At 29.1% G+C, this 60948-nt stretch overlaps 1 protein-coding gene across 1 annotated transcript; it reads left to right on the forward strand.

Annotated features, from left to right (window-relative positions):
- Positions 1 to 40330: 40330 nt before the first annotated feature.
- Positions 40331 to 40989, forward strand: LOC126742490 (uncharacterized). The gene is given in 2 exon segments (XM_050449131.1): positions 40331 to 40568; positions 40571 to 40989. Coding segments are annotated over 2 exon segments (657 nt in total).
- Positions 40990 to 60948: the final 19959 nt, after the last annotated feature.

The raw sequence follows: 60948 nt of genomic DNA on the forward strand, positions 1-60948 counted from the left end.
TATTCAAAAAGTAGATATCGTAGTAATTAAATAAATAAGCTTAGCAAAGTGCTTTCGGGCAACAAATAGCCATTTTCAGTGCGGCGACTCAAAATAAACAATAAAAAACAAAAAACTCTCTCCGTAAAGGGATCAAAACATAAAATGTCATGACAAAACCTATTTTAAATAAACAAATTTAGGCAAACGTACGTCACATTTTAAAAATTAACAATGTTTATACAATTTAAAAGTTCAGACAAAGAAGGCAATAACCACCATTCAAACAACTATATTAGAATTTTTTTGCGGCACAATAATCGTAGATCTCGTCAAAACAAATACATTATTAGCAACACACATTATTAGGAAACAGCAAAATGAAAGCAAATTCCGCGGGGTGTAAGCATTAGCCTGAATTTTTATAAAATACTTTTCACGACTAACCGATAATGTAGAATGTAAAAAATAACAGCATTTGCACCTGTCAATCGGTAATAAATAATAAAAAATAGATTTCTTATTGCACAAGAAATAAAATAGACTAAAAATTATAGATATTCTAGACTTCTTGTTCAGCCATTCACTACAGTGCGCACTCTATATCGAAAACAATTATGAACAACATTTTCCTAGTTTTTTTCATTTATTTTTTAATTAATGTAAACACTATGGAAACTCAAACTCAACGCTTACAAATCAATGTGACAAAAGATATTAAAGCATTTCAGCATTGGCTTTAGTATGAAAAAACAGTACAAACGTAATTATAAAAATCATTCAATTTTTAATTTTAATTAATACATTTATACGATTGTAAAACAATAAATTTTAAATTAAAATAACTTTTTTCCGAAAAAAATTTTGTCCGAATTCTTTTGGCAGCCGCAAACTCGCATAATATGTAAAACATATTAATGGATACACGAAATTTTAGAGAAAAATAAAAAGAAAAAATCTTCAAGATTTAAACAGGTTATAAAAAAACAAAAGTTTAATTATATTTTTTTTGCAGCCTTTTCCAATGGATGGCTTTAAAACTCACCTTTTGATTTGGGGAGATATCTGTATAATTTTGTATCATTAATCTGTTTAATTCTTCCTATGTTTTACACCCTGTATCAAAAAAGTAAAAAAACATTTAAGATATTTTCTTTTAAATTTGGGTCATGAATTTATAATATTCATATCAATTTTCAACATAATCGCAGAATTCCTGATAAGAACAAATTTAAAGTGATAAATAAATAATAAGCAATGTTGCTACTTACATATATTTTATTTATTTGAATTTTTACTATTTCCAATTTATGATTCGCTATATTAGTTATTTATGAATCTTAAAATTTCCTTCAGTAAGCAAAGTTGAAATTAAAATATACTGGTTTTCATTCAAGAATCCATAATTCTTTACAGTTTTATGACTATAATCAATATTTACTTGTATTTTAGCTTCATATGTTTTGCATATCAATCAATCCCAACTCTACGCTACTGGTAGTGATGATCCAAAAAAACTTCCTTAGCTGTAAACATATTCGCAAGCCTTTCTCAAATTTGTGATCTTCCTTCTTGGACATTTGCCATTTAGAGGTCCAGTAGTCATAGAATCAAGTGAGGATGGGGCTTGTAACATTTTTTGATTTAAGGATTGTTTTTTGAATATTCGAAAACAATCTTTTTATCCTATATGTGAAATCTCTGTTTTGTCGTTACTTCTTAAAGAGTTTAATATACCTTAAAATTAAAAATTAAAGTTAAATTAAAAAATCATTTTTTAGCCTCTGAAGCTTTTGGTGGCGTTGTGATTTATTCAGGTATATCCTTGCTGGTTGTGCTATAGGTGCATGTTGTTTTTTTATCTACTTTTTTTGAACAGGTATTCTCCTATTGACATGCTTTTGTGTGGAGTTTATTAATATCCAATTCTAAGCGTCTTTTACACAAATGCCATTAAGTCAGCTAAAACTTACTATGATGCATGGTTCTACCGAGCAAAAACATTTTTGTGTATCAATAGACCAAGAGACAAACAAAAAAGGCTTGGATAACTGATGAAATTTTAGATTTGATGGCAAGAAAGTAAAAAAGGCAGCGCTCAATACAATCAAATTAATAGAGAAATTAAATGCTAAACGGAATACACTTAATTTACCTAAACGCATGAAAGAAACAGCTGGATTAATTAACAAAAGACAAGCAGGAATCCATACCTGACACCAATTGGAAACTTAACAAATGGTGTAACTACATAGAAAATCCTTTTTAACGATATCCGATCCAAACACCTAGAAGAATTTTTTGACGGAGGTATAGATATAACAACAGAATAAGTACAGCAAGCAATATCTTCAGTTAATAAAAAAAGAAAGGCCGTAGGGTAATACAAAGTCTACATGGAGGTTCTAAAACCCTGAATACTTTCGTTAAGGCTGCAAACAACGTTTTTTACTTTGCCTTAAAAGCACTCAGCAAAGAAATGATGCGATTACCGACTACTCAGCTTTAGGAGCCATTTGCAGATTTTTTTTTTAATTGTTCATAAAAGAATTTACAGAAAATGTAAATCCTTCATGGGTAAAACAGGATTTTGATTTTGAGAAGGCTTTAATACAAAAAAAAACCTTTATTTAGCATTCGGGTTTTGGTTTAACGGTCTAAAGACTTATCGCCAATATACAGGGTGTTCGAAAAATAGACGGAGATGTTTCAATGGGTGATTCCTTGTGAAAAATATGAGAAAAAGTTTCTATAAACATGGGTCCGGAAATGCACAGTTTTCAAGATAGAGGGTGATATATTTTTTTTAATATTATTTTTTTATTAATATTAAAAAAATTTGAACACTCTGTATATATTTCATTAATTATGAAAAAGTTTTTGATAATGGTCAACATGAAAAGCTCGTAGATTCTCTTAAAGAAGTTGGACTAGATGACCGAGATCTGAAGATAACTGCTGATCTATACCGGATAAGAGGTGATGACCAAAAAGTTCGAATAAGTCCAGGAATGCGTCTCATATCCGCTGTTGTTTAATATCCATAATTATAAAATAATATAAACTGCGCTTCAAACCTGTAATGAGGGTTTTACTCATAGTGGTATATAAATCAAGAATCTTAGATATGCTAACGACACTGTAATAATTGCAGACACGGTCGGTCTTCAAAAACTATTAAATCAAGTCAATTCTACTTGAGAAGAACAATTGTATATTTTGTCGACGTTTTGATCTCTGTGAGATCATCCTCAGGACTCTGAAAGATACATAAAGAGCTAATAAAGTCGTTAAGTTCAAAATCATTGAACCAATTTTCTCACTACACACACTCCCTACAATTTCTAAACCTTCCAAATTTTAAAACCAAAAAATCACAATAGATAATGTTATTTGATTTTAAAATTTAGAAGGTTTAAAGATTGTAGGAAGTGTTAATTTTTTTTTAAATTTTAGTTAAGTTTTATAATGAATTTTCAAAATTATTAATTTTATTTAACGTGATTTTAATTGTAAAAAAATGGTTCAATTATTTTATTTGGCAAACAAACAAGAACAAACCCCCGCATCTCTCATGAAAACGAACACAGTATTATGGAATCGCGATCTTCATTATTCTCTCAGAATTCGAGCTCTTCATTGATATGTGTTTAGTATTTTGTATTATTGTATAAACATGGAGGCATGGACACTCACTAACGCTATGTGCAAAAAGTTTAAAAGGTGGTGCTAGCGTAGAATGCTCAGGATATCTGGTATGAATAGAATACGTAATACAGACTTAGAATAGAGAAAGACCTTAGGAGATTGATAAATGGATTTCTTCTAAAATACAAGTTCTATTAACGTGACATCCCAAGATCTCATTTATGATTTCTATGTTTTGCTTGTCTTTAATGATGGTTCGTAACTTGGGTATAGACGATCATGTTAAAGAGAAAAGACTGCTATAAGACTTATCGAATACAAGTTGACAGTTATTGTTAATATGCTGGTCCTACAGATAAAGTGTTTTAATTTCTCTAATTTAAAAGCTGTTGATTAGTTCTAATCATTGACCTTATTCATATTATTTGTGATGCCATTAAAAGCATTAGATCCGCTAAACCTAACTACCTATGCAATTTAATTAAACGGACAGGTCCAATTATTTTATGTTCGAAATGTATCTTGAAAAATTAATCATGCTTAAGACAAAGTACGGGTTTTATTATTGACAACTGCATAGCAATGATCCCACCCTAGTGAAACGTAGGTGCCGAAAAAAATCTCTTAATAGTAAAAAGAAAACGAAAAAAACGAAACAGAACGACCGACTTGCAAGTTCGATTGAATCACGAGCAATTTTCCGACGTAACCACAGCTTCTAACAGGCAATAATGAGGTACGCGAACGAGACCGATTTTATCTGGAGAGAAGAAGACGGCTCAATCAAGGGGCTCTTTACGTCGGCAGCCGCAACTTAAACTTGAGGCTTAGACTTTAACTTGACTTTTGTGGGTGGTAAAACTGGAACCGTACAATCGGGGTCAAAAAGTATATGACAAGAGTTTATTCGGTACAGTATGGTTTATTAAATTTTTAACAATCTACAAGTAACAGTATCAAAACTTGCATCAATATATTTTTATAGATTAAGTATACCTCGTTGTCATAATGCATTTTTTAAAGGTATGAGCCGAAAGTAGAGAAACTATGTAAAGCTAAACCTCACCATTTTATGTCAAACATGTATGTTAACAGCGATAAAGACAGTTACTATTATTAAGATAAATTATGCTCTATCACATTCTCATCACTTCTTAGTAAAGTAAAACTGTCTCTTTTTGTTTTTCTATCTTGCTTCCATTCTGTTCCCATTTCCCTCTAGTTTATTTGTCTATCCATTTTATCAACAGAATTAAAAGCATACCTGCTACGTATACTTTTCAAAAATCAAGCAATTAATTTAGGTTGTCACGTAAAGTGGGATAGTCACATCGACTATCTATTACAGATACTTACGACAATAATATTTAAAAGTAGAAATCTTGGTATACACATGGACATTGACTTGAAATTTTCTTACCTTGTAACAAAAAATTTACAAAAAGGTTATTCAATACTTAAATCACTTTATTCCCAAAAATATGTGTTGAATACAGAAACAAGAAAGATGCTCTAATTGCGATTCCTTGATTCTTTCACATCTGAATTTCTGTGATATTGTTTATGGTCCTTGTCTTGAACATAGGGACAAGAAGCGTGTACAAAAACTTTAAAATGCTTGTGTGAGATACATATTTGGAATAGAAAGACCACATGGGGTATCACACAAATTAAAGGACTTGCACTGGCTAAATATGTCTCAAAGAAGAGAGTTAAATTACACTGTGTTTTGCTATAGAATCTTAAAAAATTAGTTAGAGTTAAGTGCAGGGCTGTTACTCACGGACTCACTATAAGACATCGAAATTCTCTGGAGGCATCGCAAAGAATTTTTAAATGCAGCTTTTCCTATAATAGCGCACTTGTGTGAATAAACATATATATTGGATCTCTCACCATCTATAAATGCTTTTCGAAATAATACAAGGAATACTGCTAGTAGCAAGAGGTTTAGTTGTTACTATTATACAAATTTTATTATCTATTTCGGAACTTGTATTGCATCCTAAATTTAGGTAATTTAAGGTTGTGACTTGTATTTTTTGTAGTTTAGTATTTTAGTTATCAGGCTGCAACAGCTCTTAATTTTTTTGTTTAGAAGCTGAAATTTGCCTTTTAATCCATGTCCCTATTTTCGCTGATATATTGATATTTTCTTGAGATTTAATAAACGTTTCTATTATTATTATTATAATTAAATTTAGGCAGTTAAAAAATGCATTTCTACTTGACTTATAAAATCATTCATTTAATATGGAATTATTAATTGGGGTGGTCGTACTAAAATGACACTTCTAAAATTGAAAATAACACAAAAAAAGAATTTTGAAAATATTTTTTAATAAAAATTTATTTATTCTTCAACCTTACTTTATCAGGAATCTAGGATTTATGGTTCTCGTCAAGTATATGCTAAGAAAGTGCCACCAGAAAGTGTACTAATGTATCGATATGTAAAAACTGTTATAAAACTGTAGATCACATATCATATTACTGTAATTAGTAAAAGGTTTAATAATGGCTTTACCTTACTTGGTTAAATATGTAAACATATTACGTAATATTTATTTTTATTATTATTATTATTATATTATTATCTCATTATATAATAAGAGTTAAAATCATAGGCACGACCTTAATAAATATACCTGAACTGCTAATGCATATGGTCACCATACCCAAAAATGACCGCTACTTGGTGGCCGCCATTTTTATAGTGGTTGTGTCCTTATGATGTTGGTCACTCTGAACATTTTCAGTGTTGCCAACAAAAAATATATTAATATATTAAACTCTATACTATTCGTAACTGGAATGGCAACGGAATGATTAAAGACTGAGGCAAATTTAGCTGGTAGGCAACCAACTGTGACGTAGCTCCGTCCTTGTTTATCTTATTGCTTTAAATAGAGGATTTCTAGCATACTTTAAATAAATTATTATTTTTTAGATATTTTGGACTTGAATTTGCAATGAAACGTAGATATTTGTATTAACTAAATATATCATAGGCTTTAGAAACTAATTATAGCCTATGATATATTAATTATTTAAGCAAGTTATTTTGTATAATTTGAATCATTCATAACGTCTTCCTCAATATATATACCTACAAAAAAAAACAACAAAATTAAACAAGTTTATTTAAAAGTTTTATAATTATTATATTTAAACATAACCTTAAAATTATTTTTAATAGATAATTATAGCACTCACGCATGAAAAAGGATTTTGTTGTGTACATTGTTCAGCGATAAGCTACACAATTAAGCACTTATTTTAATTTTATTTGCATAAGAAAATACGTTACGAGAAGTGGCGCTTCTTGGTTCAATGTTCAATAACGCAATGAACAAATGATGATAGTTTATTGTTTTGTTTCCCTACTACAACTGAAATTTGTCAGAGTGACCAACATCGAAAGGACACAATCCAGCAAAATGGCGGCCACCTAGTAGTGGTTATTTACTTTCCATTGAATTGGCAGTCCAGGTATATTTTATAAGTTCGTGGTCATAAAACATGAGCAAAAGAAGACCATAAGAATAATAGTAAAAATAAAATAACGCATTCACAATTTTTAATGGTAAAATTTGACTTTTTAAACCTATACCACATACAAAGCATCACAAGAAACTCTATTTGATCATGTCCGTCGAAAGAAAGCGTCCCAAAGCACCAAATAACACTAAAATCTTTTTAAATTTTATTATCACAAAAATAGCCCTTTACAACAATAGGTAGAAGAGAGAGGCAACTTATAGTGCCTCCCTTGTCTGTTGCCTTTGATACGTTTTCAAGCGTTTGCTGCATTAACGGATCCGTTCCAGTTTCCAAAGGTAATAAATCCGATGATTAAATAACGGAATAGAAGTTGATGACGTTGACGTTTGACGTTTGTCACGAACTAAATTTATTTTTTCCCTACTATTAGAACAACTGAAATTTGTCAGAGTACCCAACATCAAAAGAACACAATCACGCGGCCAACTAGTAGTAGAGAGTAAATTAAGTGGTCATTTACTTTACATTGAATTGGCAGAAGAAGACCACAGCTCTGGCTATAATAATAATAATAATAATAGTATAAAATAACGCATTTAAAATCTTTATTACCTTCGAATGAGAAAAAAAAGGAGGGATATTTTGATGAGAGTCGATTCATACGATTCCAGGGTAAATCCTTTTTCTAAATTCTACATTCTCCCTTACTTTTTTCCGTAGACTGTACCGTTAAACTCGAACGAGAGAGAAGAGTCGCAAATTGGTAAAAGAATCCGGTTGACAGCAACTTTCGCAAACTTTTTTGTCGGCCAATCAAGAGCCATTCGGGCAATTCGACGACGTTTAAACTGTTCAAAGAAAACTTGAGCGAAATTACGGAATCAATGCGTTTATCACTTCTCCCTTTATTCTACGCCCTTCTTCGTCGAAGTTTCTCCAATTTGCGATACCGGGAGCAATTTTTTCGAATCGTTTTGCATAATTAGTATCTGATTAGATTGAAAGGGAGCGACTCCGTTTGTAAGTGAATTAAGCTAATTTTAATACATTTAAAAAAAAAAGCTTTTTTTTTACTTAAGATAAATTAGTACAAATTTATCTGCTTTACGTCATTAGGCCAATTCCGAAATTTATTTGCCAAAATAATAATGATGAGCATTTACCAAGACTGATTTACGAGTGTCTGTTAGTCTCTTGGGTCATTAAAATCTAACATTCCAGATACTAGAAGATTAGGAAAATAAAAACTTTTATTTCCCTCTCATTTGTAAACAACACGTAAGTAAACCATAACCAATGGCCAAAATTAGCTGTCTTTACCGCACCAGAAGTTCGACATTAAATTGGATTGAAATATGTACGAGGAACAGTTAAAAAGTGCTTGTTTTTAAGGTTTCATGTATTTTAATAAATAGTTTAGTTATGCAGTATATAGTGTTAAAATTAAAAGCCAATTTTAATGTTAAATCTCAGATCAATGACTGCTTATTTGTTAAATTTAGTCCATAAATTAACAAATTAAAAGAATGAAATATATGATAACTACTAAAACAAATGAGAGATGTATATTTTTGTAAATTTATATTTAAGGTAAATACTATTTATTTATAAAAACAAAAAATAACTTTTGATGTATGTATTTATTAAAATCAAAATTTAATTAGGGAACTATTTAAGCAATTCTTTATCTTGTCTATTTATTTGTTAGAGTTATTAGTAATTAACAATAAACCAGCATAATTTAATTATTTATTAGACTAATTATTAGGAAATACTTGCATATTTTTTAATTTATTAAAATTGATAACACAAAAATATGTAGAAATCCATAAATAAGTTTATAAGTTAAAATTACATATTTTTTAAACGCTCTAAGCAATAATTTATCGTACTTAATTTAATTGATATAATAATGTAATAATTATTTAAAATTTAACAGAAAAAAATTAGAAAAGTTGATAACCTCATATAAATTATTCGTTAAATTTTAACCTCCAGTTTTTATTATAATGGTATTTTAGTTCTCTGTCCAAAATTACATTTATCGTTTATAAGAGCTATTCAAAATAAATTTGAATTTATGTTTTCTCTTATTAATTAAATATATTAATTTATAAATAAAATCAATGCATTTAAATTATTTAAACAATTTTTTTGTACATGTCTAGTAATAATCTTTTAGTTGTTTTTTTTTATTTCTTAAAGTCAACATTTATTAAAGGTTGAGTAGATTTTTCCTTAACCAAAATGGTTAATTGTTTTTTTGCATAATTGAACTTTTAAACTTTTTTATTATATTAATAATTTTCATTTACATGTCGGAGTTAACTGTTTCTAATTATTTGTTAAATTTATTGATAATTTGTAGTTATTTTATTATCCTATATTCTTTAAAAAAAATTTATTGACAGATATTTTGGAATATGCTCATTAAACTATTGTTTTTTTATCATAATATATCAAAGACCCATAAATTAAAGATAAATATTCCAAAATATATTAATAAAATTTCTCTTTTTTTTTAAATTAGCGTTTTATCGCTACCCAATTTTGTAATTTTTTACAACATAATTTTTATGTTTAATTTATTTATTAAATCTTGAAATATGTTTTATTTTAATTCATTTTATTTAATTGCTACAATAATAAGCCTAAACATAAATATATTAATTTTAATGCCCCAACTTTTCTCTTATAAACTCTCGGCATTATGTCAATATTCTAAAACCAAAAATATTATTTTTACTAGTAGTACTATACCCTTAAAATTATGTAAGCTTTACAATCTGCTGATCAATTTCACCCCAATCAGTTAATCAATTTGGCCCGATCCAATAAATCTTAAATTTTGAGAAAATCCGGCAATGCCGCAAACTTCATTTTGAGGTTATAAAAATACAAGTTATTCAGGATACTAAATATATCACGCACATATCCACAATTTGCATGTATTTTTAAATAGCAGTCAAATTTTGGAGCTTAATATGCGCGGGAAATTTAAATGTAAAATATTTTGATATAGTGATCAAAGTCGCCCCGCGAAATCAAATTCACCCCATTTCACGGTATGTGAGGAAAGTATAGATACAAAAACTATAAATTCTTTCATCACCTATAATTTTTTTAAAAAGCATTTTTCTCAGGCAATTATTTTCTGCAAAACAAAAACATTTTTTCATTAACTTTACCCTTACCCCCCCCACCCACCCCACACAAGTTACCAGTAAGAAGTTGTTTTCAAAAATCATTGTTTTCCAAAATAATACGCATGAATAACAGCTTGTTTCGTCGTGAATACCTAATCTAATAACACTGTTTGTTTATTTAAATTTCATCTAATTATATTTATCACTATTATTAAATATTTATTATAAAAACAGTTTTATTAGATTGGTTATTATGAACGAAAAACGGTGATTTTTCAAAAGAATTTCTTACTGGTAAGTTGTGTGGGGTGGGTGGGGGGGGTAATGGTAGAGTTAATGAAAAAATGTTTTTTTAGCAGAATATATATATTCAATACACAATTTATTTAAATCTGATATCATTTTATTTAAATATGCAGTTTAAGAACAGCGGTATTAGATTGGATAACATGGACGAAAAACAGTGATTTTTCAGAAAAATTTCCTTAAATATTTGAAGTGCAGTAATCGAGTTTAAAAACTAACTATGTAAATCCCGTGTCAATTTTATTAAATGCCAATAATAATTCCCTTTTGTAAACAGAATTCATATCCCTTTAATATTGAGAATTCTCACAATAAATTCTATTTAGCAAGTTGCTTAATAAAATATATATATAAATTTTTAATAATCTGTACTTTTCACCTTACATACGTAAACACGGATATAAAAACCAATCCCAACAAAAAAAAAGTCTTAAGTTAATAAAACCGGCGTACTCCGAACTGCTATACGCAACACAATTACTTCACGCCCAATCCAATTCAGAACAAAAACATTTACCCTAAACTCTAGTTAATAGTTGCTTTTATTGATCAATTAAATCGTCCGATTTTCTCTTACGAAAATAATCAATCTCGCTCGACACGATGTTGACTTTAACTGCTGCATCTTAAATGGTTATTGGCGTAAACAGAAAGTGACGTACTTCCGTGGCACACACGGCTCTAAAACAGGCAACGTTTTCAATACCGGAATATAATAAATGCTTCCACATCTGAAGATGATTAAATGAATCCGTGAAATTTAGAATAAACACAGACAAATTTTAAGAAATAAGAAGAAGAAGAGAAAAATAATCATAGAGAAGAAGCTACTCCTACAAAGCCTTTCTTCCTTTCTTGGATTCATAAACTGTTTGTCAGTGTTTTTAATGACTGAAATTTTAGTTCCAGGCCTTTGACTAAAACAGATGCACGCGACGTAAATATACAAAGGAAAAGAATAAGTGCATTCAGTTATTGTGTTTCAGGCTTTGAAGGTAAAACAAAGAATATGGACGGAAATGGATATATAACTCCTTTAATTTTAACCCTAATTTTTATACAAATCGTCAGAAGTTTAACACTAATAACGTCTTATTTATAATATTTTTTCACATATTATATACTTTTCATACACTTCCACACTATAGCAAGTTTTATGTTTCTATTCCCAACCCCTTTAAATCGCACATATATTTATTATTCATACACACGTTTCGACCCTCCGACTGGAGTCATCAGTTCGCGCTCGGTTGATCTGGTCACCATAATCAAACCGTTTTGCAACAATACTGTTCTTTAGGCTGCGTTCACGTATATACAAAAGAAAAGGACCTACTTGAATCACGATTAGTATGCAGCGATAATGATCTATTAACTGTACCAATTGTGTCGGAAAATTATCGTGAATGTCTGTTATTTTTGTACTAATGAGATTCGAAGGGATGATTAAATGCTCACTATATATATGGGCACTTTTTCACACACAATTTTATTAGTTTTTTTTTAATACGCAATATACACATTTTGTAAACAAATTGATATTGTTTTTGATTGAGTTTTAAAACATTGATGTAGGAAATTACCTTTATTTTGATAAGGTCTATAGTTAGACCTTAGGTTTGATGCTTTTGTGTGACAGCTCAGACAAACGAGTTCTAACATCAACTGATTTTTTATTTATGAGCTATGTGTTAGTACCAATTATTAATAGCTCTGCATTTTTGTGTTCAGTATTCATAATTTATATTAATTATTGCTATACTTCAGAACTTTCATACAGTCACAACAAAATAGCTTATATTGGAAATAAATTATAGGATCACACTAATCACGATGACTTGCTCTTACTTAATTTATAGGTATTAAAGAACGGGTCAAAGATAATTGAAAATTGAGAAATATTAGTCAAATCTTAATATGAGTATTTGGAAAGTATCAGCATTAAAAAGAACATTAATTTTTTATGAGTCAAGTCACTACTATAAAATACTACATTGTCTTAACGTATCATATTTTTATAACCGATATGTTAAGGTAGTACTAGTTTTTTAAAAACATATTTAAAAAGGCAGTAGACTATTGAGAGATTAATTTTATTGATTCCATAAAAAATATACAGAAGTAAATCTATTCTTTAATATTATAAAAACTCAGTAGCCTAGAAATTCTGTATCAAAACCAAATTTTTACCCACTTTAACAAAAATAATATCTCTCAGATCGCCTTTTGCTCATCCTTAATAAAATATATTTGGTTGGAACATCTTGGGTAGTACCATGGATTATAATTACCAGAATTTATGAGATACTGCTTATTAGGATGAAGTAATGAAAAACATAGTTCAGTGAGTAGCTCTATTATGTATCATTAGATTATCTCTAAACACCTATAAAGAAATTAAGTTTTTAGTCTTCAAAAACGTACGAGAAGATCCTTTTCTTATATTACATTAATATCCAGGTTAATCTTTTAAGTGGTTGAGTAGTTCGTGGCTTACAAAACTTCTTATTAATCTCTTCTATATTAGTGCATGAATCTTTAGACATTAGATATTCAGAAATAACATTATTCTTTATTATTATATAAACCCAGTAGCATATATAAACTCACTAATTTAAATGACACTTGTTCAAATTTCTTTATTCAATACTCGGGATCAAATTAAAAATGATTACCTACAAATACATTGTCAAGATAACCAAAAGTAAAATACACGAAAATGGAACCAAAGAGTAAACATAGAATTAAAATGAGATTAACAAGACAAATTTACAAAAAAATAACACAAGAATATAACTAAGCAAGACATATTTTAAAGCTAATTAAAGTAATATTAAATATTTAAAATTGTATCTTTTTAATAGTCCCGTGTTCCTCTCTAATGGGTTGTGAATACCATAAATTGTTCCGTGGAAAGAAATAGTGAAAATATTATAATATCGTAAAATTTGATGAGAGCATTAAAACTATTCTACCATAAAAGATCTGGATAATCGATGATAATCATTTACGATTCTGTAAATAATGACAGCTCTCAGCATATCACGGTAAGACTTAAATGTCGGTAAGAATAGTTGTTGTTTAATAGCAGAATAATCATGATTTTCAATGATAATGTGAGTATAAGTACAATACCTTAGAAGTCGTATATTGAAAAATATTTATAATTCATAGTTACAGAACCAAGAAGTTTAAATGTCTTTACTGAAACAGTGTTTCCAAAGACAATAAATGTGAGCTCCTTATCCAAAATAATGCCCAAATAAAAAAATAGCTTAAAGGGGGACAAGCATTAGTATGGACGGTTTTCTGACGAAATTTTGTTGGTTTTACGAGGAAAACTTATAAAGCAACAATAAAAGGCCAGTCATTTAAGTGAAGTTATTTTGCACTTACTAGATTATCCTGTAATAATGCTTTTATTTGATTTGTTATTAAATTTTTGCTATTAAATTTGCTATTTAGGAAACATGAAGTGAAGAAAATGCTGAAAAGGAGAGGATCCAGATAATGCTCTGATACTTTCAGCGAGATGACAACCTATTTTGAAACTTTGACTAGGTCCAGACATGGAGAACTAGTGAACCCAATTAAAAACCATGGAAAAATCCTTAAAGTTATTTATACTTACAAATTTTTCCATAAAATCCAATGTATGATTAAAATGTAAAAAATGCATTATCCCAATGAAATAAAATACTGAACTAAAAACTTAGACTACATCAATTCATACTTTACCTGTTAAACAAATTTCATGCACGACTTTAATGGTATCATTGCTATTAAGTGCACAACTTCATTAAAATAAAAGAAAAGACTTAGAAATAACTATAAATATAGGTCTATACAAAACTATTAAATTAGTACGTAAATTAGTAAGGTCAGGTGGGGTAAGTGTGTACACAAATTATAATATAATAACTTTCGCCAAAACACCTGCGACATCTATGAAAAAAGTATTCAATCATATATCCCCACTAATCTAAAACATTAAATTGTCATAGATGTCATGTATTTTAACGTAGCGTGCTTTTTAAATTCGGAAGGCATTTTTTGCAACGTTAAATAATTTGAGTGCTATAGATTAATCCACTATCATCCGACGATCACAATACCATTTTCTATAAGTATCAGTTTTGACAGAGATTAGAGGTATGTATTATTGTATATCTATTCATATTTTTAGTTTTTTTTACTACTAACCTAAATGTTTTGTTTACTAAACATGAAAAAAATGTATTGGGGCAATTGTGTAGTGCTTAAGGCGGGCAAGTGTGTAGCATACTACACACTTATCCCTTTCCTACGATTAGCAAAATTCATTATTAATTACCTATGTTTTTTCCTTATTTTCAGGCAAACATGGTTAGAAACTATAAACGAACTTCAAGTAGAAAAACTTCATATACTACAGATACATTAAAAAGGGCTTTAAATGAAATTGAGAGAGGTTTGATAACTCAATACGGCGCGCACAAAAAATATAACATTCCACAAATGACCCTGAGCTATCATCGAAGAGGTTATCGAGGTGTAAAGAGCTTAACGATGGGAAGAAGTACAGCAATTTCCAGCGAACAAGAAGAAAAGCTTGCTCAATGTTTAATAACAATGGAAAAATGGGGATGGGGACTAACTCGACGAGATGTATTTAATATTGTTGAAAAGTATGTCATTCTAAATAAACTTAAAACGCCATTTAAAGCAGGCCGGCCAGGTAAAGATTGGTTTATAAGTTTTTCGAAGCGCCACAATTTATCCATTAAAAAACCCCATCAGTGGAGTTTGCTAGAAGGAAATGCTTAGATCCATTCGTAATTAATGGCTACTTTGATATTTTAAAAACACAGTTAGATTCCCTAAATTTGCACGACAAACCACGGCAAATATGGAATCTTGATGAAACCAATTTTTGTCTAGATCCAAGCAAGACAAAAATAGTAGGCAAAAGAGGAGCTTTGGCCTCAAAAACGAGGTCGAAAAAATACTCGATTTCTTAGTTCTGCTCGAAATCCCTTATAGCTGGTATAGTTAGTTCGAATTCGAAAAAAGAAATTTTTTCTGAAAAAAATTCAAACGGGGGGTATACCCGAAAAATGAAAAAACCCAAACTTTGAAGGCCGATATCTCGGCATCTATAGGAGCTATCGGGAAAATTTCAACGATTTTGTCTTAGTTTCATCCTTCTGAATCCAACGAGACCAACCGTAAGGTCGTAGCTTCTACGATAGCCGAGATATAGCATTTTTGATGCCCATTTTTGGCCTCAAAAACAAGGTCGAAAAAATACTCGATTTCTTAGTTCTGCTCGGAATCCCCTATAACCCGGTATTTTCGTGATCTACTTGATGAGAACAATCCACTGGTATAGTTAGTTTGAATTCGAAAAAAACAAAATTTTCAGAAAAAAATCCAAACGGGGGGGTATACTCGAAAAATGAAACAACTCAAACTTTAAAGGCCGATATCTCGGCTTCTGTGCTAGCTATCGGGAAAATTTCAACGGTTTTGTCTTAGTTTCGTCCTTCTGAATCTGAATATTACGGTCTTAATGGCTGTTAGTGCAGATGGGTTTAAGGCGCCACCGTTGATAGTTTTCAAGGCAAAAAATATGTGGCAGGAATGGGTTGCTCCACGTGATGAAGAATTCCCTGGAATAACGTATGCCATAACAGCAAACGGATGGATGGAATCCGATATATTTCTACAATATTTTTTAAAAAGTTTGTTAGAATCCTTTGGTCCAGAAAGACCAGTCTTGTTGATATATGACGGTCATGCGTCTCACGTGGATGAAAGATTAATTAGAGCAGCCAGGGAGAATGGGGTGATCATTCTTAAATTACCACCCCATTCATCCCATATTTTACAACCGCTTGACCTCAGTGTTTAAAAGTTAGATGGGTGTATGAGTTGATCAACTGGCAGAAGCATAATGAGGGAAGACAAATTCCAAAGAAAAAATTTAGCTCTTTAGTTTGTAAAATATGGTTTGTAAATATAACCACGAAATTATATCTAATGGTTTTAAGAAAGGAGGTATTTTTCCATTTAATGCATGTGTTTTTAACAAGGAAAAGTACGATCTATTATTTTACAAGAGATGGGAGCAACATCAAGGGGTACGAAGATTTCCTGATGAGTCGATGGATATATTACAACCAGGACCCTCAAATCTAGGTCAAAAGGACAATAGTGCTATTGCCAATAATTTGAGATAAGATTCTCTAAATATTAACAGAGAAGATACAAATCATCTTCATTTGTCAAGCCTGTACATTCAAAACCAGGTCCAAGTGGATACCAAGGGCTACCAGAACAGCGATACTCTTTTGAAGAATTGCTATTGTCTACAGTTCAACAGACTAACGCACCCGAAAAAGTAAAGAAGAGAAAAGTGTGTTCTGGAGCCGAAGTTGCTTGATCGAAAAGGATTCGACTGTTTTAAACCAAAAATCAAAATCAAATAAAAATCGGCGCAAAAAATTTAAACCAAATTCCATGAATGAAGAAGAAGACATGAGTGACGAAGAAATTATATTCCAAGAGAGTGATGATGATATAATAGAGGAAGAGATGAGAAACGCGGAAGCAGTTGATGCATGTATGGAGCAAATCAGTAAGCCTTTTACAGATATACAAGAAGATGACTGGGTGCTAGTCTGCCTTTTAGGGAAAAAATCAAAAAAATATTTTGTCGGACAAGTGATCTCTCATAATAAAGAGGATGAAGAATTAGAAATAAAATTTACTAAAAAAGTGCTAACTTTAGACCCCTTGGCTTCTTCAACATTCACATGGAAAGATCCCGAAGAATGTGCTGTAGTTAACAGAAGCGACATTATAAGGTCTCTCCCAAATCCCGTTTTAACCGGTCGGCGAGGTTTAATAAAATTTGATGTAAATTTTTCTGCATATAATATTCAAGAATTCATGTTTATAAACTTGTTTAAGTGATTTACATTTAGTTATAATTAATGCATAGAATATTCTGTTTTCATTTTGTGTTTATAAATAAAAAATAATCACCTACATGTCACCCAAGTCTTAGTATTTTAAAACAATCGCAATATAGGTAAGTTTTACACATTTGCCCCATATTCTTCTTAAAGTAGGCATATAGAGGATACCAGTCGTCTACACACTTGCCCCAAAATAGAGAGGAAGTATGTAGTATAGACTTTGTTTTAAAAAGAAATTATAGTTTATTTTAAAAATAAAAAGTAGGCGTTAGAATTGCGGTAATCTATTAAGCAAAGACGAAAGATTTTTTAAATAAAACAAGAAATTTGTGTTTGATTTTGCTTTATTTTTTATTAATAAATAAACGTAAACTTTCGCAACTTTACTAAACATTTACCCCACTTCACCTTACTCTATTTTCAAATTTAAAAAAATCCACTTAAATACACACTAGTAAAATGCTTTGAAATTTATTTGACCGCGAGGGTCATTATATTATTTAAAGCTGGATTATTCGAATAAACTATGAGGTGCTGAAAACCTGAAACTACTACTAACGCTAGGGTTTTTAAATTATTGTTTTTTTTTGAGAATGTAATTTTTTTCAGGTATTGTTGCTACCAACTTACAAAAAAAGGTTTGGTGAATAACTAATACTGCTTTAAAATATAATGTGAGTTCTTCTATTATGTTTTAAATTGCCTTGAAGTATGTTAATATTTCATTGAAAATTTCATATATTTCTAAATATTTACTACACTTCTCATGTAATTTTAATCATATATCAATCCTTTATCTAAAATATAAAAAAAAATTAGTCGAAAAGTACAATAATGTCCAAGTAAACCGATTAATTCAAAACCTTTAAAAAGCAATTTTCGTAGGAAAAAGCGCAGAATTGCCACTCTATATACTTTTTTGATTATTTTTAAATTTTAATGAATGTTAAAAGTTGTATTTTTTTTTGGAACTATCTAAAAATTGTTACACAAGAATTATACATAAATAATGCAAAGTGTATAAACATGTAGAAGGATATAAATTATAAAGCTTTTATCCCATTCTTACAACATTTATAATAATTTATATATAAAAAAGCCTGGCTTACGCCATCTATTATAAAAGCTCCCAACTTACTCAAGTAAAGCTGTGCAACGTTTTCGAACTTGAAAAAGCTCAAAGCTTCCTATGAAACGGGCCACCGTCGATTGAAGGGAAGTGGGGCAGCATAATAAAAGGTTGCATTAATGAGGAATAGATGGCGCTAGAAGCCAAAAGCTCAACTTAATACCGTTGAAAAAGCTTTTTTCTTTATTTAATTAAAAACTTTATATTTAGATGCTTAAGAATAATTTAAGATTTATCCAAAAAAAAGTACCTTTGTTAGCTACCCTAATTATTAAGGACAATTTAATTAACTCTTTAATGACTTTAGAAACTATTTATTAAAACAATATGATTATAATAACTCAATTTAAGTACACGCACTAATTACATAATAGTCAAACATTTTTTTAAAGATATTCGCTAATGACGATAATTTTATACATAGCTGGGTTACGTACGTGGGTTAATGAGGAGCTTAAATTTTCATTGGCTAATGTCCAGGCAGCTGTCCAAGCTTAAATTAGCAAATTTTAAATGAGTTTTTCACTCCGTCGTCAATTTATTTTCGTATATTTACAGATTATTGTTGTAGATACGACCCGCTATCATTAGTTTTATTTATTTTTACTGCCAAAAGTTTTGGGGATATGGCGTGTAAAATAGAACGAATTATACATGTAAATTGTGTAAAGGTATATAGTTTTTAGTATTTAAAAATTGTGTCAGTAATGTAGCAATGTCGTTCATATATCTGCATATAAGTGAAGTGCAGGGAATCCTTAACTAAAAAAGAACTTTAAGATATGTGCCGCATACCCATTTAAGTTATGCGCCTAATTTTTTTAATGGCTTAATTAAGTACTGCGTATCTTATTCTCTTTGCCAACTATACAAGTGAGATGCATATCTAAATCACACATCTGCAGGAGACCCAATTGAAGGTTTCGAATTATTTTTATTCTAACCAATTAAATATAAATGCAGATAAAAACTAACAACTGACGCACGTAATTTAGATTTGGATAATGTTGGTCATACACCGATTTTCTTCCTTGTAGTTTAATTGTCCATCCATTTTCTCTTATAATATTTTATTTATTTAATAATAATAGGAAGTTTTTTCTTAATTGATTTTTTCTTGTGCATAACTTAAATGGTTACGTTATAAATCAACAGAGAAAATATTTTTTATATCTTTTTTATAAAATATTATTATTCTTTTTCGTCATACCGTTTTGAATTAAATATATTAAAAAACAGGTATTTCTGTTTGCAAAATGGCTTTTAAATGAATAAAAAATAAAAAAATTTATAAATTAATCAAATAAAAAGAATAGTACAGTTTTTCTTGAGCATAACTTAAATGGATACGTCACACTCTTTATACTTGGTCTTCTATTAATGGTGAACAGTTTGCTATTTTAGAAATTATTTTAGGAATCTGTCCCTTATTTATTATCTAAGGAGTATTTAATTTAAGTGTAAAAGTTTCAATTTAGATAAATCATAAATTTTACTACTACTTAAATGACAATTAATTTCTATAAATAATAATGTTTATTTTAAGACAAATACTTCATTAAAATATGCGTACTCTTAATAGACCTAAACACATAATAAATTATAAAACACCTAGTTGAAATTAAAAAGACATTTCCACATCTCGTCACTAAATCAAATTTACAAGTTACTACCATACCAGCAAGCAAAATTAATTAACATTAAAGAAAACGCCCAAGTCGCTATCGGAATCGACGCGTTGACAAACGTAAATACGTTGGCAACATCTATAAAGCGGTTTCGGGAACTAAGGAAATAGCTGCACTCCTTAAAACCATAATAAAACCGTCAACCGGCTAATAATTTGTCATCAGTCACCGGGAATGTGCGCTATTGCCACTAATTTATTTTTGAAAACTTCCTAAACGTGGGACAAACAAGTCAGAGATATTAAAACGAGTGAGCGGATTGTATGTTATTAAATCCGAGGATGTTAACATACGTGTGTTTTCGAATAGGTTTATGTGATTTAGTATTTCTTGATTGAAATGTTTTGTGTCATTTGCAAACATAATCGATGTTATCGTAGCAACATTATTAAGCTGTTTTATTTTTTGCTGATATAGTAGTCTTGAAGAAATCTCGTTGCACTTTTCTGGAGAGTCATTACAGCTGATAAGACTCGAGATAATGCCCCTAAGAAAAAATGTTAAGTGTTTGGATATTAAACAATATTATTAGTTCTTAACTGAATATTGCTAACGGGTAATATTCTTAAAGATTTATTTAATCTACAGGCATTTTTTCTTTTCTTAATAGTTCTTATTCTTAAAATATTACTCATGTAGATAAAAGCATCTTAATCATCCAATGTATGTGAGTGTCTGATTTATCACCAATTTCCTCGGCTGTTTTGAATTTTTATCTGCTTAGAGTTATCGTGTTATAACCAAAAATTATAAAAAGAAAAATGAAAAATTTAAAGAATAAACATTTCATATATTATGTTGTAACTCCAGAGTTTTGGAACCGGAAATATAATTGCAAGAAAATCCAGAAAGTGTATTTGCATTATCCTTTTATTACCGTGCCAGGAATTTGAGTTACAGTACATCTTAATTTAATTTCTATTCCTTAATTTCCATTCTCAGTTTTTTTATATAACTGAATTATCTGATTTATTTATGACCTATTCACTTATCTTGGATTCCTGTATATAAACATATGCAAGCATAAAATGACCTAAAAACCCTTCAAGTTGTAAAAAATGTACACGCGTCCATGACAGTTTGATTGAAAGCAACGTTTACCATTTTAAACCGAAACTACCGGGCTCCTTCTGATATTTTACCAATTTCAACCCGAACATTAAGCAGGTGTTTAATGGTAATGATGAAAAACCAAAGAAAAAATCCCTGCAGTCAGTCAGTCAGTCAATCGTTTCTGCGAATTTACGCCCATCGGGGTATCGTTAATTATAATTTACAACAAATTCGTACCTACTTTCACATCTCGCACGACACACGGCTCATTTAAATGTCTTATTATGCAGGTTATTTGTGCTAATAATATGCGGCAAGAGTCTGGCTTTATCTTACAATGTACCCATAGATTTAAGACTTTGAAGTACTATGTAGGTCTCTAATTAAAAGTCTAGGAAAATAAGGTAAGTTTTGTCTAAAAAATTAAATACATAAAAAGGTTTAAATTAATTTGGCATCTGTAAATGAAATCAATAAAGAAATAAACTTAGAAAATTACGTTTAATTAATCAGGACTCCAAGGTTTATAGGCAAGTTTCCTCTAAAAGATATTTTCTTATTTTAGTTTTTAAGTGTAATTGAGCTTTGGCTATGTTAATTGATCTTTGATTTCTTTTGGTCATTTACACCTAAACTAAAAAAAAACTTGACGCCAACAATAATTGCACCGTTTATTAAATTTTATTTAAATTTATTAAAAAAAAAATATATTTTTCTTAACTAGATTACTTATTAAGGCCTTTAAGTAATTTATAATTATTCTGTAACAAGTGAGCCTAATTAATAAATGTATCCCAAAAATTATGTCGTCTATCCCGATACTGATTGATCATCGATGTAAATTAAATCTAAACTGAAGGGAAAATTGACGTTCGGTTAACATAATAATAATAATAACTCAATTTATTTAAACAATACGTGAGTCATTGGAGAATTGTGAGAATTTTAAATGTCTTTTTTCTGATTAATTTATTATTAATTAATTATTCGTCAATTTAGCTTTTATTATAAAATGTAGTAAAAAGTTACGTTGTTTTTGCTGATGTTGTCTCCCAGTAAGGTACTACTAATCTATGTTGAAAAATATGAATAACGTCAATTAAATATTCAAATTTCGCTCAAAATTATTTATTTATAATAATACTACTTTTTTTTAACATTTACTTATTATTCTTGATCTTTTTGTAACTTATAATCTAGTTTTGAATTAGATATTATTATTCTCCTTATTATCGTTAAAAATATATTTAACGATTCAACGATTTTTTAGTTAATTTTTAGTTTTGGTTATTAAACTGTAGAACTTACGTATATCATAAAAGATTCTGTTAACCAAAGGCAGAAAATATCGGAAATTAAAAAAATTGACACCTCAAATATTTGATGAAATTCTTCTCAAAAATCACTGTTTTTCGTTCATAATATCCAATCTAATAACACTATTCTTGTAGTAAGTATTTATTAATATACATATATATTTAATTATATTAAATCTAAATAGGCAAACTGTGTTATTGCATTAGATATTAGCGACGAAATCAGCTGTTCCTCATGGTTATTATTTTAGAAAACAATGATTTTGGAAAACAATTTCTTACTGGTAAGTTGTGTGGGGTGGGTGGGGGGACATAGGTAAGGCTAATGAAAACCGTTTTTTTTTGCAGAAAATAATTTCCTAATAAAAAAGGGCTTTTTCCGAAAATTATGGATGATAAAAAATCTATAATTTTTGTATCTATAATTTTCTCACAAAACCGTAAGGGTTTTGAGTAAACGTGAGAAAACCCTGTTCTATTTCTCGAAAGCCAGTCATATCGCTATGAAAATTGCAGTATTTGTAAAATTTTTTATCGCAAATAAGTGGAAATTCAGTTTTTAAGGTAAATCATTAAGTTTTTAAATAACCTTAGTTGTTTTGGATTTTAGACAGCTTGTTATTATTTAGGTTCAAGAATACAGTTTTGAATTTAAACTATTGGTATATTCATCAACTATACATGATTAAAGTATATTTATTAAACTGTAGAATATATCATATACGATTCTGTTTACATAAGGCAGAAAATTTCGACATTAAAAAAATTAACAAGGGATTTACATAGCTAATCTTAACACTTGATCAATACATGGAATATCATAAACAAAGAAATCTAGAAAAAAATAGGAAATGTATTAACGTATATAAAACAATAATTATACCAAATAATATATCGAGGGTCAAAACGCAGGACCTCGTAACTAACATTTTTGGCTAAATTATTTAATATACCATTATGCGTAGAATAGATGGTGGCATCTGTTGACCAAGTTAGATATTAATCAGTTTTTAATTTTAGCGGCAAATCGCAAAAATCATAACTTCGTATTTACATTCGCGTCAGTTTTGAAAGCATTACCTCGTATTTGTCAGGTAACCCTTGTTAGCGACCGCTACTGTTGTTGTTCGTGGAAGTGCTTTGTGTTTTTGGCCGGTAAGATGTTTAAAATAGCTAAAATTTCATATCACTTTGAAATTAGTTGTTTTAAAGTTGTTATTAGTAGTTTGTGTTTAATTTATTTTATAATAAATATAATTTTTCTTTGCCTAAACCACATTTTTTTTCCAGGTAAAACTTACGAGGTCCTGCATTTTTAAAAATTTAAATTGTATTACCTCTTACGAGTTGCTGTTTAATACTACTAATAAAATTATAATGTCTAGCCGAGCGAGAAAAATGATGACAATGGCTAAAAATCTAAACTCAAATGAATTAAATACAGTAACTAAATGCCTAGGACAAGAAAATGATCTGAACTTGTCAAATGTAAGTGATTTAACAATGAGTCTTTACTTGAGCTTGAGTTGGACCAAATTCTAAGCCCTGAGGATATTTCTGAACTAATCAATAATGCAGAGGTCGTATTCGAAACCTATTCAGATCCAGGAATTCTCAGCACCTCGCCCGATAAAATGACAAATATGGAAATCAAAGAAGCTACGATATCAGATCCCATCCTTAAAACAAACTCTATGGGAGCCAGTTTGGACGAAAACGTTACAAATTCATTTACGGATGCCGTACCCGAAGAAAACATATTGTCTGATCCTGATTACGACGCCACTATGGAGCCCGATGACCCCGACTCATCTGAAGAAAGTATGGTCGAAGACAATTCAAATGAAGGACCGCAAGGGCAACTTTCAGAAGAGGATAGCGATTTAGAAGAACAACCTGTAGGTGAACATGAAAATAGAAAGCGAAAAGGATACAATAAAAGGGCTATTAATAAAAAACTAAGGCTGATAGGCAAAAGCTACATAGAATTCACAAAGCCTAAAAATCAAAAAAATATGTTCCAAAACAAAAATCGCCAGGAAAGGAAGATAAAAGAAAGGTGTAAGTGTTTAAAGGATGCTACAAAAAAATGTTTTCTTATTTCAAACGAGGATCGAGAAAAGTTATTCAAGAAGTTCTGGGAAGATATGACTTGGGAGCAGCGAAAAGTGTTTGTTGGAAATACTGTCAAAGTATGCGATAAAAAGAGGCCGTCGAAACAAATCGATTCATCTCGTAGATCTTAAACACTAAATTATTCTTTTATTATCGGTAATCAATCCATAACTGTTTGTAAGAAAATGTACTTGAATACCCTTAATCTCGGAGAATGGTCCGTACGAACCTGGGCGATGAATTCTGAAAATGGCATGGCTAGTGGGAACCAAACCGATATAAGCAGGAGAGAAAAACGAGAAAATATTTTTAAAAATGGCAAAAACTTTCTTACCGAGTTTCTTCAAAATTTAAACAAGCTTCCTTCACATTACTGTCGAAAAGATACCAACAGAATGTACTTGGAACAGTCTTTTCAGTCATGGTCCAATTTATACTGTGTCTACATGGGGCAATGCCAAGAAAAGGGGCAAAATCCAATGTCAATTATTACAATGACTAAACTTGCCGACGAAATGAAAATCTCAATATTCCGACCTAGAAAGGACCAATGTGATGTCTGTTTTAAGTATAAGAACGAAAATATAGAAGCGGAAGAATATAAGGAACACATTGAGAAAAAAATTCAGCAAGACGTGAAAAGGAAATAGATAAGGAGAAGGCGATAAGTGGTGAGTTTCACATGATTACCATGGATGTACAAGCTGTGAGGCTATCTCCGCAAATCCCAGCTAACACGTTGTACTATAAACAGAAATTGGGTTGCCATAACTTCACGATTTATAATTTAGTCAACAACCAAGCCGTTTGTTATTGGTTTAACGAAACTATTGCCGATGGGCAAGCATCTGTTTATGCTTCCTTTTTAGTAGACTACTTACAAGAGCAACTTTTAACCCAAGAGGCCAAAAGACCTATCATTGTTTACTCTGATGGCTGTACGGCACAAAATAGGAATAGTGTGCTCGCTAATACTCTTCTTTATTTATCAGAGAAGCATGTTTTAATTACGCAAAAGTTTTTGGAAAAGGGTCACACTCAGATGGAATGTGACTCTGTTCATAGTGCTATTGAAACCTGCTTAAAAAACAAAAAAATCTATTTACCAAGTGATTATTTAAAAATCACTAAGCAAGCACGTATTAAAAATCCCTATTTGGTAAAGAATATGGGCTACGAGTTTTTCAAAAACTACGGCCATAAAGATTTTTTAAAGTATGCCTCGATTCGGCCTTCAAGAATAGGGCTATTGTGACCAATATTAGAGCGTTACAATATTGTAAAGGGCAAATTTCATTCAAGTTACAATTTTCTGACGAAGACATTCACCCCCTTCCTCTAAGACCAAAAAATATTGACTTTAACAACGTAATATTAAGTATGATAATTTACAGAGCATTAAGGCTACAATTCCTAAAGATTGTTGGAGTTTTTATGAACAGTTGCCTTACAAGTAAAAATATTTTGCCAAAAAAAGTTTTGTCAGCTTTTAATTTTCATTTTTTTTTATTTAATTTTATTTGTATTAGGTTGCTACATAAAAAATACTTTTATAAAAAGATTTTGTTTTTAAATTTAGAAAAAGATTAGATCGCAAACTTTTTGAAGTACCTGATAATGTGATGATATTATTAGAATGTTAATGGGTATTTAGTTATGTTAGGAAATAGGTTTAGGGTATAAGTACACAAATTTTTATAATGTTGAATACTCCTTTGTAGAAAATATTTAATATTCTCTTATTTTTTTTTCTGTAATAAATACACAAAATTTATTTGTGTTTTTTTCGTAGTTTTTTAAGAATGCAATTCCTCGTATCTGTATTATTTAGATACAGTACCTCGTAAATGTAGTTTATTTTATAAAAAAAAGGAAATTATTATTTTTGTCTAGACTGTCATGTTCCTGCTAAATAAATAAATGTATGAAAAAAATAATTACTTGTCGTTTATTACAAAAATTAAACAGTTTTATTGCTCTCCTGAAAAATTTCCAAAATGTTACTTACAAGGTTTTGGTTTTTGCCCCTTGATATGCAAATAAAAAAACACAAAAATACACTTAAATTATTTAGATTTTTGTATGTCGAAAAATACCTCCTGATGCATAAAACACATTTAAAAAAAACCTCCTTCCTTTAAATGCATTTTATAAACGTCTTTAAACAGTATACAATATGCCATATTTAAAAGTCTAACTTTTATGAAATGATGATTGTATATTATTAACATATAATAAACCTCCTTGTTAAACGTGAATTAAATATTAACATTATAATTAATTCCTTTTAATATATTGAAAAAAAAGTTCAACCAAAAATGTACCATTATTCAACAAGCGTATAATGCTTGGGATATTGTATCTTATAATGAATCGACTAATTTCTAATTATTTTGATTAGGAGGCACAAGAGACATGGAGGAAGAAGGTTTTGGAGAACTGACGAATCAAAATTGAAATATTTATAATTGAAAAGATTATTAGTGTAACCAAAGTCAAAATGATTGGCCGCCACTGCAAACGACTATAAAACGAAACAAAAGACATATTATCTCCTGAATAAATAAACAGACAGAGCCCCATTTATGCAATCATATAAAACGATAAAACCCTAAATTATAGGAAGGTAATAGCTGCCGCCGTGGACGCATATTATATCCATGCAGATCAGATAAAGTACAAATTGATAGTGCACTTCCACCCTTTTGTGTTCGGCTACCATTACCATATACAAAATGTATTGGTTCCTTTTACTATTTAAATGGGACCGTGTCTACCCTCATCATATCGATATTATTATTAAATGAAGGTTTCATTTGTAATAGATGGGGTGTTTGTCAATTTAGTGCAATTGTAATATGGGTAGGGAGACGTTACCGTTTATATTGATATGCTACATTAATTTTTGGTATTATGTGTTTATGGATACTTTGAAAGACAAATGTTTATGAGAAACCTTAAGTAAGTCTTTCATAATTATTCATGCCCTAAATCCAATGGTGAATTTTTTGAAGGCGGCATATATTTAATATATGGCATAATTTGTGTTATTAGTGCATAACTAAGATGAGTTATTGTAAAATAAAAAGCAAAATTCAGTATTCGGTTATACAAAGTGTGTTACACTTTACCAAGGTAAAAACACAAGACACTATTCAAGGGATCAACCGATTATTGTCAATCTTCAAACGACAAAAACTGATTCGTTCCCATTCAACCTTGTTGCGGTAGGCCCTCAAATTAAAGAAAAACAAATTTAAAAAGAATTACCTATAATACCCTAAAGAGGGGTGTTTTTAAATACGAAACGGAATATCATGTCGGACGGCTTCTGGTGCGGCGGTAATACCTAATGTACCTTTGTGGTCCGTTTGAATCGACACAAAGGCACATAAATACAACTTAATAGAGTCTAGCACAATGGCTAATAGAGATATTGTTGCGGAGTGACATCCGGAATAAGCCCCCGGTGGTAAAAGGGGGCTGTTTTTAACGCCTGTCTTCGGAAATCACACAAATTACCTCGAGCACCGTGGCGAATTCGGCTTGTGACAGGCATCAGCTTTTGCATATTTTTCTCATTGACTGTTTGGTTGTAAATCTAAAAATCATTAATTATCGCTTTGAGATCGTGAGTTTTATAGTCAGGGTATCTCTAAAAGGTCTGTAGAAAATCCTAGGACTTATTCCTTAGGTCAAAATACGCTGATTTAAAGCAACTCAATGCTGGTATTATAAATATTTTTCAAAAGGTAACTTTAACCATCAAGTTATAAAATGTCAGTTTTATAAACGTTCCATTTATTCTTCTCCGTCTTTAAGACGTTATTAGTGCAATGTGCTACTGTCAAAAAATGAATTTTTCGTGTTTTTATTTTGGTTTGGCTTGACCGTAGATTCACTTCTAGAAAAGGCTCTTTTTCTAGCTAAAAACTATAAAAAATTGTGTCATTTTATATGACAAATCAGATGCTTGACAGTCCGGTAGTTCCGAGGAGATATATTCGTTTTTTTACCGCCATCTATATGTCGAGGAATACAGGCTTTTTCAGTGTTAGGTTATATTCAAAATTATTGACAGACAGACTATAATATGTCAAAATCCAGGATTTTTTATAAAGTTAACTCTAACTGATACCCCATCCACCCGACAAAGTTAACTTGTCCATTTTGAAGCTAACTGTGACATGTGACGTTACTCCACAAGTTAACTTTAAGCTATCTGTCAAAATAGTTTTATAATACCGGCCCTTAGGCCTGTTTTCAGTTTAAAAAAATAAAAATTAATTTTTTTAACATTTTACGTTATAGCACTTTAAAAATTGGTAGGTATCTAGGGATTTTTTGATATGAGAAACTCGAAAATTAGCATTTTTTTACTGTGGCCTATAAGGACGCTCCATAATGCACTGATAGTGTACAAACTTTTTTGCAAGTGTGATTTTTATTTTTTATGTAAAAGAAACAATTTTCCAATGCCTTTGGGTAAAAAGGGTACACTTTTTAGAATCTGCTCATGAGATTCTTCAAGTATTTTGATCTCCTTAGTCACACTTAATGCATAAAAAACTCCGCTGTAGAACAAGTGGTTTAAATTAGTGACTTGGAAGTTTTTGATTTTCACTACAGTTTTAAGTTTACCCTGCACTTAGACAATGCGTTTAGAATACATAAGAACTAAAGCTTTTGAATAAAATTAGATAAATCATTTAAACCCTAAAAAATTATCTTGATGATAAAGGACAAATGGATGTTCATTACGCAACTGCTGCATTACGCAAAGCTACAACACGTTAGTCTGGGGACAGTGCAATGATGTAGAAAGAGCATGGTGTTGCTCAAGAAAGGATTATCAGTACAAATGTAATATGTAAAACGCATCATAATTTAAGCTACGTCTATTTTTCACATATTTTTTATATAAACAAAATACAATTGTTTTTATATTAATTCATAAAATAAAAAAAAACAGTTTCTCAAATATTCAATATTTAAATAAATAAATATAAGCATGAAAATGTAAAAAATACTTCAAAATTGGAACAAAAAAACAGAATTCAAACATAGCCCAAGAATTAAATTAAACCGCCTAAAAAAAATTTAAATATTTAAAATAATCATCTTCAAAAATACGCAAAAATTGCCCTAGAAAGGAAAAACCGGAGAAAATAAGAAAGTTACTGTAAATGGCTGAAAAATGCATAGAAACATTAATTATTTAACTAGATAATTTAATAATTTAAATTCTAATCTAATTTAAAAGATTCAGTAGCAAAATACATTTTAAATAATATTTATTTTAATTTTAAGGAAAAATTAAATTATTTTTAATCTAATATAATAAAATAGAAAAGTTACAAGATTTGAGAGGAATAATTAAGGATTAATAAATTAATTTAAAAAAATCAGATCTATTCAATAAATTAAAAACTCAAACCCGTTTAATATAGACATCATAAGAATTAAAAATAAATTTAAAAAAAATCGAATTTTGACGATCGTTTAAAAAATTCAAATGTTAGTAGGTAAATGCAGGTAAAATTCCGGAAAGTAAAAAGCAATTTTTCTTTTGCAGTAATTTTATATAATAATAATATACAGGGTGTATTTTAAAGACATGCTAATACTTAAGGGGGTGATTTCTAGACTTATTTTAAGAAAAAAAGTTCCTATGAGCAATATCTAAATGTCTTTACTTTTGAGATACAGGGTGTTATAAATCCTATGCCACTGCTTTTTCTTAAAATAAATGAGTAGTAAAGTTAGTCTTAAAAGTTAAAACGTTAAGGACATATGTTCATAGGAACTTGTTTTTTTAAATGGGTCCAGAAATCACCTCCTTAAATATTAGTATGTCTTTAAAGAACACCCTGTATATTTATTTGGCAACATGTGCTACATACATAACCAGAACATAAATTATTATTAATATAAGTCAAATCCGATATATATAAAGAGAAATGTAAAATTTAATAAATATATATTACAACATACTTAAAATTTTGAATTTTAGCCTGGCCATGGAAAAATTAAAATGTATGTGGAGTTTATCTTTATATCTTGTTAATATACATCCATAATAATAAAGAAAACTAGATAAAATATCAAGATATATATGTTTACGTATTTAACTAGATACGGTCAATATTTTTATTTACACAAACACAAGTATTACAAAAAATCTGCACTATATAGCGGTCTGAGCCTTTATAATATGTTGCCGGAAATGTCTAAAGAATTAACCGCAAAAAGTCTTAAAAAAAGAAATTAAATAATTCCTCATCAATTTATGTTTTTATAGCATAAACGAATTTAAAACATGTTTTAATAATCCTTTAAAACAAATTTAACGAGGACAGTGCCCAGATCATGCATACTTTTTTGTCGGTTTCTTAGATGTATTTTTGTTTATCTTTATATGCGGTTTTTTCGTCGATTTTTGCTACTTTTAAATTTAATTCATATTATGAATGTGACATCTAGGATTTTGTCCACTTTTTCTTTTCTTATTGACAAACCTTATAATGTTAAAATAGGCTGTAAAAAAGAAATAAAGAATTCGTATTTGTATTTGTAAATAAGAATATTAAAAACTAAAAAAAAAATAATAATAAATAAAAGTTTTCTTGACATGGACTCAAACCCTGGCGGGCATAATATAACTGATACCAATTTTAAACTTTCTATCCTCTGATGATGGACACCGTTGTGTTCGAAACATGTTGAGAATTATAAAGACTAATTATTAAATAAGTCTAGGATTTTCATTTTATCTTTATCTACCACTCTACTGCAAATATTGCCTATTTCTTCCCTATTAAAATAATAACTCATATTAAAGCTCTAACATTTCTTTATACTGATTTAGTTAAGAGTAATATAGGAAAAATTGAATAGGTGGAAAAAATCTTACTAAATATATGTTTTTCAAATGTTCTTTCCCAGTCCAACATATTGCAAATGGGACAATACTGTTAATATATGGAATGCAATCTTTGGAACAGCACCATTTGAATCAACATGATTTTTTCTTTTTAATTAATATTGGTTTAACTAATTACTCCTAGATTGCGTCTACTTGTATTTTTAACGTAGTTTTTTAAGAATTTTGATAAACGCAGATTTTAATTTAATAATGATACATATAGCAAAAAAGTATCATTTTATTACAAAAAAAACCTAAAAAGACATCATCAAAATAAATCTGAGTTAGCAATTAGATGAAAAGTAGAGCAGCAACACTAGTATCTAGAAACACAAATTACAGGGATAAAACACGAAAAGAGAAAGAGCTGTGCAAATTAAGGAACATAAAATAGACATGCAAAATTGTACATTTTGAAGTAAAGAAAAATTCTGTTATTTATACTATAGATTGTCTTATACGCCACTGGACTTAACCGACTCGACCAAATAAATAATCCAAATCCATTTTATATGTAAAATGGTTTATTCGAAGAATAATTACCGTCCATTTGTAAATTCTGACCGAAATCAAGTTGCACGATTTTCTCGAATATGAAATTTACATAGTAATATCCGCGATGGGTGGGAGGATCGATGCCAATGGCCGTATACTTACTTAATGGTAAGGAGTTTGAGTATTACTTATAGACAGGGGTAATTTATATATGGCGGGGTTATAATAGCATGCTAACTATCTTGAATTGGTGGAAAGGTTCGGTGTATGGGGTCTTTTTAAGTAGACATTTTTAAATTAACAGTAGAATTTCGCTTTTGTCTTTGTCTCTTGTTTTTCATAAAAATAAATAAAGGTATTTACGGACCAAATCAGAAGCCGTAAAAAAGGTAACATCGTAATAATAATATAATAAGAAATTGGCTTGGAAATGACGTTTGATCAAAAACATGGACGAAATGAGTGCAAAAACTCATACTATTAGAGAATACCTTAAAAAAAATCTGTTAAAGGAAATCTATGGAAAAACCACGGATCTTACGAGGAAATTTTAATAGTGTTGATGCTCTAAAATTTAATAGACTACAGGGATCAACTCAAACAAAAAATTGAATTTAAGGGAGCAAAATTGAGAAGATATAACGAATTTATCAGATAGAAAGAGCCAAAATAGCGGGTTCAATTCTAGCAGGTGAATGTTTTTTCGCAGACTCTCTGTATCTGTTTTGAAGAGGAATAAATGAATGAGTCTTTATTTGCAAAAAATACTATAGCTAACATTTATGCTATTGCTTACTACATATTTTATTTCAGAAGGATTAAGTATAATAAATAAAATTCAAAAATATGATATTGCCTAGATTGATTAGAACGAGGTCTTTGATCAGCTCATGTTTTTTTGTTCAAGATGTACTCCTCTAATTTTTTTAATTATTTTCAGTTCATTGGCATACAATTGCAGGAGTATCGTTTGTTCGTTTTCGTTTACTTCCTGGTTCTTACAAGTTGAATTGATTCCAAGGTTGTCTTGGTTAACTCTGATATAATTCTTTCACATATATAAGATAAAGTTTTCCTACGCTCATCCGGGTCTATCAATTTCCCCAAAAGCTGACTTTCCAATACCACTCAGAATGATAAAACGAAAATTAATTAAGAATCAGAGGTGATGGAGTATAAAAGAAAGTTATTGATTAAGGACAAACCAGAGCATATAGATGGTGAAAAAAAAGTCATAACTTGACAACACTAAACTGTTGCATCATATCACTATGATTACTACCTAAGTAAGTCCAATAAAAGAACTTGATAGCGAGAGATCTTCAAGAGTTCTTGGGCAGGTGGAGTCTCTTCTAGTATGCTTACTCTATCATTTTTCATTAAAAACTGCTTCAAACTAAGCAGAAGATATCCTTAGCTTATCCTAAAGAACTGAGCAAAAAAATAAGAAGAAAATGAGAAAAATAAACAAAAGTCAAGAGCTCTTATTTAATAAAGATTCATTAATTACAGGACATGTTGTCAAATGTCACTAATGACGTTTGATAATTGAGACCGTTTTTTTTGATAATTGATATCGTCATTAGTGACGTTTGATATATTTTGACACTATAGTCTATTAATTTGTTTTAATTACTCATATATATAGTTTATTAAGGACAGCTAATAGTTTTATTTTTGTACGTTGATATGACCGTTGATATTTGAAATATGACACTTTTATAGGAAAAAATACCAATAGAGCTTAGATAAACACGCTCATAGAGGGGTGTATCAAAATATAAATGCCACGACGAGATCTGTAATAAGATTGACAGTTGACATTCATGACGTTTGATAATTGACAATTCATATTCTTTCACATGTAATATTGTTGTAAGTTTCGGTTGTTTACTAAATACTTATTGACGTTTTCTTGACTGATGACTCCCCTTAAGACGAAGGAGAATCTGTGGTAGTCATGGGACTCATAAATCGACAACAATCCAAATGAGCAAATCTGGTTCAGGATATACCAAAAGAAATAAAAGAATATCAATGTTGTTAAAATATAATTTACGTTTTTATTATATTCTACAAAACTGTAAATATCTTAAGGTCTGATGGTTGTAGGTCGTAGATATTTAACTTAGATTGCTTCAATTTAAAAATCTTTTAATATTGATTAATTTTTTCAATTTACTCAAAATATTACAAAAGCAACGTTTAAACTTCTATATTTTGAAACTATCTAGGTCTAAATTGAAACACTCTATAATAACCATTGGTGAAAATTTCGTAATATCCGGTAACAAATAAAAAAAACGTGCGAAAAACCCCATCCCAAACACAATGTTTATGACAAGCAGAATGAAGAGGTATAGGATAGGTAATATAATAAAATAACGCCCTGTGGAGGGAAAGCGGAGGTCCGCTCTTCAGTACCTTGATTCCCTGGGCGTGAACAAGGTGTGGGGTCTGAGGGGCATGTATAATTATTAAGACACCTTTTGTCTGTGCCCAGCTGCCACCATCGTTGTTTCACGATTATATTGTATAGTAGGTATATTATATGCAACCCGAAAAAAAAACTTCATTCGTCATTTTTATAATGTAATACTTTTTTTCCAAAATAAGGTTTAATAGAATTTGCAAGCAAAAAAAGATTATTTGCATTAAAATATTCATGAGGAGAAGAAGAAGATATGAGTTATCGAAATCCTACTTACTGCACCAACATCTGCGACACGAGACATGGTAAAGACCGTCGAATAAAATATTATACAATTTTAAATATAGTCAATTTATTGGTAAAAAGAGAGGGCCTGATCATGAATCAAAAACAACTATCTGCAACGTCTACATTAAACAAAGAACGAAAAGTTTTCTATCATACATCCATTTGACGTAGTAAAAAATTAGTTCTATAATTCTCAAATCAAAAATGGCAAAATTGTATTAGAAACGAATATTGTGGTCCATTACCTACTATGCTGTAAATTACTTATGACATGCAAGCATTCACCAAGAACTCAATTTAACATATGCATAATACATTACTAGTTACAGATAATTATCCTAATTTAAATTACCTTTTTCACTGAAATGGAGCTGAGCTTATATCTAAACAACAATAATTATATAGTGTCTACCAATTAGAGATAATCAATTTTGTAAGCAGGCTGGTAATTTACGAAACACTAAATCACCCACGCTCCATGGATATTAAAAAATTTAATAATTATTTGCACAAGAAATGATACGTATAAGGTTTATATTAAGTTAAGTTTCATAAAGTAATTTAGGATCATTAACTAAAAAAAAATTATTGCGCAACTTACTTAGTTTTCTCTTAAATTGATTATAATTGACTTATAGTTTCTTAGTGACTCTAGTTATATTAATAACGACTTTCAATAAATTTATAAAAAAACACTTTTAGTAAATAAAGTTGAGATAAGAGTTTTTAAGAAAATTGCTAATAAAAGCACGTGTTATGATAGGAAAAATTGCAGTGCTAGAATACCATCACATACCAATTATGAATGATGAATAGATTCATATTATTGTTGATGATGATCTATTTTTATCTACATGTTAAATGAATGATAAGAGAAACAAACACACTTTCTGTATTTCTTCTTGACATGACCATCAAACAATAAGAACAGAATACCAAAAGTTTCACTTTCGAAGATTTATTATTTATTATAGTAATTCTAGTATATCACCAAGAAATGACTGAAAAATTACTTGAAAAAAATTACTCATTGCTTGATCGATAATTATTCAATGGGTACACAAAATAATTTTTATGTAATGTACAACTCATAGTGAAAAATACTATCGAGTTATCATATTTGACCTTTATTCTCTATTACTAGTGCATATAAATAGTTGACAGCATGGCTTCATGAAGGGCAGATGCACTATTTCTAATATAATTACGATCACAGAATTTATATCTTTTTATATTCATAATTAATAAATGCCTTTAAAATGTAGTCAATAAAATATGCCAACATTAGCCGACCTTTCTGACTTAAGACCAATAATCTTACTAAGAGCTTCAAAAGTTTTGGAAAATATTATTAAATTCAACTAAGTTAGTTCTTACATAAATACCATGACTGTTTAGGCAACTAAGTATCAATACAGTCAGGTTTTTAAGCCAATCGTAGCACGACTGCAGAACTTGGTAAAGTTACTAGCAATAAAGGCCTAAATACATTTTATATTACTTTTCGTATTACTTGACTTTAGCAAAGCTTTTGACATTTTTCGATATCATGTTCTATGTGAAAAATTAAAATTTGTTGGTTTAATTGAGCTCCTGTAGTTTTTTTTTAAAGTTACTTCCTTAATTGTTTTCAACGCGTGTATGTGTATGTTCTATCAGTGATTTTTATTCTACCATAACGATACGCAACTTCATTATTTTTTTTTTAAGAATATTATATAAATGTAGCTCTTAAAATGAATAAAGACCTCATTAAACTGCTCAGTGAAACTCGCTCCTGATTTGACTTTCGCATACCTAAATACAAAACCAGTCTATTCCAAAGATTGTTCGCCATTCCCCTAATGTTGTATCCCACTCTTAGTAAAAATGAGTAAGTTTTTTTTTGTAAATATTTTTTGTTAATATTTGTTATACTTGACTTCTCTTAAAATACTTTATATTCGCTATTTTTTTGAGACTTATTCATGTATTCTGGTACAGATGTGGTGATTACATGGAAAAGGGTTAAATCCAATGGCGCCACCTATTTCTTATTTGTTTTCTATATTGTTTTTTATGTAAAACGACAAAGATTATTAATATTATTATTAAACTTGGATTTTATTTTCATTTGTCTTATAAATGTAACTGTTTGTATGTATTTTAATAAGCACACACCTTCAATATTTAGGAGACATTATTTTTACTAAAGAAATTTGTATAGAAAATCTTCAGTTTCATATAAAGCCCTAATAAAACCTGTGAGAATATGAAGGAATAATTTTAATAAAAAAGCACCTAAGAACTATTTAGGATACAGGAATATCTTAACACGACTCCAATTACCTAGAAACCTTACGCAAGAAATAAATCTCTCTACTCCGCTTTAATTCATTTATAGTAATTATAGTAATTAATCCAATTTATTATCCCAATACTTCAAGCTTCAAAAAAATAAACCTGCACCCTGATTCGTCCTGAGGGTAATACGATCGAAATTACCCGACAAATAACTTCCTGGCTCTCCTAAACCAAAAAAAAAGGTATATAAGGGTAATCAATAACCCTAATCTCATTAGGGTTAGTTGTCGCGTTATCCCTTTTCCTGAACTTCGTTAATTCTTGTCCCTTCCAGCCATTTGGTGCGATCTACTTTTCTCTTCGGGGAAGTAACAAAACGACGAAATCCGACATGGCTGACGACAATACAGTGACGTAGGCAAATACTTTAGGTAAAAAATAAAGTAAAAAAACGTTCATAATAAAGACTTTTTGATATATCTAATTAATTATTTAATAATTATTATTTTTTTGAATTCTAATTATAATATTTCTAATGCCACAAGACATTGTCTGTTTTTTAATTGATTTTACTCTTTTCATTCTTTTAAATCTTAATATAATTTTATATACTTTTATTGCTTTATTGACTTTATTAAGAAATTTTGCATATTGATGGCCTATGCACAATACATCGTATTTTGACACCTTTTCTCTGCTGAAAATCAGATTAATTAGACAGCAATATTCACAAAAAAATTACATTAGTTTTTAAAGTAATGTGGTAGATATTAGATATTACTTATTGAACCACATATTGATAATAATTATTTGTCTAATAAAAGCATTTAAATAAGATGCAATAGATAAACTGCAATTGTAATTTATTAAAATTTACAGAAACCTACAAGAGCTTACAGGGACAAGAAACCGCAAATCTAAGTCGTGCTTAAAAACAGAACCTATCTATGATTACTCCTAATAACTCTCAACCTAATTTTTTTTAAGAGCTACGAATTTGGTCATTTTTTAATATTAAAAAAAGTGCAAAAAAATATTTTCAAAAATTGAACCTTAATCTAATTAGGTACGTATGCAACTTAAACTTTGGTGGTAATTCATAAACTAAATTAATTGTATTAATTAGTTTTGTTTAAGTGTAAAAAACAATAAAACTCGGTGAGTTTTTGACTAGATATTTCAAGTTGTTCCTGGAACAAACTTTAATTACGTAATCAGAATTATTAATTTCTTTGGACCTTTGTGGTAAATCTTGAATTTGATCGGAAAAGTTAATTTTATATTCTATAGTAGTTTCAGGAGAATATTTTAGTTCTTTTAGGTTATTGACAGTGGGATTAGTGGTACAACGACTAGATCTTATGCTTTTGTACCGCATGAGAATTTTATTACCATAGTTTTTAAATATTTCATGTGTCATGGTTGGTTCTTTTCTGGCTTGTCGAATTTTTTGTTTTCTCTCTATCAAGCTATGGACATCATCGCACTCTATTAGGGTGTGCTTCGGTTCTAGATAATTTTGTGTTACAGATTTATTACTTTTAACTGAATTTTACAGTAGTTCACTCCAAAATATTACTGGCAAATCGTCTTGATAGTACTTTTCCAAATGATTAATAAAAATTTAGTAAATATAAAAAACTAAATCCCCTTTAACTTCATTCCACCAATTGTTCTAGTATTCATGAGTTTTGAAATTATTAATAGTAAAATTGTGGACATTTAACAGAGTTTTATAGCAAAATTATTAGATTATTATTAGAGTTATTTATAGGATATATCTTCACTGGTTAAACAAATACGTGACATTTAACTTCCATGGGTTTCTCTTTATTTTACAAATTTTCCTTTGACTCAAAATCATATTCTTAATACTGCTTTGTATCCCTTTGTATCCCTTTAAAATCTTTCCTGTTGTTAGCCTTTAATATTAAATATATCCTATAATATAAAATATACTGTTATTTTTCACATTAAATTAGTTTATTCTCTATTTTTTTTATCATAGAAATTTCTAGTATTTACTCAAGTAAACAATTAATAGATTTGTAATAAATATGTCCCTTAAGTTGTCTAGCTCTAGTGATTTCTATAAAAGTAGCTGATTTTTTTTACTTAAATTTTTACTTAAAAACCATTTCTATTTGCCTTAACCCTCAATCAGAACCGCTTTACAAACTTAAAAATTTTCAATTTTTCAGATGCCTTCAGTATTATAGTGGATTTATCTTATTCAGTCCCTTAACAGTAGTATTGCAACTAGTGATATAAAGGGTAATATTACCGTAGTAACATTACCGATAATTTTAGTAATATTACTGCAAGACCGGTAACATTGGTAATATTGGGGTTTTTTTTTCACTCTATAGAAATGATTCTATATCTAATTTTTTTATTAATACACCTCTTCCGGTATTTTATAAATTAATCCATACCGAAGATAACAGACATTTAGCAACATTTTTGGCCTCAGAAATTGAAAAAGTATTGGGAGAATTGGGAGCTTCAAATTTTTTGGCTATTTTCACCGACAACGAAGCTAACATAAAAAAGGCTCGTGACATAGTTAGCAGCAAGTACAATTACATAACTAATTATGGTTGTATTTGTCACGGTCTAAACCTTCTGGTTGAAGACTTCTTGAAATTAGACCATTTTGCTAATTTTAAAAAATTCGCAGATTTTACATGGAAGGTTTGAAAAAATCCAGTTAAACAAAACGGGCCGATACATCTCTTTAAAATTACCGGTGAAAATAAGATGAGGTTCCTTTGTTTCTTGTTTAAAAAGCTCTTTGGACACTAAACATTCATTGAAAAGTTTAGCAGTTGATGATAATTCAGATATTTCTGATGTTCTTTCAACAATTACAGTAAGACTTCTTCAAAATTAAATGAATTTTGGTTACAAATAAAAGCAACTTATGACTTGTTCCAGCCGACCAGATCTCTAAGTAAAAAATGTTTTTTGAAGCCAACGGGCCAACAATCTCAAAAGTGTTTATCTGCTTATTTGAAATAAGATCTATACTACGTGACAAAGTATCAAATTTATTCGTTACTATGTTGGAATCTCAGAAAATATGTTCAATTCTTGAAAAACGAGAAAATAAATGTTTAAAATCCGTTCATCTTGCTGCCTACCTATTAGAACCAAACCAACGTGGCAACAATTTAATTAAAGCTGAAAATTTTGTTGCGACGGAGTTCATCTATGAAATTGCAAGGCGTCATCCAAAATATTCTTCAGAAGTAGGTCTCATTATGGAAGCACTTGCACAGTAAGAAATTAGAGGTGGTAATAAAATATTTCCAGCGAAAAATGTATGTCTGGGCATGTTTGGTGGGCAGGAATTTGCTCCAGTTCTAAAATAAGTAGATTGGCTGTAGACATTTTAAATTTACCATCGTCAACAGCCGCAACCGAAAGAACATTTAGTACTTATGGATTTATTCATCGGCAAAGAAGAATAAACAGGCTTACCGTGAAAAGAGCCGGAAAACTAACCTATATTGCCCATAATTATAATTTACTAAACGAAGATCATTCAAGAAGAGAAAAAGCTATTGAGGATTCTGAGGAAGAAATTGAAAAAGAAGATCTCGGTTTCGAAATTATAGACTTGACTGAATTAACCAAGGAGAAAAAAGAATCAGATGAAGAGGTTGGGGATGATGAGGATGGTTTACCATTATCCACTTTATTAGGTAGGTCATTCTGACTCGTTTTTTTGTGTTTCCTAATGTTTTTACAGTTTTGAATTAAAAAAACTAGTAATAGTTAAAAAGCGGTTTTTTTAATAAATTACCAATATTACCGTAATATTATCGGTAATTTTACATCTTTAATTGCAACCTAATTATTTTTTTAGAGTAACATAGAATAAATTAAACATAATGATAATCTGAATTATTATATTTACCATTAATATTATTGTATATTTATTTATGAAAAATGTGCTACATTTGTAAATAAAAATATAAAATTATTTTAATTTATACAATACAATAAATTCGTTAGACATTGCGTTCCACTGAATTTGCGAAATATCAACAAGTGTGATGTTTTCAGCATGTTGTGCCACATGTTTTCTAGGTTATTTATGTTGATTTGTAATCTATGTTAGTAAAATAAAATAAACGCTTATAAAATTTAAAAAAAAAAATTAAAAAATTTAATAAATAGAAATTTACAATTTTGTATTAATAAAAAAATTAAAAAATAATCTTATATAAGCAAGAAAATTTTTAATAACGTTTTGACATTAATGATCATAACATTGATAATAGTGATAATATACTATTAATATACTATATTTACTATCTAAATTACTTACAGATTCTATATTTAAGTTTTTATAATTACATTTCTTTTTAATTTCATTTATATATCTAAAAAATATCTTTAGCAAATTTCGCCTAAATTTTATATATAAAATAAGCAAAATATTCCAGTGTTGTTCTGAGCAATACGCATAACCTACGAATATTCCTGAGATGCATTTATGTAAAAAAATATTATCTTTTTTTCATTTATTTAAATCGGATCAATATGAATGATAAAAAAAATCTACTTAGTCCTTCTAAGTAGATTTTTGAAAAAAATTAATAAAATGTCTGAAGATTTTTTTTTAATCCTATATTTGCCTCAAAATGGTGAGACATATAAGAAAGTATCATTGGTTTTAGGAAGTCGAAAACAGGACAAAAACATGCAACTTCAAAATAGTGAGGATTAAATTGTAGTGAAATTATAAGGAGAAAACACGAAGTTATGAGGAGATATGAGCTTTGTTTTTTCAGAACCACCTTGCAAGGTTGCAATTTTTTTACATTTAGCCTAGTACTTGCAAATTACAAACAAATTAATTACAATATTTACATAACTTAGTATTTTCTTGGTTGAACAATGGGCCCTACAGAATTCAGTTGCTTTTACACAAAAGTACTGAATACTTAATTTAACTATAACTTAAATAAATATTTTGTTTACGTAATGGAACTTGGCGTTCAGCTGCTTTTTCCACTAGATACATATATGTACTTTAATAAACATTATAACATGATTTCAAAACCATAATCAGACAGGTACCACATGTTCTATTTACCAGTCACTATAGACCATAATATTAAAAAATTGTACGGAATGAAAAAAAAAATACATCTAAGTACCGTGGGGCTAAAGGAGGAAAATAAATTAGTAGATTCATCTAGAAAGAGTGCCATGGCAATACCAATTAGTGAAAATCAAAGAGTGATTGTTTGAAATATTATAAATTAAAGTATAAAATAATTTGGGCAATATACAGGAGAGTGATCTTTTAAAGAGTTTTTGGCGATGTTTGTGTACTGTCAGAGTGTACCTCTTTGCCATAGATTCAAAGTATGAATATCCCTTCTAAATTGCAATTTATCATAAATATATCAATGCCCTTTATGTTTAGTAATTTTAAAACCTAAAGAATACAAAGAAAGCTTGTGCCGAATATTCATATTTAGGCAATTAGACCTTCGAAGATATGGGGTAATTCTAGTTTTTCTATTTAGGTCGTAAATAAATCTGGTACCTAAATTTTGCACTTGCTCACATGCTCACAGGCTCCATTTTTACGGAAAAAAAAAGAAAATGGACCTCTTCGCGTATTTAGAAGAAATATGAACTTGAGGTATAATAGATTTTTTATATACGTAGGAGCTGAAGTTTTGTCTATCAAACTCTGAGCTTGTTTTTTCTTTTCGGTATTATACCTATAATAACTATAATACTAAACCTATAATAACTATATATATAACTATATTTTGAATATTGAATTTGAAAAAAATTAAAAACCTATTTATTTAGTAAAAATACTTAATTTGAACCAACGTTTCGTTAGTTAAATCAAGATATCATTAAATAAATTATCAAGGTAAATGAAGTAAAATTAAATTACAAGTATAAAAAAATTTACTTACCTTTTTTAACCTCTTGCTTGCCTTTTTTTACTTTGGTTCTTCCAAATTAATTTTAATCTAAATTTAATTAACAATTTTATTATACTTCGTAATCCACGTAGCTTTTAATAGATCCACATGAAAATTGCTCCTCCAAATTATTTACGACGTTCTGGAATTTAAATTCTAAATAAATTAACAAGTGATCTGCTACTACTACATCGACTATCTTAATTCTATTATTCTTATTATTTATATTGGACATCCTTATCATAGTTACGCCACTGTAGGTTACCGTTTATACTAGTCACCCAGATTAGGTGTGGCGAATGTGGAGCCCATAAGGTAAATTGGTGAAGCGTTTTTAATTAACTTATTAAATCTTTTGATGTTTTAATGGCATCATAGTGTTACTCGTGGCGGTACCCATTAACAACGCAAAAGATATTATAATGAAAGAATCATTGGAAAATATATTGCGCAATGCCATATTAAATATAAATTACTTCCTTCCATTTAATCGGTTTATTATTATGACGTTTCTTTTTATCCCGATGGCCACCCTGTACGTATGGCTTCCATTAAAAAATCATATTAAAATTTCATGGGCGGTTTACTTTAAGGAATAAATTGTTGCTAAAATAAATATTAGGTGTATTAAGCGGTTAAATCTCCGTACGGTCGTTTTCGCAATTTATATGGAAATTGATTTTTTTATTTAAATATATAATAACGGGTATTTAGTCGCTGAATAAATTGAAGAATAATAAAGTAGGAGGCTTTATAATTAGACCTTAATAACTTTATTTAACTAGGTTGTTTTATTGTGCATCATTTATCATAGCAAGTGACTTGGAATGCATTATTTTTTGTTTTTATTATTTTATTATATTTCTTTGTTCACTATTTAAAGAAAGGAAATTAAATTTGCTGCTTAGTCTGAATATAAATAGAAGTTTTGTTTTTATTTTAACCTGTTTTAATAGTCAAATAACGCAAAGAATCTTCTAAACTTATACAGATTGCTCAAAACAGCTCTGGCATATGTTGGCTACACATGTACATTTGTAGATTTAAGTACAATATTTGTTTTAATATTTGCAGAATATCCCCCATATTCGTTAACAGTAACGTTTTTAATTTTAAAAATCATATTGATTTACATATAAAATCTAGTACTTAAATTCAAATTATTTGTGTAAAAAATAATGTTTGCCAATTATTTTATTTATTGTTTTCTAATGCGCTCTAGAGACCTATAGAACCGATAAGTGGTTACGTAGAACCCAATTTTAATTTTTTTTTAATTCGCTATAAAAATCGTGACAATGTTCATAACATTTATAAGTTAAGTTATTTTGTTTAAAGAATACTGTTAATTTTAATTTATTTATACGAGTAATTTGTCTTATATTCATATTTTTCGTTTTATTAAATTTTGATAATTTTTTATTAATTTTGTAAACATTGTTTTAATGAAAATGTGAACCAAATATACAAAATTAATATTAAACTATCTTAAGATTTAACTTGTTTAATTTGTCCTATAATTTCAATAACTTTTATAAAATTGTTTATTTTTATTTTTAAATATTGTTTTAAAAATTAATCTGCATTGATAATTTAAAAGCTCTTTAAATTAAAATATTATTAAAAATTAATTTTTTTGATACTAATGGCTTAAATTTCCGTTTTAATTATTTTTTTTTTAATTCTATATTAAAGTGCTATTATAAATATCTTTATAAACATCTTTAATTAAAATATATAAAATTAATCACACAATTTAAAGAAAAATTAAGGTTTTTTCTTATCCTTGTCCTTGAATGGAGAAATTGGTCCTAAAAGGTCGAAATTTTTAAATAAAGGTCTTAAATTTAGTGAGATTTTCTTCCATTTTAATTTTTTTAATTTAAAATTTAATTTATTTTTATCTATTTTTATATATTAAAATCTTTCTAAATAAAGACATTAATGAACATGGGTGTTAAAAACTTAAATTTCTGCTCTGAATTCTTTATTAAAATCACTGAAATACTTATAATATTCATAGTTAATATTGAAATAAGTTAAAATCCAAGTTTTTATTGACTTTCTTATAATTTTTTTTAATATATTGTGTTCATTCATTTCCTATAACAAATATATTTTAAAAATCAAAATATACAATATAATAATTTTTTTTTTATAAGATTTTTTTTATATCTAAATTTTCTTCTATTTCAATAATTTTAAAGAAAATCACTTTTATAATCACAATTATACTACTTTAGTTACTGATAAAATTTTTAATGTTGTTTTAATATTTAATTTTGTATTTATTTTCAAAATCCCTTCTTAGTCAAAATCTGTAAAAAAATGTAAGTGCAAAAAACCAATATTATAATATGCATTGCCTAATCATTAACTATAATTTTTTTTTCTTATTTTATAAGAATAGGCTTAAATTAAGATAAATTTATAAAATTAAATTAAAATGTCTGTTAATCAATAATTCTTTAAAATTGTCAACGAGTATTACTTTAATAAAAAAAAATATTTAATTAAAGCTTAATATTTACGTTATATTAGGAAACCCTATAATTGTTGTTTTATGTTAATAATATCCAGATATGCCAGAAATATCAACAGAGCTGAATGCCTGGCACATTATTAAAATATACAGGGTGTCCGGAAAAAGGAGGCCAATCCGCCACTCTATATGTGGTGGACCAAAATAATGCGACTTTCGTTATGTTATTTTTTAAATGGGCGCTCGGTATTCAATATACAGGGCGTCAAATTGATAAATATAGAATCGTTTTTTTTAAACAAGTCGAGTGTTTCATAAGATATTAAATTAAAATTTGGTGTGAGGGGGTTTTTTGGAACGAGAAATTGAAATCCGTTCACGGATTTGCTATACCTTGCAGAGGGCGCCACCTGCGGTATATTGCATGTGTTAAAAATACCAAAACTCTTTTGTACCCCTGTATAATAAAGTTCTAGTAAAAAATTCTAATTATCCAATCATTTCTTGTAAAAAAAGTATTCTTAGTAAATGTCGGCCTGATAATCTGTTTATCAGATATCTTAATTTTAAAATCTAGATACATTTTAACAAGTTAACAAAATAAACATAAATTATTTTTTCTAAATTAATACTAAATTACTTATTATAATAAAATCATAAAATATTTACCCTAAATTATTTTAAGGCTTTGAAAAATATTTGGTTTCAACCTGAAATACTTTCCAGCTGCAAGGATTCATTCCCTTAAATGATCCTCGTTTAAAATCGGAACCATATACACAAAGTCTTTCATACATCCCCAGGCTGAAAAATCCAAAGGTGTAAGGTCGGGCGAACGAGGTGGCTACGGAACAGGTGCATCTCGACCCCTACCAATCCAGCGATTAGAAAATACTTGATGTAAATAGTTTCTAACATTTATGGCAAAATGAGCCAGAGCACCATCGAGTTGAAACCAAAGATTTTGTCTTAAATTTAGAGGCAAATCATCAAGCAAATCGGGCAGTATGTCTTGTAGAAACAACAGAAAAAATTCACCAGTCAAATTACCTGGTAAAATGACAGATCCTAAAAGAAAGTTATCCACAACACCTGTCCACTTGATGACGTGCCTCAACTGTGGCCCTAGGATTCTCTTCAGCCAATATGTGTGCGTTATGGATATTTCGTCGTCAATATCACGAAGTGGCGTAACTAATTTTTTGTCATTTTTCAGGAGATGCTTTTAAACTTTTTCTTGATCTTTGCTTCCATGCTAACGCAAATTTATTACAGCCACGGTGTTTCGTTTTGGACAGTAGTTATATATGTATAAGACTATTTATTCATGATAACCAAAACGCATACTTTTTCCGGACAACCTGTATATAGAAACAATATACAAAACCTTTAAACTTTCATAGGGTTTTTAGCTATATTTATCGTAATTAAGGAATATTTGTAAAATTATTATAATTACAAATAAATTTTTAAAACTATTAATGGAATGTTCCATTAGCATTATACATATAGTAAATAATTATACATAAGACAAAAGTATTCTAAAAATTAGACACAAATCGAACAAGATCGAACTAGATATAACTTGATCCATATAACCAAAAAGGATGTGAATTAAAAATAATTATTACTACAAACTTTTTTTATTACACAATCTTAAAATCTTGCCTAATATGATATTAATAAAAAATTAGGACTTACCATAAAAATTATATATTTAGATAGTAGCTTTAATAGATTTCGATAATTCGAGAGATACATAGATACTGTGCAAATTTGCAATTAAAAAAAATTAGTCCAAATTATTCCACTATTATTTAGGACTCATTCAGTAACGAGAACTTTCTGCTATCTATATAAAATGACTACTATATTTATTCACATTTATTCCGTTCAACATAAAATACTTTATTCATAACATCTAAATTTGGAGTTCATATTTTGTAATGAAATTATTCATGTATCATCTCATGCAGATTTTCTTCTGTTTACATTATTTGAATGAACAAGGAAATTAGCCTCTTTTGTTTTTTTTACCTCATTACAAGAACGATGAGAAGATAACTCTTATCTGAAGAAAATCTAGGAGTGCTTTATTAGGTACATAAGTATGTAATTATGATTTCTTAACGTCTCAAGAAGAGAACAAACGTAATGACTTTCAGGAAATAAATTATCCATGTAATTGTAACGACGATTAATAAAATCTGAAAAAAAGAAACTTGTTTTTATTGCGTGCATATCTTACAAGATATCGTATGAAAAAAATATGATCGTAAAGAATCAGAAGCTTTTATCACCTTTAATGGGCAATATAAAATTGACAAAACATGCATGTATATCCTAATAAAAATCCTAATTAGAGTGCCGTCGAGAATTTAAACATCGGGTTAGAAGTAAACGGCCAAATTGGAAGTATAAAACAGTCTACAGGGACGGAATAGTTAGTTATTTATATAAAAAAAATATATAATTTAAAATATGTATAGTGAATTTTTTTAACCTGCAGAATAATCTGGTTTTTAGTTATAGAGAACAAATGCCTATATAACTCATAATTTAATTCTTTTTAGTAACATTTTAAGACATATTTATTAGAGTTTCATTTAAAATAAAGCTTGAAAATTATGATGTTTCATTGATATGCTATTTTGTATTTTTTGGCTAAGAAGGACTTTATTTTTAACTACAAGATCTGCTGTTTCTAAGCCATAATATTTGTAATTTTTAAACTTTTTAACCGCTTTTTTATTTCAAGTTACACTTGCTATTTTATCATTATAAGAAATTATCAATGTTATTTGACCTAATATTTAAACTGTTTTAGAAAAAAAGACTAAAATTAAAAAAAAAAATCAGATAAATTATTATCAATTTAAAATTTTTTTTTCAGCAAAATTAATAAATAAATTGGTATATTTTATGGTATGTGTATTAATCAAGTTTAATTTGGCACCATTTTTTTAGCAGAAAACCAATAAATTACTCGTTATGCCTCTGGATAATAAATAGTAGCCTATTTAAGCTAAGTATAACATTAAATATTTATTTTTACTTATTTAAAATATAAAATATAACCATAAAATTGTCGGTCTCACTTGTGTCATATTTTTTTGTTTTTTAGACAATTAAACCAAACTTTAACCATGAAAATATAGTTTTTATAGTTATTGTATACTTGGTGTTATGCCTTTTTTTCTATATTATTGTTTTTTTTGTTGTTTGCTTATATTATTTATTTAGGAATTACATATATACTATTTTATTAGTACAAGAATATGATATTGCATTTATTGTTATTAACGAGGACGACCTACGATATATAGTTCTGAGGATGATCCCATAGAAATCGAAACATCGATACAATATTGATAGCAATATAACTTATAGTCTTATAACTTAAAATAATGGTTAAAAATTTGTGAAATAAATTACTGTTTTGGCTAAGAATTTTTTAATTTTCTTCAAACTAAAACATTTTTTTAACATAACCTGATCAAATATAAACATAAAAGTCACAAAATAATAATTTGGTTAATTTGCAGCCTTTCGGCTCTAAAATTGACCAGTTGGTTTTGGCTGCAATTCAAATTATCCCAAAAAAAGTTATAATTTAACATATTAATAATAAATACATTTTTATATATTTAGCATTGTTTGTTAATAGGCATATATTTAAGTCATAGTAATCGAAAAGAACAGTATTTTATTCCCAATTACATTTTTTAAGTGCGTAAACCATAACACAAAATGAATCTCCATCACTTTGTCGTTGTTCGTTTGACTTAATATAGTAAATCATATTAAGTAATTTGAGTATTATATTTTGTACGCTTATATTTTTGTTGGTTTTTTGCATGATATTGCATGATAAAATTTTTTGTTAGTGAGGGCAAATTCCAACTGTGGTGTATTTATGAACAGAACAATCAAAATAATTAGAGTCGTTGCTTGAAATTTGTTTTTTTTCCTCGGTTTTCTTTATTTTATTTCTTCTTTGTAATTGTCTTATGCACATGAATTATTTTAACAAAATATTGTAAACTTTACTAAGTACTACAAACAATAAGTCAAAATTGGTAATTAGGTACAAATGTTATATTTTGCTAAGATAAGCCTGAACCCAAAATTCTGACAAATCAGATAGAAAAGTCTAAAAATATTTAAATCCCTAGGCCTTGGGCTTGGATATGATTGAAAAGTTCCAATTTATACGTTGACCTACTGTTTGTTCTTTTTTTTGTGTAATACTAATATGGAAGCTAAACATCTTTGTTATAGTGTTTGTTTATTTTAATATTCCGAAAAATATGTCAATTTCGGCTCTGTCTTCTCAAAAAAAAGAAAGAAACAGAAAATTTGTCGGCAAAGGAGCGGTTCACTAGGTGGTCACGGCCGATATAAAAACTCTGTTTCGAATTTACCCAATTTGGAATGGAATTTGTTTATGATGTGACAATTAGGATACAGTGGGCGGCTAGAGGGCATCAAAGGTGCCGACAACGGAGTCACTATAAAAACCAGACGAAAATATTATTGATGTCTAACGAGGAGTTTCCATCCTGGTTTCGGATCGGTAAAGTAAAAATAATTAACGAATATTTCTGGTTTTTTTAATTTAAGTCGTGATTGATTTGCGATATTTTGTTGAACTGTGTTGTGACTTTCTCTTATTTTCTTCTAAGCTTTAAGCTTTTATTTTTTTGATTTGTCACGGCTTTTGTATTTGTAGTAATTTCTTAATTAGACATTCTAATGTATATTATTTATGATTTAACGCATTGGCATATATTTATAAGTTGGATATAGTATCAGATAAAACTCAGGACACTTCCGCCGTTATTAGACCATCCTCAAAGCGATAAAAAGTGAAAACCTTTTATCCTTAAACATTATGCTTTAGTCATAAATAACGCAGTATAATGTTTTTTGACAAAATGTCGCTTTTTATCGCCCTGAAGATGGCCTTATAACGGCCGAAACATTGGCAGTATTAAAATGAAAATCCTGAGTGTATTCACCCCATATACAACTCAATTAGCAAATAACAATTTATAAATTAGCAATGCTATAAACGACAATTTTTTATTTTAAAATTTACTGCTATTTTGTTTTCTTTGTCGTGGAATATTAATTAATTTAATTTCAAATATGTTAATGCCAATAAAATCATAGTTAAATCATTCGTTTTCTGGAAATGCCTTAAGAATCCTTTTCAAAGCTTCTAAAGGGTCATAAGGCTAAAGCCATGTAACTCCAAAGCCTGAATTAAGCTTGTTACTCACATTTTCACTCACAGCATTCCATAGTCTGATTAACAATATGGGAAAATATTCTATAGGAATTGAAGCGCTGGATTTAGTGTCACTTCTCCATATTAGGCTTAGGTATGTATGTTCTCTCTTTTTTCTTAAAGTTATTTCTTTCTTAATGTTTTGGCATTTTTACATAATTAACACATGAAACAAAAATTAATCAGTGTCAACAAAAGAAAAAAAATAATTTTTTTGTTGTATTATTATTGACCCAACCCAACCCCAACCCACCCCAACCTTTTTAATTTTGATAATAGTTTAAAGGGAATAATATTCGACGGTTCCTTCAATCATATATTATTGCCAAAAATCTACATTTGCACATACCTACTTATAAATGAGGCATTTTTAATTATCCGCGCATAGTAGTTATGCCTTAAAAAGTGTACCTATTTATCATTGGCATATTACCCATAATAAGAATTTTTAATTATAAATTTAATTCAACCCGTTCAATATAAATTCAAAAAATTTTATTTATTTAGTTTCTCTGACTTTGACTATTTAGTTAACTTGACTACTAAAGGATTTTTTAGAGTTATTAGGATAAACACAGTTTAAATATAACTTCTTAATTTTAAAAATGTCAAAAAGCGAGAATTTTTAATTAATAACTAAATATTTAATCATATTATTTTTTGAAATTTTACAAGAGAGAACAATATCTAAATGCTTTTTTAATAATAAGTGCATCGTATCCATTTAAGTTATGCCTGGAAAATTGTATTTTACTGCAGAAAAAAATCACGGTTTATGGAATTATTAAAGCAAAGCCTAAATTGTCGATTATTTATTAAATAAAAAGCACTTTATTTCAAGGGAGTGCACGCCTATGTGTTTGTTAAGTTCTGTCAGTTTGTTTATGTAATTATTTTTTTAACGTATTATTTCTATTGTGATTCAAAAGTCCCTATGTTTAAGCCTGCGATGTCTTTTTCTTTATTGACGCAATTGACTATAATGCCAAGCTCTGAGGATGAATTAAATATAATTCGAAACGTTAGCCTAGAAAAAAAATTGTTTTCTTTAGATGGATTGGAAAGTTAAGTTAGTTTTTAAAATGTATTTTTCTATACCTAATTATTATACTTTATCCTGATTGGATGGTCTCCTAAATCATCGGATTTAACATCTCTGGATTTTTTCTTGTGGGAAAGTATTATATCCAAAGATTATCGTTTTGCACTCACAACTAAGGAAGATATGGTGGAGCGCATACGAAAGTCTTTTAGACGTATTACGCGTACTACACTTCGTTCAGATCTTTCGCACGTAGAGTTGATTTATGCTTGGAGTAAGCCGACAGACATTTTGAGCAAATTTTGTGATAATTTTTAATTAATGTTGGTAATGTTTTTGGTGATTTCCTAATCAAACTAAACTTGATGGGAGTAATATTTATTTTTCTTGTGTCATTTTCCTATGGACGATTTCTGTATTTGTACGGCCTTACTTATGTGTCTTTCTCAAATGTTCAGATTTTCTACAACCGACTTGGAGTTTGATGGAATTTAATTTCTTCATTTAAAACTGTTTTTGCTTTAGTTTCTTTTATGCACTCTACGCTTCCGGTACGCTCTAATTATTCTCAAGTAAAAATAAACGTTGAAAATTACCATTTTGAAAGTTCTGCTAAGGCATATGAGATGGTAAGCACGATAAACTAAATTTAACTAAAGAACCTAGAGCCCACTAAATTAGTGAAAACCGAAACCGTATGTCTGTAAAATCATTCCGCGCCAGAGCCTCGTCCCATCATCATTATCATCAGCAAAAAGCAGGCGTATCAGAAAGGCAGATCTAACCGGCAAAATATAATAACTCCTAGTATTAATTTAACTAATTGGTCCAAAAAACAAGAAGATATACCGACGGTGGCGGTCTCGCGTACATTATATACGTGTGTGCCACAGACAGTCGCTTATGCCCGCCAACAGAGACTGTCATTTGTCACAGTAAATCGGGCATAGCGTGCGTAGCTATCTTGTCTGCTCAGCTGTTTAGCGACGCTCGTATGTCACTCATTTCCGATGCGAGGATTTCTTAGATCTCCCCGCCCGTTCTTGTTATTGTTTGTGGAAAAAGTTGAGTATTATTTATATGAGGCGGACGCGATAATTTGTATACTTAGCGGGGCCCCTTGATTACGGCCAGCCGTTCTACTCCTTTTGCCATATTAAATATCTCCTTTGCCATTCTGGGAAGTTCTTTAATAAATTCTTATTAGTTATACGAAGAATTTCTTATTTTTTCTTTCCTTTTAGTCGTTTAAGTCTTTTTATCAGCATGCACGCGTTTGACTAAAAAACTTGATATTTTTCAAATTCTTGAGGAATTCCAAGGATGCCAGGAAGAAATCATCACTGTCATCCAAACTTTTTGATTACAAATAGGAGACTTAATAAAATTATATGCTAAGTTGATCAACGAAAAAGGGGTAACCAGATAGAAACCTTCTACTTGGAATTATTTGTTTTTATATGTAAGGATTAAATTCGCTTTAGAAGCGTTAAAATAGTGTTGAGAGAGGTGCAGAGAAAGCCATAGCTAAGAAAATATAATAATTATCGAATATATAGTAACTACATTTAAAAAAAATAACCAAAATACAAACATTTTAATACAAGCAAGGTTATCAGACAAATATAAATTAAATACATATGAAGCGATGTAAGCCTGCACCTCATCATGTGCATAAATTTAATTTAGCAGTCATTTGGTGTAAAAATTGATTTATAATTAGTAAAATCAAATATGTTTGCCCTTTTATTATATTTGATCTAATGGTTTTTCATCTTAGTAACAAAAAACTCTTAACAAATTGAAGAAAATCTATACTAATACGTGTAATGTGCTCATTGTATATAATTTTAAGGTTTACCTCTTTAGTGCAGTACAGAGATAGATATTTAATTTAACATTTGTTGAAATTTTTAACAACATAAAATTTACTTTAATTGAATTTTGAACAAACCAAATTGACGATAACGATAAGGTCAATAATTGAATCAAGCGGCTCTATATAGGATATCAATTTGAAAAGGTACCACCCTTTATATTTCTGCCCCTGTATAAAATTTAAAAATTTCCAAATCACGTCAAATTTATTTCTGAGGGTGACATTTTTTAGGTTAGTTTTTAATCAAATTGCAGAAGCTTTGGCGAGGACGGACATAACCTCTAAAATCTTAAATGGAAAGGGGGGTCAAGTGATACCTCAATTTTAATTGCCCTTTCAAAGATACCACATACTTTATCTTTTTGTTAGTACTTTATAAGAAACAAACTAAAACCGTGAAGATATTTATTTTTTTAAGTAATAACTATTGTAATGCAATAATAAAAGGTAACTTAATTTTTAAAATGTTCAAAATGTTGTCCATTATTTTCCAAAGAGTAGTAAAACCTGCTCTTAAAAACATTTTGAAAAACTTCTGCCTAGATTTCTCTACACGTAGCTGTGATTCTTCTTTATAAATCTTCCAAATTACTAGGTTGTGTTTTAAGAACAATTGATTTTAAATGCCCCCATAAAAAAATGGGTGGCCATTCAATTGCTCCCCGTCGACCAATTCATCTGCTAGGAAATCTATCATTTAAACTCTCTAACCGGAAGGAAATACTGAGGTAGAGCTCCATTTTGTTTGAAGTGTCTTAAATTTTCTTGCAAAATCATATTATCCGATGCATCAGATTGATTTTCTAAGCTAGATGTTATTAAAGGGTCTATTGTATCTTCCAGCAGATTAAGGTAAAGTTCACCGGTTAAATTTTCTTCGATAAATAATGGTCCTATAAAAGAATTTCCAAGAATACCAGCCCAATCATCTATCTTCTCTGAATACTGCGTGTGACCTTCTCTAAAAATTCACGAATTTTTAGTACTCCAGTAGAGAAAAATTTTGTTTGTTGACATTTTCATGTAAAATATTTTAGTTTTTGTTTTTATAACTCATCTTTAAAAAGCTGTTGAAGAATTTGAATTTTATACAGAGGAAATTGATGTAACTTTGGTGCTTTTCTTACTGTTTCGTGAGATATTCCTTTCTGACGTGATCCACTGCGAAGTGATATAGAATCTGCATTAAAAGTGCTTAAAATTTCCAGTTGTGTAGCTTCATCTAAAACACGACGATTACTTCTTTTTTTGTTTGCAATCGAACCAGTTTCCATAAACTAAGCAATTAATTTTAAAACATATTTATGATTTAATTGACTATTATGGTAACTTTCGTTAAACAATGCTGCCGTTCTTCCTGCACATCTTTGACAATCATCAATAATTTCAACAAAAAAGATATTAGGTGTTTGAATATATTTTGATCCTTAAAAGCCTAAAATTGATGAAATCATGTTTTTGTTCAACCTGTTTGGAAAAAGATATTTATCTTCTTTACTCATCCGTTTTATGTTGTTTAATGTGTTAATATTTTATTATTCTTCTTTTCCTTTTTCTTCCTAATATTTTCTTGAGATCTGATTTCTTTATATATTAAAGAGAATTTAAACATATCATGGTTCTCAACTGCCTTAAATTGATAAAATAGTGTTTCTTTTACAGGCATTTGGATTAAAAATCTGTTTCGTTCTTCTCATTTAACATCCACTAATTAACTTATTATCAAATTACTAGTCTAATACTATTTTTTGTTCTAAAATGTAAGTCTTGCTATTCTTCTTTTTCTTCTAAACAGAGAAGATTACTTATTATCTAGATCTGATTATTTAAAATATGAAAAAAATATTTTTGGCTTTCAATTGCCTAAAATTTATAAAAAACATGTTATTATTCAAAGCATCTGAAGAAAGGAAAACTTTTTAATACATTCTAGAGATCTGATTTCTTAAATTAACAGGAATTTAAACGTATTCTGTTCCTCAACTACGTAGATTTAATAAGAAAAAATCTAGACATTTAGTAAAATTTTTTTTTATCGCAGTTAAAAGCTACTTTATAGTACGTCAAATCGTTTCTTATCCTCTTTGATGTGTACTTCTTATAGTTCTTTTTCTTTTAATTTCTTAATATGTCTGGAATTTAAACGTAATTTAATTCTTAACTGCCTTGAATTAATAAAAGCACGTTTTCATTCCAGGCATTTCAAAAAAGGTATTATTTGTCTCAGTTACCAGACACTTATTTATTTGAACACTATCCAGGCGTGGATATTCTTACTCTTCTTGTTCTTCTCGTTTTAATATATTTTTAAGATCTGATTCTTTAAGTTATTAGGCATTTGAACATATTTTGGTTCTGAAGTGCCTAAAATTGATTGAATCGTTATTTTTATTAAGATATTTGGATAATGTGTAACAAGTAGGAAAATAAACTCGAAATAAAAGTCTAGCTAGGTTACCGCCTTCCGTCATCATCAGACATTTAGGATAACATGAAGGTAAAAATTAGATGTTCACTACATCGTGCATCCTTATTAATAACGATAACAGAGTTAGTAACATTTTACTTTTATCTGTATGTTATCATAAGTGTTGTTTATCAGGTGATGTTATATATTATTGTCTCTTTAGGAATAATGGATATTATTTTGAATTTGGATGAGAAAATTGTGCTTCCTTCTTTTCATTTAATAGCCACTAATTAGTTTTCTTTCATGCTTCTGGTCTAATATTATTTTTTTTCTGAAGTGTGAATTTTGTTACTAAATTTTTTTCTTATCTTCCGGAGATCTATTTTTTTTAAATATCAAAAGTTTGAGCATATTTTGGTTTTCAACTGCACAAGATTATAAAATCATGTTTCTATTACAGGCATTTGGAGAAAGAAATTCTTTTCCTTTCGTCTCAATTAACAGCCAGATCTCATTTTAATTTCATGTTTTGTTCACTGGTTTATAATTTTGTTATTCTCCTTTTTCTTTTAAGCAAATTTTCGACATCTTGAAATATCAAAAATTTTAAAATACTTATATATAAAAATTACTTTTTTTTAAGTTATTTATTTAAGGATAATTTAAAATTAACTAACCTTAATAGTAGAAAATATGAACCAAAATGGTATTGCAATACATTTATTTATATTATTGGTGTTTGCTAATCAATAATCGAAAAGGGCCTATAAAGGATTTTAGCTGAATAGTTTAGTAATATGTAACTTGCTCCTCAACTGCCTGGAATTGATAAAATCATATTTTGTTTCAGGCATTACTCATTAATTTATTTTAATTATCTTCTTCTCTTTGAGGTTCTTGTTACACTTCTTTTTTTGCCTTCTATTATAATCGCAAAATCGCGTCACGAATCTTAATAACATTCGATTCTCAATTGCCTAGAATTAATAAAAAATTATTTTTTTATTCTTGGCATTTAAAAAAAGAAATTCTCTTTCTTTCAGCAGCAACTCAATGCCAGTTTTACTAATAATAAAAATATTATTTAATTTTTTTGAAGTATAAAACTTGTTGATATTATTCTTCGTCTTTTTGTTCTACTCCTACTATTTATTTTTTTTTGTAATAATTTTTCATTCCTATTGTTTACTAAGGACGAGAAATTACTTTTTTCCATTGAATCCAAAATTCAAAGTCAATTATTATAACTTGAGAGTATGAATGGGACTAAATTGTTGCAAATAGTACTTAATAAGTATGGCTAGGCTTCACAATCATACTTTCTTTTACTATAGTTATAATTCAACAATTTCGGGCTCTTTTATAGTTTGTTTTCATATTATTTGACTAATATAATTTCCTTCTTTAAAGTTATCCTGTTGTTAATTTTCTTCTTCTTCTTTTTCTCCTCTACTCTTAACCCTATTTATCAGTTTTTGTAAATAATTGTGCACTTTTATTGCTTATTAACGATCAACTTGTTTTCATACCTATAATTTGACCAAAATTAGTTTTTTTCCGAAAAGAAAATCTTCTTAGTCTTCTTTCGAACATTCTCGAGATCTCATTTTTAAAATATCAAGAACATATTTTATAAATATCATTAAATTGCCATTTATTTTGTTTTCATGTTACTGCTTCATACAACTGCCTAAATTTGATAAAATCAGATGTTTTTCCAGGCAGTTGAACAAAAAATTGTTTTTCTTTCTTTTTATTTAACACCCACTCAACTCTAAGTTTTACTAATAAAACTAATATGTTCTATTCTGAAGTGCAAGGCTTGTTGCTATTCCTTTTCTTCGACTTTTTCTTCTTCTTCTTCTTGTACCCCTAACTATACTTATCAATTTTTATTGCAACAATTAGTGTCAATTATTACAGCCTGTGTTGGTTTAACTTTGGTCATAAATCAATTATTTTAAGCTCAATATATTATATAATAAATAAATCACATAAATAAGAATTTTCCAGATTCTCACTCTGGAAATACTTCTCCAAATCAAAACTAACGCACTTTATTCACAGTCCTCAAACATCCCAATAATAATTTATTTTCATTACCCCGCCTAGTAATTGAAGACATTACGCACATCTGCTTGACTTAAAGGTAATTTATTGTTTTTGAAAATGGCAATTAGCCTCTCTGGAGCGGTCACGCTGTTCTGGCTTGAAAGATAGTTAAGAAAAAGGTGACGGTAACGAAGATGTATAGATATAAATATCCACTCTCGTTGGTTACAGATGCTGCTTGGCCGTGAACAGTGAAATTTATTTTAATTTTAAAAAACGGCTTAGGTCTCCGTAAATCCGGAAAAAAACAAACAATTAGGTCCAAAAACCGAACCCAAATACCACAAAAAGCAATTTTAGCGCCTAATACTCCCTTTCGCACTCGGCATCGATATCAAAAGGCATTGCATAGCAATAAAAGCCTGTATGGCGTTCATTATAGAATAAAAACCCCTACTTGTTAGCGCTCTATGTAATTACAGTCTCTCACTCTTCCGACTGTGTTATATTATCCTTCTCCAGCTTGGTTGTTCTTATATAGCGTTGTCTCATGTCGGCGTTTGCTTAGTGGGCGATACCTTTATTTAATGGAACACCCAGATCGAGTCGGCGGCCTCTTTGATATAACTGACGGTGAACGTTGATTTGGATGCTGTGAATGTTAGAGATGTGGTTTTATGATTCCGGTAATTTTTTAGTTTGATGAGGCCCGATTTAAAAGCAAAAAAGTGCAATAGATTTATGGAAAAATGCTTCTTAATGAGTCAAAAAAAGAACATAACGTTTAAAAATAAAAATATTAAGTTTATTTAATTAAATACAGTAAAATAAAGTTTAAAATTAAAATTTCTTAATAAATGAATGACCCACAAAAGGTTAGCCTTGACAGGGGTGCATGATTATAAAAATAAATTATTTAAACAAAGTAGTTTTAACATAAATTTTAACTTAGTACTATTAAACTTATTGAATTAATAACTATAAAAAGTACTTATGCTATTTGAAATTTTAAAGCTAAACTAGTAATAAAATAATAAGTAATAAAATCTTGGAAGTATAACGGTTAAAGTAGGTAGGTAATTAAAACATGTATACAGATTGGCGAATGGATCACCACACAAATAAAGTTCCTAACAGGCAAGATGTTGCAACGCCGCCGTCGCGTCAGTATGTGCAATATGTAATTTCTTGTGTAAAACCCGCATAGATTCGTAATTATAATTTTTTTAAGCTGTGCGTTGTATATTGAAAATTACAGCGTAAACATTGTAAAAAAAAATAGAAAATAAAGTTCTAAATAATAAATCTAACAATTAATTCTTTAAATAAAAGGCTCGAAAAGACCCTCTACTTTAAGCTGCTTTTTACTTCCAAAAAACTTTGCGGTACAATAGAATTGGCAGATTCAACAATTTTGTTTTCCAACTTCTCTAAATTCGTTGGCCTACAATTATGATGCTTATAATTTTGTCTCCTTAAATAACCCTACAAATAAAAGTCATTTGGTGACAAATCGGGAGATCTTGGAGGCCATTTAACATTCCCACTAATAAGGCGGTTAGGAAAAGTATTTGCTAAAAATTTTTTTACTCTAATGGCATTATGAGCAGGACCTCCATCTTGTTGCAAATAGACTGATCCAAGGTCTATATTAGGGAGGAGTTAAACGACCAGAACAACTTTGTTTTGTAGCAACTCAAGGTATTTATTTTATTGTCAAAGTACCATCAATAAAAAATGAGGGTACTGAGTATGGAACTGAGACCAGTAACGAATAATGAAAGGATTATATTTATTTGGTCTACACGAAATACCTCCTGAATTTTGAAATATTCAAAACATTTATATCCATGTTTTTTCAAAAGACTTGTCACAGTTTTACGGTCCAGACTCAATTTCTCTCCAACTCTTCTGCTCGATCGTGCTAAATCCAAAACGACAACCCATTTCTTCTCCTGGACTCTTTCAATAAGTGGTTGGTTCTTGATGTGACAATTTCTACATTCATGGAGGCAAAAAGGTGTCTCAATATTTAACACGACTTCCGAAAGAGTTTTAGCATAAAGAATCGCTCTATTATTAAAATCTACTGAGAATAAATGCGTGAATTGTAGTGCCAAATTGCCTCCATAAAACCATTTAGTCAATCAATCAATGATAAATGTCAAAAATTTCGGATTCATAGGTGCAATATGAAATCACGTAAAATGAGATCTGCTGATTGTGCCGTGCCAAAAACAGCAAATCAGACAGGTTTATATTGTCTATATGTAGTCTTCTATTCGCCAACCTGTATATCCACTTATGTTGAATAAATCATAGAGAGAGACTTTGATATTCTTTTAGATTGGCTTATAATCAGATTTGCTGGACAATTAGATAGTACTAGATATAAGAAGACAGTTAATGCTAATTCATCATGAAATATGGATTCAACAAGATAGCGCCCCTCCTCATTTTAGGATTAATGTAAGAAGATTCTTAGATATGACTTTATCAAATCATTGGATTGGCAGAAAAGATGAAATTGAATGAATGGCCAGCAAGAAGCCCTAATTT

The sequence above is a fragment of the Anthonomus grandis genome, chromosome 11 (assembly GCF_022605725.1).
Source record: "Anthonomus grandis grandis chromosome 11, icAntGran1.3, whole genome shotgun sequence".
In the NCBI taxonomy this organism is placed as follows: Eukaryota; Metazoa; Arthropoda; class Insecta; order Coleoptera; family Curculionidae; genus Anthonomus; species Anthonomus grandis.